Source organism: Camellia sinensis, chromosome 11 (assembly GCF_055761805.1).
Source record: "Camellia sinensis isolate YWXY chromosome 11, ASM5576180v1, whole genome shotgun sequence".
NCBI lineage: Eukaryota > Viridiplantae > Streptophyta > Magnoliopsida > Ericales > Theaceae > Camellia > Camellia sinensis.
The window spans coordinates 7,193,534-7,265,622 of record NC_138971.1 but is presented as its reverse complement, the minus strand read 5'-3'; the positions used below and the strand labels follow the sequence as shown (position 1 = coordinate 7,265,622).

Below are 72,089 nucleotides of genomic sequence, written 5' to 3'. Positions count from 1 at the left end.
AAATGGGTCGTCTATGGGCTTTGACATTTACTCCCGTCACTTATGACTTTCGAGTTCTGTCAAAGAGGGGCAACTGTAGACACCGCATTTTTGACCGACCTTAAGACTCAGACGTCATCGATTGAGCGCTCGGTGATGGTGCATGTTACGCTCGTTTAGAGGTTTCAGAGTTTTGGCTGAGAGCCTTGCCTCCAGGCCTCTAAACTCTTTTGTGCTTCGCCTCGGTTTGAGGACTGAACTTTGTTTCTCTTCCCGGAGGGAGGGAGAGGTCTTGTAGACCATCTCTTTGTGGTCGTAGACTGCTTTTCCCGTTTGGAGACTAGTTTTCGGTTTCTGGAGCCCTTAGTCGTGCGCCTTGTCTCAGGACAGCTTAACGTTCTCCGTTCGGCGTGGTTTTTGAACCACACCTTGTTTCCTCTATCTAGAAGGACACTGTGGTCCGGGAGACCACTTTTGTGGTCGTATACCACTTTTGGTGCTCAGCAGCTGGGTTTCGAGGCTCCCGGTTACGCGTTTTGCCTCCTGAACTCTCGTTTTACATCCGTGTTGGTTTATTTTTGGTACAAACCTTGTTTTCTTTGCTTGGAAGGTGGTACGAGGGTGGAAGACCAGTTTTTCCCCTTGGAGACCACTTTCCTTCCCGCCAGCCGATTTTTGGTCGGGAAACTAATTTTCTTGGTCTTTGGGCCACCTTTTCTGGTCTCCCACACCACCATTGGCTTGCTTTCAGTGTGGAGGCCACCAATTCCCCCTGCCGACCACTTTTTTTCTGGGAGACCACTTGAAGTGGTCGGCCAACCACTGCAAGTAGCAGGCCGACCACTTTAAGTGGTAGGCACCTCTCCCTCTGTTTTGGCAGACTATGTGGATGCCAGCTGTGTCAGCTGGAAGGCACAGACTGTATCCTCCATACACGTGTATGGAGGTATTGCAACCAAGTTTTAGCTTCTCCAAGAAGCTTGAACCTTTGTTTTTCTATAAGAGAGACTCTCCCTCTCCATGGAAGAGGTTCTGAAATTTTCCTAAGGCATAAGAATATATCTCTATATTTGGTGCCTAAAGAGTGTGTTGTTCTTCACTTTTGCACCACAACCCTTAACCATACACCCCTATCATTGAACTGAGGTTCTTGGAGGACTTTTTTGGAGGCTAAAAAGTTGATTCTTGGCTGAGAAATCTGCTGGTTTTGCAGTGCTTCAAGGGTAACCTCTTTTCTCCCTTTTAAGCTTTATTTTGGTTGCTCTCTTGGTCTCATTTGCATGCTTATTTAGGCCTTGCTTTCAACTGGAAAAAGTTTTGTATTTAAGTATTTTTGATGTTTGTTTAAGGCCTCTTGGGTGTTGAGGGTCTTCTACCTTCTTGCATGCCTTGTTTGGCCTTGTTTTGTGCCATGGTTTAGGGCCTTTGAGCTAGTCCTTGCTTGGCCTTCTAGCCACTGAAATCCAATGGATTTTCAGTGGTAGGCATGCGGTTTTGAGGCCTCAAATCAAAGGGGGGGTGACCCCCCTCTCTTCTTGTTTTGGTTGCTTGCATTTTTGGCCTATCAAAGGAGCATGCATCTTCATACTTTCAAGGCTTGGTTCAGGCACTTTTTCATGAATTTTAGGGCCTGCCTTAGCTCTGTCTATGGTTGGTTTGGCCACCTTATGTTTGCTTTTTGTATGTGTAGTGTATTCCCATTTGTGGCTTATCAAAGTGGCATGTCTTTTTAGCATGTATTAGCTCCATTTTAGTAGATTTTTGGCCATCATTTGACATGTCATGACTCTATTTTTTGCTGGTTTGGTAGCCTCTTGCATGCTCCATATGCTTGTAGTGTAAATCTTGTTTACTAGCTTTGTGTGTATGATGTTTTGGCTCATTATCCTAGCCTATTTTGGCTATGCTCTAGCATGATTTTATTCTTATTTTGGGCTGTCTTAGCTCTGTTTTGAGGTTTCTTAGTCGATTGAGGCTTGTCATACATGCTTGTAGTGTAACAGCCTTGACTAGCTTTGAATTTCGAGGCATCTTACATACTTAACTTGATGTATTTGCATGTGTTGGCATCGTTGAGAATGATATTTCAAAGCATATAGGGCTGTTATACTTCCATATTTTCCACTTCTTAAGTGCTCTTGAGGGTTGTGCCTTAATGTCCCATTTGCGAGTCATTACATGAGCCTCATTTTTCGTGCCTTTCAAGCCATCATTCCAACTCATTTTTGCTACTGTTTTGGCCTACATAGGGTCTGTTTGGGGTTAGTTTGGCCATTTGAGCATTATCTTGCATGCCTCTTTTGTAATCCACTTCACTAGCTTTGACGCTTGAGCCTTTCAACATGCATTACATGGGTTGTTGGCATGATTCTAAGTCATTTTGCATGTCATTTCAATGCTAGAACATATGCCATTGTACCCCATGTTTCATCCTTTCAATGCTTTTGGAGAGTTGTGTTTTGAGCCATAAGCTTGGGCCAATATGCATGCATGTTTGTATAGCATTTTGTGTTTCTATCTTAGCATGTATGGCCACTGATTTGGACATGGCTGAGGCCTATCCATTTTGGTTTAAGTCCATCATGCATTGTATATGCCATGTGGTTCATTGCGTTGTGTATGCCACGTCCATTTGCATTGTGTATGTTAGTTGTTGTTCACATTGATTGCATGCATGTGTTGCCTTGCATTGAGTATGTATGCATGTGCATTGAGCATGCCATTAGCCTTGTTAGGTTGTTCATGTTGCATTGCATGTTTTCATGCTTGTCGCTTGCATCTTGTTCACAAGCTTATTTCATTGCATTGTATGTTCGCATGCTTGAACCGCATTGTATATGCCACGACATGTTATTTGTTGCATTGTGTTTGGAATAGGAGTTAGTCTAAACACGGGCAACGAGGGTTGTTTCATACTTGAAGTGATGAAACGTACCTCAATTCTCGGTCGCCGACACTCTTGACTATACATGATAGAGTTTTAGGCTTTATGTGTTCGTGTGTGCATTCATTTCATATTGAGTTGTGCAATTTGGCTCCTCGGCCATCATGCATCGAGATGCATGATTGGTGGCCCAAGGGTCGAGAACCATACTCCCTTGAGCTTACGTAATGATTGGGAGGGTGGTTGTGCATACATGTGTTGCAAATACTTTGCCATGTCCCTTTCTTGCTCTCTGTTGCAGCAAACTAAAGTTTGGCAGCAGAAACTGGTCGGCTGACCAGATAATGTGGCTGGCCGACCACTTTTTCTGGTTTTCAACACAGAAAGTGGTCAGCAAGTGGTCTCCAATGCCAACAACTGGTCGGCATCCCTCCTACAGATTCCCATGATGGAGTTTCAACCTTCTGGAGCTTTTTTGCAGTGTTCTGAGACCAGTTGCAAACAGAGGCAAATCGGGGCATCGCGATGGATTTTCGCACGAGGTGACCGGGCACGCATCCTTCGTCATCCAAGGCAGTTTGGAGGCAGCCTATTTCATACAGTTTACATGCTTATTCAATTGCTAACTTAGTTAATTTGTTAATTAGTTAGAGTTGCATAATAATTAGCTGTAGCTTGTTATTCATTCTGTTGTGTAATAACTAGTTTAATTAGATTAGCTAGTTGGTTCTGTATTATTCATTCGGACCCTCCGTCGAGAGGGCACAACTGTTGTAATGAGTGTGCGTGTGTGTGATGCATGTCTTCCAACCCCCATTTCTTTCTCCCTTTTATTTACCAGCTTACGATGGTTAGTTTTAGGGCATGTTTCAATTAGCATCCTTATGCTCGCATGTTTGCATCCATTCATCTGTCTTGCATGCACCGGGCTCGACGCATCATACTAACTGTATTGTATTTCAATTCCTGTTTGAATACATGTATGTCACGACCCAAACCCGGCCCTATGGGTTTAGCACCGTAACCGGCCAGTAATCCAAGATTACCGAAGGCCTGCTTAACAGTAGTACAGTAAAACAGAGTACAGGGCCTAGCGGAAGACAAAACAGTAAAGAAACAATGCCCAATGAGCTGTGACAGTCTGCATGCAAAAGGACTTTCCAAACATATTTACATTCAGTGGAAAGGTATACACAATATATACAATCATTTAGAATAGGGACTCGATCCCTATGCAACGGTACAGTAAACATTCAGTCTATACAATCCATTCAGTTATTACAAAACAGCAAGACAGTACCGAAGGGGGAGTCCTAAAACACCCCTATGCCTTAGCATGATAGGCTTGGAACCTCGCAGTAAGGCACGGTAGTTGGCTTGACAAAACTGGAGTAACCCTGACGCTCCTAGCCGCGGTCTGGTGCCTGAACACCTACATATATATATGAGCAGTGAGCTAAAGCCCAGTGAATAACATAATGCGTAAAGAGGTTAAGAATGAATGTCCTTACAGTATAAAAATAGTTCATTTAAACAGTATTTCAGTCGTTCAGTCAGTACAGTCATATGTGGTACACTCATTAGCATAACAGTACAGTAAACAGTAGGTCTTAAAAGACCGAGCAGTAAATGATGGCCATCAGTCAGTAACAGTAGTGGTTCCAACAAGGGAACCGACAGAGAGTTCTGTCATAGTAACAGTAAACAGTAGGTGCTAAAGATGCCACAATACAGTTCAGAATATAGGACATACATTCATTCAGTTAATAGTAATCAGTTCAGTAAACAGTACAATTCAGTTGTTCAGAAGATAATCATTTGTGAACATATCTTTACACAATCGTTACTCACAGAGTTCTGGGCTACGATATGCTAGAGCGTGTCTCCCCAGTTGCCAACCTTACACAGTTAACAGATTAAACACACACTAAGCTACACAGTCGGAAGAGATAATAACTTAATCCCTAATTTGCCTCGGTGTGTTCTACATCTATGTCCTCAATAAGATGTCTTAAACTAGGCCTAAGAATGTCTAGGATGAGATGAGGATGTAAAGATGTGATCAGAAAACAGTTTCAGGAGTTTTCAGAAAAATAGAGTCCCGCTCGAGCTCAGGTTTCCCCGCTCGAGCGATCATGCAACAAAGGTACACGCTCGAACGTCAAATATCCCGCTCGAGCGTACTGTAAAAGTACTGGATGGGTGAAATCTCCGCTCGACGGACGCTCGACGCCCGCTCGTGCTTGAGACACATGACTCCGCTCGAGCGCCCAATCCTCCGCTCGAGCGGACTATAAAACAGTGCAGAGATACTGGATGCTCGGATTCCCTGCTCGAGCGTCACTATCCCCCGCTTGAGTGGAAGTGCAGAATCTGGAAAACCCAGATTGCACCTCCAAGCTCAAACCAAGGTTTAATAACTCAAAACTCGACCTCTTGGGCTGAATTTCCAGAAAACATTTGTAAACACATAGAATAACATGGTTCAAAGCTCAATTTGAGAAATCAAGGCCCAAGGGTGTTTAATTCAAATCTAATTTCAAACCATTTTTCAAGAACAAACCTCAAACATGACATGCATGATCTTTAAATAACTTTCAAGCTTCAAAACATGCTCTAATGAGCCAATTGATTCACAAACATGATGAAAACATGGCCTACACTCAAAACATGGACATGCATGTGACAATTTGCCATGAACTCAACCCAAAATCCAACAATACTAACATAAGTTTAGAGTTTAGTCCTCTAAACTCTGTTTACCTTCGTTCTGAAAGAAAACAGGATTCAGTGGAAATAGTTCAGGATATCTTTTAGCCATGTCATCTTCCCTTTCCCAAGTGGCATACACGTCACCGTGGTTCTGCCAGTCGACTTTTACCAGCGGGATTTCTTTGTTTCTCAGTTTCTTGATCCGTCTATTTACAATCTGTATAGGTCGTTCCTCGTAAGTGGAGTCATCACTCAATACTACACGGGTAGGCTCTATTACATGGAAAGGATCCTGGAGGTAGTCTCTCAACATAGAGATGTGGAAGACGTTATGCATATGCTCCATTTCAGGAGGAAGCGCAACTTGATACGCCACCGGATTGATTTTCTCAATAATCTCGTATGGTCCGACATATCTCGGTGCTAACTTGCCTTTGACTCCAAAACGAGTCTGGCCTTTCATCGGTGTCACTTTCACAAATACGTGATCGCCCACTTCATACTCTCTATCTCGTCTTCTGACATCAGCATAACTCTTCTGTCTGCTCTGTGCAGTTTTCAATCTCTGTTGTATCAGTTTCACTTTCTCAGTTGTTTCATAAACAATTTCGAGCCCAAGCAAAGGCCCATCTCCAACTTCTGCCCAGCAAATCGGAGATCTACATTTTCTGCCATACAATGCCTCGAAAGGCGCCATGCCAATACTCGAGTGATAGCTGTTGTTGTAAGCAAATTCAACTAAGGGCAAATGACTTTCCCAGTTTCCCTGAAAATCAAGGACACACATTCTCAGTAAATCCTCCAGAGTCTGGATGGTCCTTTCTGACTGGCCATCTGTCTGAGGATGATAGGCACTACTCAGTCTCAGTTCAGTACCCAGTGCAGTCTGTAGGCTTTGCCAAAATCTCGATGTAAACTTCGAATCCCTGTCAGAAACAATGGACACAGGTACTCCATGCAGTCTAACGATTTCATCAATATAGAGTATAGCCAATTTGTCCGCATTATAAATTGTCTTAACAGGCAAGAAGTGAGCAGATTTAGTCAGTCTATCAACGATAACCCAAATCGAGTCCATACCTTTCCTGGAGCGAGGCAATCCCACTATAAAATCCATGGTGATATGCTCTCATTTCCACTCCGGTATCGGTAAGGGCTGCAATAAGCCTGCGGGTCATTGATGTTCAGCTTTAACTTGTTAGCAATGAAGACATTTCGATACAAAATCACCAATTTCTTTCTTCATTCCCGGCCACCAGAAATTCAGTTTCAGGTCTTGGTACATTTTCGTATTCCCTGGATGGATAGAAAATCTTGAGTTGTGGCCCTCTTGCAGAACCCTTCTTTTTAATTCAGTATCATTTGGTACACACAGTCTTTCTTGAAATTTCAGTACATTATTCTCAAATTTGAATCCCGGTCTCGGTTTAGATTCTCTTTCTTCGATGATCTTCTTCAAGAAGTCATCCTGTTGCTGTTTCTCTTTAATTTCTTCAATCAGTGCCGGTTGAGCAGAAATAGCAGCTAAGGTTCCACCTTGTTCTCGTAAAACAATTTCAATTTCAGATTTTTCAAGGTCACAAAGCAACTCTTTCTGTCCGGTAAGCAAACATGCTAAGTTTCCAATCGATTTCCGGCTTAGTGCATTGGCAACGGTATTGGCTTTTCTCGGATGGTACAATATCTGTAGGTCATAGTCTTTTATCAGTTCTAGCCATCTCCGTTGTCTCATGTTCAGTTCTTTCTGTGTGAAGAAATACTTTAAGCTCTTGTGGTCGGTGTATACTTCACATGTCACCCCGTACAGATAGTGACGCCAAATTTTCAATGCAAATACCACTGCAGCAAGTTCCAGATCATGGGTCGGGTAGTTCTTTTCATGCGGTCTCAGTTGTCGGGAAGCATAAGCAATAACTCTCCCATTCTGCATTAAAACACATCCCAAACCCTTATGAGAAGCATCACTAAACACAGTATAACCATCCGTACCTGAAGGTAAGGTAAGAACCGGTGCAGTCACTAATCGAGTTTTCAACTCCTGGAAGACAGATTCCCTTTGGTCAGTCCAGTCAAATGATATCCCCTTCTGAGTCAGTTGAGTCAATGGTAAAGCACTTTTGGAGAAATCTCTGACAAATCTTCTGTAATATTCAGCCAAACCCAAAAAGCTTCGGACTTCAGTGACGTTGGTTGGTCTAGGCCAGTTCACTACAGCTTCGATTTTCTGCGGATCAACAGAAATTCCATCTTTGCTAACAACGTGGCCCAAAAACATAACATGGTCAAGCCAAAATTCACATTTAGACAGTTTAGCATACAGTTTCTGTTCTCTTAAGGTTTGTAGGGCAAGTCTTAGATGATGTTCATGTTCCTTTATATTCTTGGAGTAAATCAATATGTCATCAATAAATACAACAATAAACTTGTCAAGGTATGGTTTAAAAATTCTGTTCATAAGGTCCATAAATGCAGCTGGTGCGTTCGTGACTCCGAAAGACATAACTAAAAATTCGTAATGTCCATACCTCGTTCGAAAAGCAGTTTTATCAATGTCATCTGATTTAACTTTCAACTGATGGTATCCGGATCTGAGATCAATCTTCAAAAATACTTTAGCACCCTGTAACTGATCAAACAGGCCATCAATACGCGGTAATGGGTATTTATTCTTTACAGTTACCTTATTCAGTTCACGATAGTCAATGCACAGTCTCAGTGAGCCGTCTTTCTTCTTTACAAACAAAACAGGTGCGCCCCACGGTGAGGTACTAGGTCTGATGAACTTCTTATCTAACAGTTCTTGCAGTTGTACTTTCAGTTCTTTCAGTTCAGTTGGAGCCATTCGGTAATGAGCTTTAGAAACTGGCTGTGTTCCAGGAATCACATCAACAGTAAATTCAATCTCCCTGTCAATCAAATCCCCTGGCAAATTATCTGGAAAAACATCTGGGAATTCTCTGACTATAGGAATACAGTTCACATTAGCATTATCATCAGTAGACACAGTCAATACAGAACACAGATACCCTTTACATCCTTTTCTAATCAATTTTACAGCTTTCACAGATGAAATCAAATACGGAGGAGGTACCACTCCAACTCCATTAAACACAAATTCAGGTAGACCAGGTGGATGGAAAACTACTTGTTTCGTTGCACAGTCTATGGTGGCATGATATTTCGTTAACCAGTCCATCCCCAATATTACATCAAAATGATCAATGTTCAATGGCAGTAAATCGATAAACAGATGTGCATCTCCAACAATGATTTCACAAGCAAGGTACATGTATGCACAGGTCATAGATCCCCCAACGGGTGATGATACAGCTAACAGATAATTCATAGGTTCTAAGGGTCTATTCAATTTACGCAAAAAAACATGCAACACATAAGAATACGTAGACCCCGAATCAATCAGTACATAAGCATTCTGAGTACAAATAGAGAGAATACCTGACACAACGGTCTCGGTATTCTGGACGTCTCCCGGTACTAGGGTGAACACTTGGCCCTGCCTCATAGGCTCTTTCTCGGTAGCTTTAGGGTTCGGTTTCGGTGTAACAGTTGATGCCGCTACGCTTGGTGTAGCTTTACTACCAGCTTGTGGAGCAGAGGGACAGTCTTTAACCATATGGCCCACCTTGCCACACCTATAACAGGCTCCTGATATCTTGTAACAGACTCCCTTGTGATTTTTACCACATTCAGAACAGGGCGGTATTGTACGGTTTCCTTGACTAGACGTAGTCGTTGACCCCGTATTCTGTTTCTTGTTCAATGGACTATGCTTGCCTTTCTTAAACTTAAAACTCTGCATTTTACCCTGCCATTCAGGCAATGGCGTTTCAGTTTTCAGTGCTTCAATATTTGATTCAGCCATCAAGGCTCTATCAAGAACATTTACATAATTCGGTAGTTTTAGAACATTTATTCGGTCAAGAATTGCAACATTAAGGCCGCCTTCAAATTTTCTGGCCTTCTTATACTCAGTATCCACCATATGCGGTGCATATCTAGCAAGCTCGGTGAATTTCGTCTCATATTCAGCAATGGGCATTGTGCCCTGTCTCAGTTGTTCAAACTCAGTTACTTTTCTGTCCCTAACACACTGAGGGAAGTACTTTTCAAAGAAGGCTCCCTTGAATTGAGCCCAAATCAGAACAGTATTTTCATCACGAATGAGCATCCACCACCTTCTAGCTTCTTCTTGCAATGTAAAGGTGGCTAACAGTACCTTGTGTGCTTCAGAGCACGGGAAAACTTCAAACAATTTTTCAGTCTCCAGAACCCATGCTTCAGCTTTCAGCGGTTCAAGGCCTCCCTGAAAGGACGGCGGTTTCATTTTACTGAACTTATGGGTCAGTGCAATTATGTCCCCATCATTAGCATTCATATTTTGTACATTCACATTCACATTTTGTTCCGGTACAACCGGAAGAGGAGGAGGTAGGGGCTGTTGGTTCAGTTGTTGATCCAGTCTCACAGTTATCAGTTCCATCATTTGCTCCAGTCTGGCCATTCTGGCCTCAGAGGATGAGGATTCAGTTTCATTTGCAGTGTTTGCGTTATCCATTTCACTATAAGCAGTTATAACAGTTTTAAACATAAGCAGTCACTATTTATACAAGTTCATGCTTTAGCATATATTCAGTCAGTCATATCACACACTTACCATGCTCATGAGATGCCCTAATTACTTTTCTAGGACACCCTATAGCTCATTTGGACACGTGTGTGCGGTATAACTCGTGGTAAGTATCGCTCTGATACCACTCTGTCACGACCCAAACCCGGCCCTATGGGTTTAGCACCGTAACCGGCCAGTAATCCAAGATTACCGAAGGCCTGCTTAACAGTAGTACAGTAAAATAGAGTACAGGGCCTGGCGGAAGCCAAAACAGTAAAGAAACAATGCCCAATGAGCTGTGACAGTCTGCATGCAAAAGGACTTTCCAAACATATTTACATTCAGTGGAAAGGTATACACAATATATACAATCATTCAGAATAGGGACTCGATCCCTATGTAACGGTACAGTAAACATTCAGTCTATACAATCCATTCAGTTATTACAAAACAGCAAGACAGTACAAAATGGGGAGTCCTAAAACACCCCTAAGCCTTAGCATGATAGGCTTGGAACCTTGCAGTGAGGCACGGTAGTTGGCTTGACAAAACTGGAGTAACCCTGACGCTCCTAGCCGCGGTCTGGTGCCTGAACACCTACATATATATATGAGCAGTGAGCTAAAGCCCAGTGAATAACATAATGCGTAAAGAGGTTAAGAATGAATGTCCTTATAGTATGAAAACAGTTCATTTAAACAGTATTTCAGTCGTTCAGTCAGTACAGTCATATGTGGTACACCCATTAGCATAACAGTACAGTAAACAGTAGGTCTTAAAAGACCGAGCAGTAAATGATGGCCATCAGTCAGTAACAGTAGTGGTTCCAACAAGGGAACCGACAGAGAGTTCTGCCACAGTAACAGTAAACAGTAGGTGCTAAGGATGCCACAATACAGTTCAGAATATAGGACATACATTCATTCAGTTAACAGTAATCAGTTCAGTAAACAGTACAGTTCAGTTGTTCAGAAAATAATCATTTGTGAACATATCTTTACACAATCGTTACTCACAGAGTTCTGGGCTACGGTATGCTAGAGCGTGTCTCCCCAGTCGCCAACCCTACACAGTTAACAGATTAAACACACACTAAGCTACACAGTCGGAAGAGATAATAACTTAATCCCTAATTTGCCTCGGTGTGTTCTACATCTATGTCCTCAATAAGATGTCTTAAACTAGGCCTAAGAATGCCTAGGATGAGATGAGGATGCAAAGATGTGATCAGAAAACAGTTTCAGGAGTTTTCAAAAAAACAGAGTCTCGCTCGAGCTCAGGTTTCCCCGCTCAAGCGGTCATGCAACAAAGGTACACACTCGAGCGTCAAATATCCCGCTCAAGCGTACTGTAAAAGTACTGGATGGGTGAAATCTCCGCTCGACGGACGCTCGACGCCCGCTCGTGCTTGAGACACATGACTCCGCTCGAGCGGACTGTAAAACAGTGCAGAGATACTGGATGCTCGGATTCCCTGCTCGAGCGTCACTATCCCCCGCTCGAGCGGAAGTGCAGAATCTGGAAAACCCAGATTGCACCTCCAAGCTCAAACCAAGGTTTAATAACTCAAAACTCGACCTCTTGGGCTGAATTTCCAGAAAACATTTGTAAACACATAGAATAACATGGTTCAAAGCTTAATTTGAGAAATCAAGGCCCAAGGGTGTTTAATTCAAATCCAATTTCAAACCATTTTTCAAGAACAAACCTCAAACATGACATGCATGATCTTTAAATAGCTTTCAAGCTTCAAAACATGCTCTAATAAGCCAATTGATTCACAAACATGATGAAAACATGGCCTACACTCAAAACATGGACATGCATGTGACAATTTGCCATGAACTCAACCCAAAATCCAACAATACTAACATGCATGCATGAATTATGCTCTATTTCACCATATGAAGCTATTTCATGACTCGATCCACTAAATTTGACATAAATCATGTAAGAACAAGCTCAATTCATAAACAAGAGGGTAATTACTCTACCTTAGGTCTTGAATTAGAAGACTAGGAGCTCAAATTAACAATCAACCTTCAATTAGCAAGCAAAACTCAAGATGAAATCCAATTTCTCTCACTCTCTCCCTCTCTTCTCTCTTGGTCAGCTATGGCAAGGAGAAAGGCTGAGCAAATGTGTTATGTGGTCAAGTATAAGGCTCAAATATGTTGTATTGAGTGGCCACTAAGTGGTCTAATGGTAATTAAGTCCAAAACTTGCAATCCGTCAATATTTAATCTAATTTACTCATACTAAATCAAATTTCAGATAAATATACCATAAATTCACATTAATTCTACTGATCAAGGCACACTAATCAATTTCGGATTCGGCCACCGATAAGGCCTTCAATTAGCAGATTAAACACTAAAACATGAACAGATAGTCAAACAGCCAAACAGATAGAATACGGATTAACATACATACTCAGTCAATTCAGTTCCAGTTTTCAGTCAGTCAGTTCAGTACTTTAATCAGTTCAGTTTAACGGTAATTAATGTTTATCGGTAAGCAGTGGTGAGGGTTATTACAATGTATCAAATTGCATTTCACATGACATTTTAGAATAACCGAGCCTATCTTAGTTGCATTTTGTATGTGTTGCATTAGGCATTCCTGACATAGCTAGGATCATGAATTGATTTCTAACATAGCTTTTGTTTTGGCTCGGAGTACTCGGTGAGTGTTTATGCTTTAGCATCCTTGCATGTGTGTGAGTGACTGCCATGATAGCATGCTTACCACGAGGCTAACTGCTTATGTGATATAATTGCCTGAATGCCTGTGGGTGAAGGTTGGATTACTTGAATTGGAACAATTCATTGATTGCGAGTTTCAAGCCCACTTGAGGGTGGCAAAATTCGTATTTTAGCCTACTTGCGAGTAGCAAACCGCTTTCAAAAACAAACATGAAATGTTTTGTTCCAACTTAGGCGACCCAGTCTATACTTGTATGCTATGCGCATCACATAGTAATTCTAGGTTAATAACCGGAATAAGAGCACATGTGTTTTCAAAAACAAGATATCATGTTAGTAAAGGCCGATCTTTGATCGGGCGAGCGGGGGTGCTCATTGCATGACCTTCCCCTCTCGTACCCAAGTTCCCGAGCTGAGACAATTTTGGTGATGACAGACACGTGGCCTTAGGCACGAGTTAGGGTTTTCTAAATTTTTCAAAAATAAAATATTTAGGTGGCGACTCTGTATTTGGTAAAGCAGTCCATGTTTGGCACTTCTTTTTAAAAAATCAGTTTTTCAAAACGATTTGCCGGATTTGGACTCTTTGGTGATTTATCAATCTCGCATTGCACTTTGCAAGATCAGATTAAGAACCGTGACATTGAGTCCGAACTGTAGTGAGCCCAATGAACAAAATGGGATTTTCCCAGGACGTTCGGGCGCGTCTACACGAGGCAGCTATGCTCAACGCCACGGTTGGATCTTTCAAGGCCGACGCTTCAGAGGAGATCGACATGTTTTTTATCTTTGGTTGAACAACAAAAGGAGCAACCACATCCGACTCTTCTAAGCGTGGTCATTTATCAACAGGGTTCTCCTCAGAACCGGCCTCGCTCTCGACGGTACATTTCTCCCCCCGATCTTTTGGAATTGGCCGTTCGGCTTCCTTCACTGTCTCGACCACATTAATTTGAGTCATTTCTTCTACAATAATAGGTTTGAAAGATTCAGTCGGGGCAGGTTCAGAACGGATGGCCTCGGGATAAGTGCCATTTGTGTGAGCGTTTCCCCAGCCATACCCTCAAGATAAGTGCCGGGAAGGTCTCCGAAGTTTGTAAAAATATCTTCGAAGGAGATGTCCTTCGGCCTGATATGGATGGAGGGTCAGACGAGCTGAGTCTGGCTTCCTCAAAGGCCGAGTTAAGAGCTTCGTTTACCTCGACTGCCAACTGGTTAGAGTCCTTGGCGATTGGTTCGGCCGTTTGTTCTTCTACGTGTTCCGAATCGGATGTTTCTAAACCAATCTGTCTTAAGTTTTTGAAGCTGGGGAAGAGAAGATCTATAAGATGATCGTCGCCTTTCGGGATTGGAATGTTGTTTGCCTCTAAAAATGTCGTATAAATCGGCTCGTACTGCAGAAGAATGTGGGCCGCCCTCCCTTGTTTTTGAAGGTTTGGACGGCCGACGAACTATAGTGCGATTTTAATTTCTGCAAGTACAACGTCGTCGTCTGAAACCAACACTCTCTTCAAGTCACTGCATGCATAAATAAAGCGATTAGATGTATGGAGAGCCGAATACAGATATGGTAATAACATAAACAAAACTGAGCTAATCGGCCACCTAGTTTGCCTTTTCGCCTTGGCACGGGGTCTAGGCGATCTCCACCCTCGCCGAATTCCCAATTGCCTCAGACAATGACCATCACGTCATCAATACGCTTGCCAGAGCTGGCAAGCATAGTCACTAAGTGATGATCGATATCCTTGTCTCCAAGAAAGTAGCATCCTAGCCGGCCAATAGATTTGGCTAGGACATAACAATGCCGAATGGCGGGTATACCTAGATTAATCCTAAGACGCCGGTTTAGCTCTATAATCCCCATTATGATGCGAAAAAAATTCACGTTGGGCTGGGAAAGGATTAGACCCCAGTGTCGAAGAACGGCCCTCAAAAATGAGTGAAGGGGAAAGTGGACTCTGCCCTCAGTAATTGACAGGAGAGGAAAGACGATTGTGCTCTCATCAGCCCTCTCTATATCAGTGGTGCTGTCTGCCAAAAGTGACAGATGGACGTCATCGGGGATGGAAAAATGGCGTCGAAAGCCGGAGATTCGATCTGCTGAAAGGAACTCCTTCAAATGTTTTGCCATCCTGGCCAGCCTAAGGATTATGGAAAACTAAAAGCAAACAAGGAAATGGGATTGGAAGTGAAGGAGAAGAAAACTTACAAGAGGCGAAGGGGAAAACGAGAAACAAGGAGTTGCAGAAGCTGCGAAATGAAGGAGTTGCACTAGAAGGCAAACCAGATATTTTTGAGTATTCAAAACATACATTCGAAGAGACAATTTTAAATCACATTAAATGGAGGCAGTGTACGAAGGGGCAAGAAATCGCTATAATGACCAAAAAACGTGTGCTCGTTCTGACACGCATTGGAAAGAGGATTAACTGCCGAATTTTTGACTTTCCAAGTTCGAAACCAAACACACCGACTAATTGATGCTAGTGGGGTGTTTGGGGGCAATTGTGGGAGCCGAATAAAAATGGGCCAATAAGGATGAATGGACGAGTCCAGTCCAGGTCATAACCTTTATTCGGCATTGATCCTAGTCCATTGAAGAGCCAAATGAAATAATCGGCATTCCAACCAATAAAATAAAAGCCGAGAAGAAGTACATGTAATGGATCGAGGATGGGCCTGGCCCTAAGGCCCAAAGAGAATAATATAAATACAGAATCATCAGTCAGAAAAATGTATGTGAGAATTAGTACACTTAACTTAAGATACAAGGAATCAAGAGAGTATATGCTGACTTATCCGTCGGAGTGCTAATTCCGACACCCCCGACCGGAGTGTTTATTCCTCTTCAGGTTGTTAGCTGAGGATCTCGAGCGTCCCACTGGATCAAAAGAGTATTTCCAAAACCACTTCCCCATAGAAATAATGTCAAATTTTCAACATTCAACTTCCGAACCAGTAAAAATAATTCGAACAACTACATTCGAACAATAGCATTGTTTTTGACATTGTACTTTCGAATGAAGTAAAAGTTTTTTTTTTCATTTTATATTCTAAATTCGTAAATTTCATACTAAATTTGTAGTTTCAAATAGCAAATTTGTCTTTATAATGCCATTTCAAATTTGTAATATTATACAAAACTTGTAGGAATATGTCTCAACTCAAGGAAGTGAGGTTCGCTCGGATAGTGTTTTGGATTACACTACTCAATTCACAACTGACCGGGTTCACTCTACGAAATTATAATGATTATGTTTTGAATTGCTCAAGAAATGTAAATGTTTGATAATATTTATTTGAGTTTGTAGGTATTCAAAAGTAAGAATGAATTGTTCAACTGGGTACGTGAAGTTGGAAAGAGAAATGGTTTGGTCATTGTAATCAAAATATCAGACTATGGTGGAGGGAAAAAAAGACCCAGGATGTATCTTATTTGTGAGAGGAGTGGCCAATATAGAGCAACAAAGAAGTTAAAACCTGAGGGCAACAATGCATCAAGAATAACCGGTACGAAGAAGTGTGGTTGTCCTTTTGATATGAGGGCTCACAGGTTGACCACAAATAATGAATGGACATTGACCGTAGTATGCGGATTGAATAACCATCCACATACGGAGCACCTTGAGGGACATTCATATGCGGGAAGGCTATCAAAGGATGAGAAATCATTATTAATGGATATGTCAAATAACATGGTTAGGCCAAAAGAGATCCTAGTAACCTTGAAACAGAGAGATGCCCTCAATGTAAGCATACTTTAAACCATTTACAATGTACGCCATCGAAACAGGGTGGTAGAGAGAACTGGAAGATCACAAATGCAACACTTATTGGGTGAATTGGCCAAGTATAAGTACATTGAGCACCATCGATGTGAAGAGTCCATGATGACTATGACAGACTTGTTTTGGGCACATCTTGCCAGTTTGGACTTATTTCGGTCTTTCCCACGTATATTGATTATGGTTTGCACATATAAACTAACAGATATCGTCTTCCTCTTCTTGAAATTGTGGGAGTGACATCAACTAAAATGACTTACTCGGTAGCTTTCGCATACTTACAATCTGAGAGGGCTGATAACTATGCATGGGTGTTAGCTACATTGCGTGATGTCATGGATGGTTTTGTTTTGCTGGCGATTATTGTCATTGACAGAGAGCTAGCCTTGATGAATGCCATATAGAAGATATTCCCGAGTGCCAAACATTTATTATGCCATTGGCATATCAGTAAGAATGTATTGACTAAATACAAGAAACTGTTTGAAACAAAGTAGAAATGAGAGAAGTTCAACCATGAGTGGAACTCTTTAGTGTATTCATCTTCTGAAATTCAATATGATGAGCGTCTTCAATTATTACTTAAGGAATTTAGTAGTTATCCTGATGCAGTCAACTACATCATGGATACTTGGTTGGTTCCTTAGGAGGAGAAATTGTGGTGGCATAGACAGACATGTGTATGCATTGTGGCAATGTTACAACTAACCGGTAAGATTACTTTTGTTCAATAAGTTATTAATAAGTGCCATGTACTTGATTTTGATTTCACTTACATTGAATTGAACAGGGCTGAGAGTGCACATGCAAAACTGAAAAGACAACTGGGTTCATGTCAAGTCTCATTTAAGAAAATACACAGTCTGCTTGAGTTGCAACACACGGATATCAAGGCTTCATTTGGGAAAAGTCTAACTGTTGTGCAACATCAATTTAAGCCTTCTCGGTTTAGGGAGCTACGGGGTAATGTGTCTATTTTTGCATTAGAGTATTTCCTTGTAGAAAGTAAGAGAGCCAATTCCATTGGTATTGATGTTGAAGCGCCACACTCATAGTTTACCTTGTGCCTATGAGATTACTGACTACATCAGACAAGATCGTCATATACCACTTGCTACCATACACTCACACTAGAGTCAACTTTATATCTCCATATGCAACAAAGAAGAGGAAATGAAGGTTACTTGTCATGCAAAAGTAGAGTTGATTGTGAAAAAGTTCAATGAATATGATGGAACCATGCAGTTGGAGATTTTAAAGAAGTTAAAAGAGATTATATGTTTGGGAAGTACTTTTCTTGTTGAGCCGGAAATGAAGCCTAATATACGTCCTCGTGGTCATAAGAAGATCAATGTTTTTACCCATCGTGGACCCTGTGCATTTGAGTTGGTACAATCTGGACATGATTGCTTCTCACCTAGGGACACTCAAATCACAACAGTAGTTTTTACTCAAGAAACCAAGAATAAGTGACTTGTTAAGGAAAAGGAGAAGATGAATGCGAAGAGGAAGGTGTATATTACCAGAACAGTAAAACCTAGTGCATATGTTGATGTTTTCCTTTCTGGGTTGAAACAGTACATTAAGTTTGCCAAGGATGTAGCTGCAAATGGGAATTGTGGTCTCAGGGCTATAGCTGCTTCAATTGGTCATACAAAAAATGATTGGGCTTAGGTTAGGCATCATCTTTTGGGTGAGTTGCAAACCTATAAAGAGGAACACATTACACTTTATGGGTCTTACAAAAGGTTTGAAGAATTGGCAAGCATATTCTCATACTTTGAAGACAGTCCTGGCTACTCACATTGGATGACTATGCCAGACATGGGGCATCTTGTCGCATCGTGCTACAATCTTGTGTTACACCACTTGTCATTACAACAATGTCTCACCTTTTTACCTCTGAGAACAGTGCCAGTACCTCAACTTGATAGACATGAGACTGTCATTGGATTTGTCAACAGAAATCATTTCGTGCAGGTATAAGAAAAACTTATCATTTCGTGCATGTACATGAAGTTATAAGGTATGACCACCAATTGAAGTGAATTTTGGTGCAGGTTTTTTTTGGCATCCAGGCAATCCAGTTCCTCCTGTGGCCACTAATTAGCAAAAATACCGTCACTCTTGCGCTGTCGACTGAAATGATGCATATGTGCGATGCATTCAACATTTCAAGGACATCATTCATGATACTGTAGCTACTCGAGAGACATTTGACGTTGTTAATGCCGATTGGCACATGTATGCATTTAACAATGTTAGAATTATGGAAGAAATTAATGGATGCGTCTTTTGATGTTGATGTGTTCTCTGGCATGGATTGAATGTTATTGACCATTGTTGCCATTACATTCTAATAAAAAAATATCATTTACAATGTCATCGACCATTGTTACCATTCCATTCTAATAAGAAAATATCTTTTATAATGTCAGTAAAAGATGTCTACAGCAATGTCAGCTTATAAAAACACCACAAAAAATTCATCAACTGTCAAATAACATGTCACGAATCATCTGTATGCCTACGACTAGGCCTACAACTGTATGTCAATGTCCGAGATGAAAAATGACCTCCAGTAGAACTAGCTCCAGCAAAAGTAGGTCCAACCGAAGTAGGTCCAACTTCGTCAATGCACTGACCTTGAAGGACACGCGTTATAGCCTCAATAGCCTGGTAAAGTCGATGAGGATGTCGAATCCTGTCCTCATAACCAGCCTGAATGATAGGATGTGCAATCCTCAGTGCATGTGCAATACGCTGTATTTTAAAAGAAGACCACATTTTAGGGTACATATCAAAAAACAGAAGTACGTTACAAATGCATAAAAGAGGATAATATAATACATCAGCATGTTGGCTGAATGATGTTCATGCACACGTGGTCTATCAGTGCGCTCAACATATAGGTGCGTGATATTCTTATACCAATCCATGTAACCTGGTACGCATTCCCAAAGCTGATGAATTGGTGTGCTCCTCCGCTGCACAGATAACATGTTATCCCAAGCCTCCCAGATCCTATCCAAGTATCTATATGTGACTGTATATTGTGCAGATATGTTGCCTCAAGTACCACTAGTGGGAGCCAGCGGTGCATCTAACCGTGTCAAACTGCCTTATAACTCTATTTGGACAATAGGGTTCGACCACGTCTAAACTTCAAGCATCAATGGTAGAATGTAACCGGGTTACATGGATGCTGGTCTCTGCAACTCTGGTATGGATTCCAAATAACCTGTAAACGTAAAGTATTTTTGAATTAAAGTATATAAAGGGTAAGATAAATGGAAAGTGTTAAAATTATCTCAGGACGAGTATAAATGAAAAGTGTTAAAATTATAAACGGAAAGTATAACTAACTTTCGAAAGTTGTATGTAAAATGAATTAAATAAATTCAGAAGTTGAATGTCGAACTAAATAAAAAAATTCAGAATTCTAATGTCGAATAACATGTTAATTTTCAGACTTCTACTTCCAAACAAATATGTTATTTTCAAAGAACCAGTTCTGAATGAGGAACAGAGTGCTCAATCACGATGGGCTATGCGTTCGTATCAAAAATAGTAAAAACAAACCCTACATTACAAATGAAATAGGAATGAGGATTAGTATAAGTAAACTAACCTAAGATCTCCAAATGTAAAGATTTCCTTCAATGATTCACGTCATTTTGTTCAATGCTCTTCAATGCCAATGCTTGACGTCTTTAATGGATGGATGAAGCTTTTGGGGGACGAACGGTAGAGTGTGAGAGATGGGTGTGTGTGTGTGAGAGAGAGACGGGTCTGTCTGAGAAGTTTGTGTGTTCTCTAATAGGGTGTGTGTATGAGGGTAGATGTGGAATAAAAGGTGCGTGGAGTGAGCAAAATAAATTGGGATTAATTTTTTAAGTGTGTGTATTGAGAAGGATGTGCACAGAGAGAAATGGATGTGTGTAAATAGAAGCTCGCTCTTCATTTTTATGTTGCCACACTTAAACATAAGCTAAATTACAAACACCTCCTTTGGACATCTTACAATTACATTACATTTTAACCCACCCCTCTTCTTTTTTCCTTTATTTGTTTGTAAAATGTATGCTACATTGCTAAGAAGCACGGGTATGGGTACGAGTACAGATACGATACGTGTACGTTGATACGGTAAATTTTTTTAAAAAGTAAGGTACGAGTACGGTTAGGGTATTTATTTTTTAAAAATTCATCGCTAAATGTCCGATATACAAATTAAAATTCAATAACATAATTAAAAAACAAAGTTTAAAAATGAGTTATACCTGGGATTCAAAGAATATGCGAGACAATGAATTGGTGTATTGCTTTTTGTCCATCTCTCCACTAGTATTTGGTGCACCACAAGGTGGGTCATTTTAGACTTGCAAGTTGCATGAAATTCCAGTGGCTGTTTATAACTTGGATTCAAAGAATATGCGAGACAATGAATTGGTGTATTGTTTTTGGTCCATCTCTCCACTAGTATTTGGTGCACCACAAGGTGGGTCATTCTAGACTTGCAAGTTGCATGAAATTCCAGTGGTTGTGGGGAAAAAATGTACAAATATATATATATATATATATCAGGGGGAAAAAATGAAGAAGAGTTCAAAAAAGAAGAAGAAGAATCGAATCAAAGAAAGAGACAATCAAATGGGAGAATCGAATCAAAAAAATGAAGGGGAAAAAAAAGAGGACAGATTCGTTTGCTGCGAAGTAAGAAAAAAAAAAATCTTAAAAAATGAAGAAAAGAGGAAAAAGAATCGAAGAAAAATGAACCAAAAAAACAGAGGATCAATAGTTCGTTTGTTGCGAAGAAAGGCAAAAAAAATTCTAAAAAAAAAATGAAAGAAAGAGGAAGAAGAATCGAAGCAGAAGATGAGGAAGAATCAAAGAGAAACTCATTGGATTGTATTCTTCAAAGGAGAGAATCAGCACCTTCGAAGGAGTTTCAGAGTCGCCAATCGTTTTCTTTCTTCTTGGAGCCGACTGTATTTCTTTGAAGGAGGAGATGATCAAATAGAACAAGTAACCCTAATTTCATTTGTTTCATGTTTTAGTTATTACAAAAGAATTCCAAATTTAAAAAATAAAATAAATTAAATGGACTAAAAAAATTGCTCCGGTACCCTTAAAATTGCAAAAAACTATGTTTTTTACCTTGGCATCCCCAAAAAACGTACCCATCACGTACCAGGATTATACAGACCGTATAAAATGTACCCATTGCATTTTTACTGTACCTAGTATGCGTGCAGTCGTACCGGTATGTGTACCCACACCCGATATTTGTACGGCAATATTTTTGGAGTACTCGTGCTTCAAAGCTACATTGTGAATTGAATTACAACCAAACTACTATACAAAATTCTCACAATTTTTTTTATCATTATTATAAATTGATATGTGAATGAAATTCTAAAATTTTAAATATGTCACTTTAATGATATATCAAGTGTCACATAAGTAAATAAATTTTTATAAGACTTGTTAGTTTATGTAATATTACCGTATAATTGAATTGGGTTAGTTATAGTTATGTGATATTCTAAGTCAAATTATTCAAATAATGAAATGGTATTGACTAGTCTTTTAACAATTGACATCTCTATTAAGCTTCTTCATAGCCTACTCTCACATTTTTTTTTAATTAAAAAAGAAATTTAATTCATAATATGTGGAGGGCTTTGATTTTAGCTTCCTAATTCTTATATAGTACACATTATCATCTAAATAAATTTTGTGTGCACTTTATGAAAGTTATCTAAAAAGTTCAATCTGTTGTCTAAATTTATCTTAAATATAAATTAGTCGAGTTAAATTTGAACCATATTTTTTATAGTAAATTTTTGAGCAATAAGCAACGCTATGTAATAGCGTCATAGTGAGTTATGTTTACAAATCTATAATCAATTGCATACTTGCTCTTATTTTTGAATACTTTATATATATATATATATATATTTGATCATTTTACAAGTGGAAAGTATTGTATAAACAAAAAAAAAATGGATTACAAACAATGGATTGTGAGTGAAAATAAGCTTTCGAAACATAGTTATCACTTGCATCAGATATTTGCCTCACTTTATTTCATCATATGGATTCCTGCATTTAGAAGTAGACCATATGTAATGGGGGGTCTCTTAAGAGTTTTGAACAATGTGAAAGGACTACCAAATAAATTATCATGGCGATCTAAACTTAATTGTCATATGCCAGTAGTTCCAAAGTATTATATGACAATACTTATATGGTGTTCAAAGCCATAACCACCATCTACATGCATTTCGAAAATCTCTTCAAAAGGATTTTCTTTGATTATTAAAGGAAGAAACGAAAGTAGGCAAATAAATAAATTTTTAAAAATTAAAAAACCCAAAATCGATCTAGCATTGATGTAGGCAATATGCATACAAAGATGATCCTCATCAAACTATATAATGATATTAAATGCAATATTTCATCCTTGATTTCTGTTGCTTGCTGCAAAAATAAAAGTCAAAAACAGAAAAAGGCAAAAATAATTTTTTTTAACGTTGATTAAATCCAATTCAAAGGATAAATGTGACAATTATCACTTTCAATCTCTTGAGGACGCTATCAAACTATGATGTATCGAATGCCCAATTGTTTTTGGGCTCATCTAATACTTGTTGTAATTTAAAAAAATTGTGTCTTAGGTACCTATTGAACTATCAAACTGCTCTATATGTCATGAACACCTCTTCTTTAAGAAATGAAAAAGGAGCTAATAAGGGTAAACTTGTTATTGAACTAGGTACCTATTGAACTATCAAACTGCTCTATATGTCATGAACACCTCTTCTTTAAGAAATGAAAAACTCATCCCATAACAAGTTTACCCTTATTAGCTCCTTGGTTCAAAAGACACTTAAAATTTTAAAAAATAAATAAATAAATTATATTCTAGGAAACAAAATAGGGCATGAATGTGATGGTGTCTCTTAAGAGCTTTGAACAATGTAAAAAGACTACCAAACAAATTATCATGGCAATCTATAAGCTTTACTGTCATATATCAATGGGTAATTATTTAGTAGTTTCAAAATATTACGTGACAATACGTACATGGTGCTCTAAACTAATTAATTAGAGAAAAATTTGATGGGTAAGACATTAGTAATTAAAAGACAAATGATGATTTATTTAGCGTGCATTTAAATTTTTTCATTTGTCAAAAGTACAATGGAACGCATTATAATTTTTAGTAATACTATGAACTCAAACTTACCTATCCAAAAATTACTCATAAATATTGTAACGTCCCAAGTTTTGTTACTTGAATATTATTATTCAATCTTTGATTATGGTGCATTTCCATAGAATAATTGCTAAAGAAAAATAATAAATCAATAAATAATAATGTTATCTATCGTATATAATAATGAAATGTTCATATTCAATAATTACAACAAGTGCCCTTAGGCTTACATTGAAAAATTTACAATAATACAAAATAACAGATGATTGCACACTTGGTTTCTCACCTACAATCATAAAATCTCCATGATTAACTATAAAGTAAATTTCTTGATTCTTGGACAAATGTCCTAACTTTACACCTGAAAAATGGTTTAATAACTGGAATGAACAAATATGTCCAGTAGGGATTTACGATGAATCTAAATAATAACATACCATGGATATATACGATCACGATGCTCAAGTCACAAGTACATAGGTCGTGTGGCTTTTGATATATCAAAATAAAAATACATAGGTATACACTTTCTAAAAGAATACCTCTTTAACATTTAAGAAGAATCATTTCTCGTTTGTCCACCCAAGTCTGAATATTACATTTTACTTCATTTCATTGGTACTTAACATCTACACTCAAACAACCAATTCATTTATTTAACATACAACAAACTTCGAGAATATCCATAACTACCATTGAAACTAATATCCCTTAAGTCGTATAACCAAACATAAATCCCACCAAGGCGCAATACAAGTTTAGATATGTATATTTTATCCATATTAATATCATTAAATCTATCCAATTAGGCTACTACCATAATAACATCACTTCTCCCACCTTTATCGGCTAGCATGGAAGGGCTATTGGGCACTTTTCAATTTACAACAAGATCAACTACAAGGAGTCATTAATTCCACAACACGATTTACCAAGTGCTAACTATAAGGAATCGTAACCTATTTTAACACACCACGCTTTATCGATGGCTAACCGGAAGGAAAGTAGAACGTCCTTACAACCACAACAGTTCACATGCTTTACCGGGCTCAAGCTAGAAGGTAAGCTTACTCTATATCCATGCATCACGCTTTACCGATTGTTATTTGGAAAGAATGCGGAACCTCCACATGACTTACTGAGCGCAAGCTAGGAAAAATCATAACCTATCTTAAGGCACCACGCTTTACTGTTCATAAGCCGAAAAGAAACGAACCCTTCACATCGTTTAATAATTTTCACAGCATTTTGAATTAAGTAATTAATCAACAACACATAGTACGCATAGCCTATTCTACAACAATCAATGTCATCCTCTACCAATAACCAAGGACAAAACCTCTAAACATTTAATAATACATATCAATACAATCTCATAATATCCTTATAACTTCCAATATCATCAACTTATCCTATCCGAAACAACAGTCACAATATTATATAGTTTCAAGAACTAATTCCAATCATTAACAATTTCAACATACACAAAATTATACAAATACTTGATTTTCTTTCTCTTCTCCATTTCATGTGTTCCTCTTTACGATGTTAAATATGACTCTATAATTCGTTATCATCAATGGTGTTCATATTTCATAAATAAAAAGGGGTGCAGTTGGCACCTATTTAAATTCTTTGGACCTCCAATTTCTTTGAGCCCCCTATCCTAAATCCTAAATTTTAATAAATTTTTTTTGAACACTCTACTTAATACCAAATTTACCCCTATTCATAATATTATCGCGCCCAAGGCACACCTATCTAATTTTACACACGATCTCTCATTCTTCTTTTAATGACCGTTCATCTCCTATTGAAAAGAACGTCGACAGTTATTGCATCAATAAACACCATTGCCTTAATGAAGAGCATTGCATCGATGGTCCATCATTGAAATTTCTGTCGACTCTCAACTAAAGGAGGAATCGACTTGACGATGTCCAAAGAATACTATCGGAAAACACTTCGAAAATTCTGGTCCACCATTGTAGAAAACTCATCAAAAATTGCCCTCAAGTAAATACTAACACCCTATTTATCATAACCCAAACTCGTCCCTATAAATTTAACATTGTAACTGGCAGTAATCCTAGGATTATCGAAGGCCTCTAAATAGATTAAACAAAATTAAAGGGCTAATGGAAGCAAACATCAGAATATAATGTCTATAAAGCTGTGTAGACTTATATGGAACAGAAAATTTAAAACCTAATTTACATCATTATGACGTCATTTCATATACAGATAAACCAAAATGGGTCTTAGCCCAATAAACCGACAGAATAGAAGTTTGTTCAGACAAAACAAAATAAGCAAAAGTCTTAAACTTGATTCATAAAAACTTGATCACTTCTCAAAACGAGAAACCCCTCGGGAGACACAAGGGTTGGCTGACAAAACAAACCTCCAGGCAATCATCATTGAGCCTGGTGTAGACGTCCCCCGAACGCCCCGGGAGGGTTTAGGTCCCGTTCTGTTCATTTGGGGTCACTACAGCTCGGACTCTCAAAATGTCACGGTTCTAAGTCTGAACCAAAGAGTCCAAATCCGGCAAATCGTTTTGAGAAAACAGATTTTTGAAAGAAGTGCCAAACATGGACTGCTTTGCCAGATACAGAGTCGCCACCTAAATATTTTATTTTGGGAAATTTAGGAAACCCTGACTCGGTGCCAAAAGGCCACGTGTCAGTCATCACCAAAGTTGCCTCGGCTCGGGAACTTGGGTACGATTGGGGAAGGTCACTTCGTGAGCACCCCCGCTCGCCCGGTCATAGACCGGCCTCTACTAACCATGATATCGATTTTTGAAAACATTGCGAGTTCTTATTCCGGTTTATTAGCCTAGGTTACTATGTGATGCTCACAGCATATAAATATAAACCGGGTCGCCCGAATTGGAACAAAACATTTCATGCTTGTTTTTTAAAATGGTTTGCTACCCGCAGGTAAGCTTGAAACATTTTGATGATTCATTCCAATTCAGATAACCCAACCTTCACCCACAGGCATTCAAGCAGATATATCAGATAAGCGCATAGCCTCATGGTAAGCATGCTATCATGGCATTCATTCACACGCATGCGAGGATGCTAAAGCATAAAGCTTACCGAGTACTCCAAGCCAAAAACAGAAACTACATTAGAAATCATGCATGATCCTAAGTATACAAAAATGCTTAATGCAACACATGCAAAATGCAACTATAGTAGGCTCGGCTATTCTAAGATGGCATATGAAATGCTACAACTAACATGTGTTCAACTTTGAAATTGAAAGTACAATGCAGTTAGTATGATGCGCCGAGCCCGGTGCATGCAATACAGATGAATGAATGCAAACATGCTGTCATACTGTATGCCAATTTAAATATGCCCTAATCTAACCATCGTAAGCGGATAAATAAAAGGGAGAAAGACGTGGGGTTGGAAGACATACATCACACTCACGCACACTTATTACAGTTGTGCCCTCACTCGGAGGGTCCGAATAAATAATACAGTCCAAATATTACAGTCCCAAAAAAAAAAGAATATTACAGTCCAAAATATTACAGAATTCTAATTAATTAATGAATTAACTAGAAAGCAAATAAACTGGCGTGCAAGCCAGGGACTGTCTTGCTTCTGGTGGATGATGCATGTCCGGGTTGTCTTGCGCGGAAATCCACCGGAATGCCCCAATTAGCCTCTGTTTACACTTGTTCTTGAAATGCGTGCCAATTCCCAAAAAGTTGCTGATCCCTGATTTTACTGCAACAGAGAGCAGGAAAGGGGCATAGCAATGTGTTTGCACAGATATATGCATGCCTCGATCCTTGTGCCACCAATCACGCATACCGAGGCATGATGGCCGAGGAATCGAAATGCACAACTCAATATAGGATGAATGCACATGAAACTACAGCTAAAACCTAACTCCATCATGGATAATCCGGAGTGTCGGTGACTGGGGGAATTGAGACACATTCCGTCACTCGGAGTACGAAATGTACCTCGTTTCCCGTGCCCGGGCTAACTCCTATTCCGGACACGATGCAATATGCATGATATGCATGAAATGCAACTAAGATATAATCCTAACATACAGAATGCTATGGAAATGAGATGCCTCGAAATACGTGCACACGTGCACGCAAACCGAGGCGATGATAAATGTAATGAAAATGAGATGCCTCGAAGTGCGTGCACGCAGGCACGCAAACCGAGGCGATGACAGGTGCGATGAAAATGAGATGCCTCGAAGTACGTGCACGCGGGCACGCAAACCGAGGCGATGACAAATGATATGAAAATGAGATGCCTCGAAGTGCGTGCACACTGGCAGGCAAACCGAGGCGATGATAACTACAATGAAAATGAGATGCCTCGAAGTACGTGCACACGGGCACGCAAACCGAGGCGATGATAAATGCACTGAAAATGAGATACCTCGAAGTACGTGCACACTGGCACGCAAACTGAGGCGATGATAACTACAATGAAAATGAGATGCCTCGAAGTACGTGCACACGGGCACGCAAACCGAGGCGATGATAAATGCACTGAAAATGAGATGCCTCGAAGTACGTGCACACTGGCACGCAAACCGAGGCAATGATAACTACAATGAAAATGAGATGCCTCGAAGTACGTGCACACGGGCACGCAAACCGAGGCGATGATAAATGATATGGAAATGACAAATGGGCTTATACCAACATGAGTGAGCCTCAGCCACACTCACATCGGATGCCGTCGGATAAAAATGGAGTGCCTCGAAATGCGTGCACACGGGCACGCAAACCGAGGCGATGCTAAAATGACATGGAAATGACAAATGGGCTTATACCAACATGAGTGAGCCTCAGCCACACTCACATCGGATGCCGTCGGATAAAAAAGGAGTGCCTCGAAATGCGTGCACACGGGCACGCAAACCGAGGCGATGCTAAAATGACATGGAAATGACAAAAATGATATGCAAGCACACTAACAGAATTTCAGCAACAAAATATGGGGAAAAACAGTCCCGAAATGTAGCGAAATGATACCGAATGCACGAAATTGTCCCGAAATGCAACATTAAGCACCCGAAATGGCCTATAGCCATGCCAAACATGCACAATATGGACATGCAATGCAAAGACAGAAGCTAGACAGTCCCAAAAGATGCACTTTCACAGTTATAAACATGGCCAAACAGCAAGCATAGATAAGGGAAACATAGCATGCAAGAATAGGGGCCAAAAGAGAGGTAATGAAGCAAGTGGTATAAGCAAAACTCAAACTGAAAAATTTCCTTCTACAACACTGAAGATGGACCAAAAATATGAACATTTACAGTATATGACAGTCTTCAAATCAGTATACAAATATGCTAAAAATGTGATGTAAAATGAAGCTCAAAAGGTGCTAAAACATGAAGTGTACAAAATAATCACCAAACAGAAAAAAAGTGTGAATGAAACATGAAGTATAGGCCAAAACAAGGCCACTTTAAGTTCGGACCAAGGTCCAAAAACAGAAGCAAAGAGGGCTATCAACTCATGCAAAAATGAGGCCAAATAAGGGATTGAACTACAAGTGACATATGGAAACACCAAACAATGTTGAGCCCTTCTCCAATGTTGAAGAGGGGCTCAAAATAAGCCTCATATCAGTTTACAACATGCTCGAAAATAAATTTCTCATGGGTCAAAAATAGCATGCAAAACTATGACATACAAGATGATCAATGAAGCAAGTGTATTATGGAGGGCTCAAACAGGGTTGAGCCCTTAATGAGAAGTGAAGATGAGCTCAAAATATGGCCCTTTTCAGTTAGGGCCGAAGCTTGAAACCAAAAAGAGATGAGGTTTAGAAATAGATCAAAGGAAAGGGTCAAAAGGATCAAAGTGTAACTTACCCTTGAAGATCCAAGCTTTTGTTGCTTCTTGGGTTGATTTGCAGCTTCTTTAGCCTTCAAGAATCCCTCCTAGCTGCTGGAAATGAGATGGTGGTGGTAGAGCTTGGTGGTGTAGAAGGAATGAAGGTTAAGAAGTTAGGGTTTTTTGGAGATTTGAGAGCTATAACAATGGAGTTTAGGGTTGAGCCTTGGAGAGGAAATTTTCTAACCCTAAAGAAGAAGACCCTCAGCTGGTTATATGGTCAAGAAAGGGGTGTAAAAGGGGGGTCAAATGGAGAGGAAAACTCTCTCCCAAAATATCCCCCGGATACAGAAAATATCTGGGGGATATTGCCCCACAGCTGGAAGGGGCACAGTGAGGAGAGCACGGCCGGCCGCTCACTTTTACTGGAGGTGGCCGGCCGGCCACACCCCCTAGCCGGCCGGCTAGGGGTCAAAAGGGTCAACCATATTTTCTGGCCGGCCAGGTATTGGGAGGGTAGCCCTATGTGTGTACAACACAACCATGTAATTGAAATTCCAAGAAAGTGGGCCCAAGGGGTTCAACAATGGCTCGGAAAGAGGGGGTCAAAAGGGTCAAGTTGACTTACTGGCCGGCCATGAACTTTTAGGGGCCTCTCAGGTGTGTACATCACAGATATGTGGTTCAAAGTTCGAGAAAAAAGGTCCAAGGGGTTCAACATTAGCCCGGAAGAAAGGGGTCAAAAGGGTCAGGTGACCTTAATGGCCGGCCACCAACTTTTAGTGGCCTCCCAGATGTGTAGATCACAGATATGTGGTTGAAAGTTGGCAACGCTAGCTCTAAGGTATTCAACATTAGCCCGGAAGTGCGAAAAACGGGCGCCGGGAGGCTCAGGAGGAGAAATAACTGGCTGCTGCAACAATTGCTGGCCTCCCACCCTTCAGTGACCTTCCCTGTGATAAAACAGAGGTACCTGCCAAAAATGAGCGAAAACCGTTGCAAAACGAATGTTCCGGAGCCAAAACACGCAGTTCGGGGTCCCGGAAATGGGCTGTTAAGCACCGAAAATTGTATTTGACCCCGAAGTGGGTTTCTCAGCCCCCAGTGTCCCTCAAAATGGATGAAATAGGATGTATGCCAAAAATCAGAGCAATAGGAGATGGTTAAGCGGTCCCGAACCGAGGCACACGGCCTGACGGCTCCGAAAACCGGGAACCGGACTCCGAAATGGGCAAAATGGCCTACGGCCACCAAATGTAGCCTACGGACATTGAGAGATGGTCTACGAGACCTCTCCCTCCCTTCAGGAAAAGAAACAGAGAAAACCGAGTCTGGTTCGCAAACCGAGACAAGGCACAGAAAAGGGTTCGGAAGTCCGGAGGCAGGGCTTACGGCCGCGACTCTGAAACTTCTGAATGAGCACATATGCAACATCACCAAGCGCTCAATCGGCGACGTCTGAGTCTTAAGGTCGGTCAAAAATGGGGTGTCTACACCTGGTCACGCGTTTGATTACCTACATATATAAAATAATACAGTGAGCTAGAACCCAGTGAATAATAATGGAGTAAAGGTTTTAATGAATGATGTCCGTAGCAAATCCCTGTTTTCTCAATGTCTTCGGTTTTAACTTTCAATTGGTGGTATCCAGATCTAAGGTCTATTTTTTAAAACACTTGGGCTCCTTAAAGTTTGTCAAATAAATCATCTATTCGGGGTAGTAGATATTTATTCTTGACGGTGACTTTGTTCAATTCCCGATAGTCAATACATAGCCTCAAGGACCCGTCTTTCTTTTTAACAAACAGGACTAGAGCACCCCAAGGTGAAGTATTCGAGTGAATGAACTTTTTATCTAACAATTCTTGCAATTGAATTTTCAATTCTTTCAATTCAGAGGTTGACATTCGGTATAGGGTTTTAGAAATGGGTTGTGTCTCATGTACTATATCAATAGTAAACTTAATTTCCCTATCAATTAGATCCCCGAGTAGTTTATTTGGGAAAACATCAGGAAATTCATTCACTATAAGAATATTTTCTTTGTTCACACTATCGATAGACATAGCCAATATGCAACACAAATAACCCCGGCAACCCTTTCTCAATAGTTTATTGGTCTTCATGGAAGAGATCAAATATAGGGGATGAACTACACTACATCCACAAAACACAAACTCAGGTGACCTAGGTAGTCCAAACACAACAGATTTATTCACATAATCAATAGTGGCATAATACTTGGTTAACCAATCCATTCCCAATATACAGTCAAAATGATCAATAGCCACAGGCATCAAGTCAATATATAATAGTACATCACCAATCATAATATCACACGCAGGATATACATATGCACACATCATTGAACCCCCAGAAAGTGTAGACACAGATAACAAATAATTCATAGATTCTAGAGGTCTACTCAATTTTAGTGAAAAAGCATGCGACACAAACGAGTGCGTAGATCCAGAATCTATCAAAACATATGCATTTTGGGCACAAATAGGGAGTATACCTAACACCACGGATTCGGTGTTCCGCACAACACCAAGCACAAGTACAAATACTCGACCTTGCCTTAAAGCTTCTTTCCCACTATTGGTTCTCATATTTGATCTCGGTGCAAGAGTGGATCTAACCGAACTTGCCGCAGGACAGTTGGCGTTTTCCGATATGAATTGATAATCTTTCACCATGTGGCCAAGTCCGCCACACCGAAAACAAACACCCGATACACGATGACATACACCCCTATGTTTTTTTCCACATTCAGCACAAATAGGTGCAGACCCACTACTTTGACTTGAACTGCTAGTAGATCCCGTACTTTGTTTCTTAGTCATAGAAAATGAACGGCCTTTTTTAAAATTGAATCTGGATCTTTTGCCTTTCCATTCAATTGTTGGAGCTTTCGCTTGTTTCATTACGACCAAATTACCTTCTGTCATTAAAGCTCGGTCAAGTACATCCACGTATTTGGGCAGTTTTAACACACCAATCCGATCAAATACATCTAGGTTAAGGCCTCTTTCAAACTTTTTGGCCTTCTTATATTTCATATCCACTATATGTGGAGCAAAACGAGCTAATTATGTGAACTTGGTCTCATACTTGGCCATTGACATGCCACCATGTTTTAATTGTTCAAATTTCGACACCTTGCGATCTCTGAAGCATTGGAGAAAGTATTTCTCGTGGAAAATTTCCTTAAATTGATTCCATATCATGGTTCCATTGTCATTTTGGATCAATATCCACCAACGACGGGCTTCCTCTTTTAGAGTATAGATTGCTAGCAAAACCTTTTGAGTTTCGGAACACGGAAACAAAATTTTTCTAGTGGTTGGGCCACCTAAAGGCGTTGTTGAGAAATTGATTTAATTCAAGGGTTTTGAGGAATTCCAAATGAATCTTTTTGGCAAATAAACTGTGGATGGTTATGTGTTTTGGATAACACCGTATTTGTGAAAAATGTTTACAAAACTTTTGAGTTTTGCGTTGAAAATGCAAGGTTTATTTTGAAATGTCTCATGAGCAAAAAAAAAATGTTTTCCTTATATTAATGTAAAAGATTTGCCTTGATTATCCTTTTATTGGAAATTATGGTTATTGAGTAGTGACTTAGCTTGAAGCGTTGGTCAAATGTTGGTAAACTGTTTCAGAAGGGTTGGTTTTGTTGTAGCTTTTGTGTCTACAGTGTTGTCGTTTGGAACGTGTTCCCTTAGTTAGTCTCTTCCTCGGTAAGAGTGAATCGAAGGTTTATAGGGAGAATAGTTCCTCTCCTAGTACTCGGGTGTTGGTGTTGTGCGATCAGTTGGCCTTGTGTTTTGGCATATCCTTAATTTCGGGGACGAAATTCTTTAAGGGGGGGAGGTTATAGCGATCCCGGTTATCCCTTTACTGTTCTGTTGTTTTCCGGACGCGGTTCCGTGGAGTTGGTAGTTGTACCTATCGTGTTGTCAACCTTTAAACCCTTTTGTTTGAGTTTTAGAATGTGTTGGGCTTGGTTGTTACAGGTTGGTAGAGCTTTAGCTCCCATTGTTGTTGCCCAATTTTTGAATGGTCCGCTCGAGCGGATATTCTTGCGCTCAAGCGGGGTTTACACACTTCCAGTATTTCGTGCCTCTGCAAAACTTCAGCAGATGTGTTTTCTACGCTCGAGCTAATTTCTTTACGCTCGAGCGGTCACGCTCGAACGGGTACTCTGGCACTCGAGCGGGTGCTCTGGCGCTCGAGCGGGTGGTACTTTTTTGTGTAAGTTTTGGGAGGGGGAAATCTACGCTCGAGCGGACTGGTTTTCACGCTCGAGCGGATGTACTTTATTCTTGTGTCTTGGCGCTCGAGCGGGCCTTCTTGCGCTCGAGCGTACCTAGTTTTTGTCCTTGACGCTCGAGTGTTGTGTTCTCCGCTCGAGCGGGAGAGTCGTATATCAGTTGGTAGCTAGGCTATTTTAAATCACTTTTTACATTTCCTTTCTCTCTCTTACTTTCCCAAAACCGATTTTTGAGAGCTCCTCACTCTAAAACCTAACTTCTCTCTAGGGTTTGATCTAGTATGAGTGTTTTCCTCATCTTAAGCCTTTGTAAGAAGTGTGTTGACCATTGAGGGCTACATTTTGATCTGAGAAATTTGGTGTTTGGAGCACTTCCGAGTTTAGCTCTTCTTCTCCTTGGGTTCTACATTTGAGGTAGGGATTTCCTTGTTCTTTTTCAATACTTCGTCTATGGATAAACATGTGGTAATTTTGTATTGCATGAAAATCATATCCATGTTGGGTTTGTTTGAAATCATGAGAAGGAACCTAGGTTTGGGTGTTTGAAAAATGGTTATGTTATCATTGATGGTTGTTTTGGGCTAATTGGAGTGTAAATTAGCATGTTGTAGTTGATAGAAGAAAAAGCCCTAAACTGTATTTTGATTAATAAATTAAAATGGGTGGTAGTTAACCTATGTTGGAAATCTCTATTATTATTGTGAGTTGGGTGAAGGTGTTAATGCCTAAGGGATTAACCATGGTTATAGAATGAGTTTGAAATGAAAATAATGGACTAATATGAGTTATGGCTTTATTATCCACGGATTTGGTTTTGCGACAACAAAAGGGACAGAGTTGGTTTTGTGAAAACAAAAGGAAACGGAACTTGTTTTGTAAAATGGAAAAAGTATTTTTGAAATACGAATGAAAATTGGATTGTTGTTTCTTGAGTGTTGAACACACACATGTGAAGGATTGTAGCTTTAACTACCATTTTAATGTTGTTATTGGGTTTGTGGTCTCATAGTAATTGAGTCTTTAATAGATGTACTAAATATTTGCATCTAGAGGTTTTGTCCTTGGTCATCGGTGGAAAATGACACGGTTGTGCTAAATTGTCGTGTATGCATTATATCATTGTTGATTGAACATCGTATGTGATAAAGTGTTGAGATGCATTATATATGTATGCTTGCTCGGGAGGAGGTAGTTATGTGTTTATATACTTTAACACATTGCTTGTATCTTGATGGTTTGTATATATGTGTTATACATGTTGATTATGCCCTGTTGTGTTGGGTTGGTGGTGTTATACCTTGCGCTAAAAATCAGAGGTACCGTGACCTTCCAGCTAGCGCTTGGAGAACTGACTGCGCTGAGAATATAAGGCACCATACCCTTCCAGCTAGCGCCTGGTAGACTGGCATGTTGTTGTGAGAGGTGTATCTTTGGCTTACTACGCACATAGCTAGTAGAGCAAAGTTTTGTTATTAATATTTCAGTGTGTCTGAGAATATCATGGATTGTGTCGGTTACAGTTTTGGAGGGCCGAGTTGCCTCGTTGGTTTATCTTATGCATGTTGGTGAGTTGTTATCTCCCTTTTTATAATGGTGCATGTCTAGATTTGATTGTACCGGGAAGAAGCCAAAATGTCATTTTTGTCTTTTGGAAAGAATGAAGGAGAACGGATATTTTAAAGAGATATATGTTTTGAAAAGGCATATTTGTGTATGTTAGGAAAATGGAAGAGAGTAGTGGGCTTAGTGAATTTGTTTCCTAAGGTAATGTTAATGTTATGAAAGATTAGGAACGGGGATTAATGAAAAGAAAAGAAAATTGAATCACCTATGGCGTTGATTGAAATGGTTGTTTTCAAGAAAAGTTCATACTTATGTATATTTTGTATAAACTGTCACATTACTATTTTAGTATGAGATTAGGTATTCATGATCATAGCTATCTGTATGTTGTTATTGTTGAGGGCCATGTTGAGATCCCTACTGGACTATATGTTCATCCCATGTTGTTGAATCTTTTTCAGGTGTTGAGCTGAATGTGCTGCAAGATTTGGATCTTCTGATTTGTTGGCCACGGTGCCTCTCTTATATGGGCGGAATGCCATATGTGTAAAAGGGTTGCACCTTTCTTCTTGATTCGTTGTTAATGATGTAAGCCCAAGAGCAATTTATTTATTATACTTATGTTGTATTTACTTGCATACGAATAAGAGCAATGTTATTCACTTCTACGAGTTGAATATACGAGTTTATTTCCACATGTTATCTCTGAAATGGAATTAAGTAAATGAAATTGGTAATACTTCGAGTAATAAAAAGTAGGGTGTGACACCAGTAATTCTTGGATTACCAAAGGCCTCTGAACAAATTAAATAAAATTAAGGGGCTAACGGAAGCAAACATCAAAATATAATATCCATAAAACATAATTTACATCATTATGACGTCATTTCATATATAGATAAACCCAAATGGGTCTTAACCCAATACATTGACAGAACAGAAGCTTGTTCAGATAAAACAAAAAAAAACAAAAGTCTTAAACTTGATTCATAAAAACTTGATCACTTCTTAAAACGGGAAATCCCTCGGGAGGCACAAGGGTTGGCTGACAGAACAAACCTCCAGGCAATCATCATTTGATCACCTACATACATAAAATAATACAGTGAACTGGAGCCTAGTAAATAATAATAGAGTAAAGGTTTTAATGAATGATGTCCATAGTAGATTCAGAAATCAGAGTTTAGAGTCAAACATATTCTTATACATATTCATATTCAGAGTTCACAGAAAATCATACGTAGTACATCCATTAGCGCTAACAGAACAGTTGGCCCATTTATATGGGACATAAACAATTGATTCATGTGCACAGAGACGTTTATAAGGATCCATAACAGTTGACCCATGATCATATGGGACGTACAGTTGACTCGTGATTACATGAGACGTTCAGTTGACTCGTGATTACATGAGACGTTCAGTTGACTCATGATTACATTAGACATATACCGAGCAGAAAATAGATATCACATGATGCTAAGGATGGCACGAATACATTTAAGAAAGTTGGACAATCATTGATTTAATCATAAGATAAGATTTCAGAAAACAGATATCAAGTCATATCATCATTCAGAAAATACTTAAAGTTGAACATAACTTTATAGAGTTATTACTCACAGATAGTTCTAGTAATAGAACAGTCGGAACAGACGGATCAGACAGTCTATGACGCGTGACCTATGCAAACACATAGTGGATACACATTGAAACACACGCTCGGAAAACTCTTAACTCATTTCTTTTCTATCTTGGTGTGTTTCTAATCCTTACCGTCATTATTATATCTTAATTAAGGCTTAGTAATGCCTAAGATATAATGAAGATGCAAAAATGTGCTTTGGAACACTTAGTTAAATTTTCAAAAATAGGGCAGTTCGCTCGAGCGCAACTTTAATTGCTTGAGCGGTTTGCAAAACTCTGCAAAAGTACTAGTTGCTTGATTTTTACGCTCGAAGGTCGCTCTAGTCAAGGACTAAGTAAAAGTGGGTTTGCTCGAGCGCACACTTTGTCGCTCGAGCCACCGTGTAATTGTCTGCAAAACTACTGGGAGTTTGCATTTTACGATCAAGTGCAACTTCTAGTCGCTTGAGCCAAGGTGCAAAACAAAAGGTGGTTGCTTGAGCGTAGTTTTGATCGCTTCAACGATGATGCAAAATTCTGAAATTTTCAGATTGTTGTTCAAGATGCAAAACTCAAATTCAAAAGCCTTAAAACACATCATTTGGGGCCCAAAGCTTGAGAAAATATGTCTAAACTTATTAAACAACATGAATTAAAGATCATTTTACAAAATCAAGGCCCAAAAACATGCCAATTGTTCAAAACCAAACTTGAAATTGTGAAAATATAACATGCATGCAATGATATGAACTCCAACCTTCCAAAACAAGATCAATTGCGATGTTAAGCACAAAAACATATTGAATTCTTAAAACCAAACTAGAATTACCACATGCAGGGAAGAATTCTTTTGAAAACATCTCTAACACTATGAAATGTACATACATGCATGGAATACCCTCAAATTCATTTTTCTAAGCTCAATTCTCATGTTTTTAACATATAAATCTCTTGATTTCATACATTGATGTCTTAAGTAGAAGGTTTATGAGTTAAAATCTTACCCACACTTCTTAATTGGACTCTAAGAAGCAAGTTCCTGAATTCCTAAGCCAATTCCTTAACTTTCCCCTTCAAGTTTCTCCTTTCTCTTTGAAGTGCATTCTCTCCCTCTTTTCTCCTTCTTCTACTCGTTTGAGCTCAAAATGGATGAGGAAAAGGAAGTCTTGGGCTTGGTAGTGGCCTTATATAGGCTAATTAGTGGAGCTTAATTAGGCTTGACTTAAGACTAATCAATTGGCTTTATTTTATTTTAATTATTTGACTCCAAATCGAATTTCAATTAAACTTACCATAAATTTCTAAAAATTCCAAATTACATGTTAACCTAGTCAATTTCGCGTTCAGGCGCTGACAAGGCCTTCAATTCACATACCAAAACAAAAACACTGGTAAATATTCCTACCATGGACAGATATAAACATAATTAACACATAGCATAGGCAATTAACTCAAAATTTTATCTTAATCACTGATTAAGCATTCTTAAGTAAGGTTTATTAGTTAATCATAGGTCGGGGTTGTTACACTATCTTATCAACAGTATTGCCTCTTTTTTTCCTACTACATTTTTATTTTTTGGTTTATTTCGGCATAAAAGGGGGTTTTAGAGGGAAAAACCCTCACGAAAAACACAATATGGTATCGAAGGTACAAAAATCAAACCGTTCGGCACACTAGTATTGACTATTGGCATTACTATTCGAAACCCATATATTGAACTAAATGTTTATGGTCAATACTGTATTACCGAACATAATCTTAACAGTTGGCAAACTTATACTGAATAGCTTGAACAAAACAGTAACGATCGAAAACGATGCAGAATGTTGATGCAAGACAGATAAACTTATCAATAGAATGCCACCCTCATCAGGACTGTTGTCATCGTCTTCCATTGCTCTATAAAATGAAATAACTGATGAAGAGTAATTCGTTAGACTTGCAAAGAACTTTCTAGTTCAAGGTTTTTAGTTCAAGAGGGTTTCTGATGGTGATGAAGCGGATACATTTAGAGTCTAAGATGGTTATGAAAAGTAATAGGTTTAGGGTTTAGAAAGATGGAATACGTATAGTTGGAGGTAGAGGTAGGAGTAGGGGTGAGGGTGGGTATACAACATTGTATAGTATTAGTTCTTATTTGGTAGGTGGATGTTCCATTAAATGATATCTTTTAATATAATTTTACTTCAGAATATAATTGTAATAAAAAAAAATTAAAAATTGAGGGTCCAAATAAGTTTTTTAATTAATTGATTCCACTAGTTCAAAACATAATTATATATGACATATGGCAATTTCACAACAATCATTTTCCTCTTTTTCATGAACAAAACTTTTATTCACAATATTTAACATAACCCCAGCAATCATGAACTCATAAACTTATTTTGCTTTTCGGCATTTTTAAACAAAAGTATTTTATATAAATTTGTTATCTCCATTATCATAATCATATTCTATTGACGCCAATTTCTCATAATCAATACTAAAATATAAGACTTACTATTTTGATTCAAACCATAACCACCATCAACATACATTTCGAAAATCTCTTCTCAAAATCATATTTTTCATGCAATATAAAATACCACGTATCTATCTATGAGAGTGTATTGAAGAGAGTTAAGGAAATTCCTACCTTACGGAAAAGGAAATAGATGAGAAAAAACCCAAGGAGTGATTAAGGATCCAATTGGTTTAAAATGACGATCTCACCATACTCTATGTTTTTGCCTCAAGAACTAGAGGTCATTTTTAGTGAAAATATATGAAATCTAAGTTAGAAAGCTTAGAGGGTCGGAAGTGGAGTGCAATGAATCTGACCTAAAAAAGGAATTTAAATGCGTTAATTTCAAAGAAACCAGTAGAACGGTAGTTATGGCGCTCTAGCAGTGAACGAATGATTGTAACATCTCAGATTGCATAAGGGACAAATTGCTCAAGCGGACAAATATGCGCTTAAGCGACAAATTCAAACTCACATAATTTCATATTGCAAACCAAAGTACTAGATGGTTTAAAAGACTGCTTGAGCGGATAAATATGCGCTCAAGTGAAAAATTTGAACTCTCATAATTTCATATTGCAAACTAAAGTACAAGATGGTTCAAAAGACTGCTCGAGTACTCACTCTTACACTCGAATGAACTAAAATTTTCAAAATATTACAAATATCATCTTGTGATTTAAATTTATTTTACATATAAATTTTTTATTATACAAATTTGATTTTCACCATATAACTATGTGGTAAGGGATCTAAGGATGCTGCTGTGACTAAATCACATCAGCAATCTGCTGTGAGCCCGTAGAGGTTTTTTTGAGTCTTTTTTGATGATTTGAACCGTTCATATTGTAGAATTTATTGAATAGATCATCCATGCAAAAAATCAAATTGATAAGAAATTTATAACTTCATAACAAGAACACATTTGTTTTTTAAAAAATAAACGATTAATATTATCTTAATGATTTTTTAAAATATTTTGAATCTGATCATGAGGTTATGAACCTCTGTTTAACTTAAATTTTTATATAAATAACGTACCCCCAACAGATCGCTGCTGTGACTTAGTCGGAGCAACACCTCTTCCGTGGTAAGCCTGAGAGGGTGGACTATTTTAATAATTTTTCATACAAGAGGGGTGGATTTGTAATTTGAAGGCCCTCCCTCCCTCTCCTTTCTCACCCTTCTCCCATCTCTCTCTCTCTCTCGGACTGACGGGGTGTGGTGTGGTGTTTTGTTGGTGTTGGTGTTGGTGTTGGTGGAGAGAGAAGCAAAATGTTGCGACCAGCGAGCAAGGGTTACAACAATGGATACCACTACCACCACCAAAACGGTGGTGGTGGTGGTTCACTGAGCCGGAGGGGCAATAGGGTTCGCAGGTCTCGTGACTACGGAGGAGATGGCTCTGCAACAACTAGGGTTTCTGCCTCCGACCGAGACATGCCTCCCCCTCTTCCTCCTCCTCCTCCTACCGACTTCGACATGGCCTACTTCCACTCTTATGCTCACGTTGGCATTCACGAAGAGATGATCAAGGTTTTATTCATTCTACTCCGCACTCCCACACCCCCCGTGTTTGTCTTTTGAGTTGTGAACTAATTTCTTGTCTCGTAGATGATCGATCAGTACATAGATTTGTGTTTTTGGATTTGGATTTTGATTTGATTGAGCTTTCGCATTCGAGCTCTCTGGGTATTTATTTGGGTCTGCACTGCATTTGTTCGATTTAAGTTAAAAAACCATTTCTGGGTTCTCTTGGGTTAGTTCTCAAACACGATGAGTAATGAGGATTTCGATCAATGCTCATATACGATTGTTTGTTTTAAAGTTAAAAACCTTACTGGGTTCTAGGGGTTTGTAATTTTTGCATTTCCATTTTTCGAGGATAGTTGGGGGGTGAGGGGAGTAATGAGGATTTCAATGTTCATTTTCATTCAGGGATTCTACTGCACTTTGCCGCTGATTGTTCGCTTCTTATAACATTCACTCGCTAATGTTCCTCTTGGACTATACAGGATCGCGTGCGAACTGAAACTTATAGAGCCGCAGTTATGCAGCATCAGAATTATATAGCAGGAAAAGTAAGATTGTATTGCTATTCTGTTATGATATAATCTCTCTATGTTTCTTACTAACATAATCTTTCGATGAGATATATGCTGTAATGCACCTAATACCTCCTTGACATTCATAGCAATATAGCATAATGTTTATATCCAATATCTGTTTATATGTGAGAGACAATATATATATATATTTTTTTATATATTAAGTTTCATGTGGATGCCACAGTTGATCTATGTGGCTGGAAGACTGCAAATTTTATTTATGTCTCTCTTTTTTATTTATTTATACATTTATTTTGTATTGTCTTCTCATGCTTCAGGTTGTAGTGGATGTTGGATGTGGCACGGGCATTCTTTCTATTTTTTGTGCTCAAGCAGGTGCCAAACGGGTAAGCTATCTTTTACTATGTTTGGATTGAGTGATTTGGGTAGAAAAGAAAAGAAATGGAGTGATATGTATTTCTCTTATTTGTTTAGATAACCTAAGTAGAGAGAAATGGGAAGAAATAGAAAGAAATGGAGAGAAACTCATTTCTTTTATGAGTCTCATTTTCAATCTTCCCAAAAGTGGAGAGATTGGGAGAGAAAAAAAACCACTATTTTCGTAATACCTATTTTGTCCCTATAAAAATAAAAGAAATAAAATGATTGAAAATATAAAAAGGTTGTTTTGGTAATATAACATAAAATAATTTCTTTTCTTTTTTTTTCTCTTAATGAAACCTAACCAAACAAGAATGAGAGAAATCACAATCATTTCTTTTCTTTTCTTTTCTTTTCTTTTCTCTTATTACTTAAGTAATCATTTCTTTTATTTTCTCTCCTAAGTTCCCAAACATAGTGTAGTTAATTCTTGCTGCACCTACTTGAATGATTTCAGTTGGTGGGTTGCATAATTAATTCTACTTTGTACAACAATTTTCCATGATATGATGAATGCATATTTTTTTACAGCTATTGTTAGACTTTTCTGGAATGAATGTTTACTGTAACTACTGCTGTTTATAGAGATGCCTAGGAAATACAAAGAGCAAACAATGCAACAAAAGAAATGATGAATGCCTATGATGTGAATAACATCTTTGCTTTTCCAGATGAAAAAAGTGAGTGATTTTGATCAAGCATTCTCCTTGAAACCTAGTAATCATTGTGCTGAACGTTGGAGCGGAGGTTCACTATTTGAGCTAACAAGGAATTATTGGTTGATGGTTGAGATAAGCTTCATGTTGGTGGAAGCTAGTAGCAAATTGGAACCCAGAGGCCCAACAACTCTAGGACCTTTTTTTCCCTCAAGAAGTATTTCTAACAGTTTGTATAAAAATCCGTAACATAACTTATTTGTTGCATTGTGTCAGTCTTTTTTAATTGTAAATTTTCTTTTCCAAAAAGTTGTACAAACCATTGTATTGAAAATTGTAGCATCCATGATTAAATACACAATTTTCTTGTAAATTAGACACACTGTTAGCTGCTCTAGTCATATAGGTAAAAATTGGGTTGTATGTACCTTTGTGGCTATATGATTCAGTTTTCACTAAATGGTTAATTTCTCAAACTTTTCATGTGTTATATTTCAAAAACTCTGAGATCTCCCCCATTCTCCTGCCTTTATTGTACCAAAAAAAGAAACTGAGATTTTTTTTTGTATTTCTAGATTTATTAATTATATTACTTGGTTTATCTTTCTTATCACATTTACTTACCCATCTCGACTCCCCTAGGAAATCCTAAAAATTTGGTCTGTCCTGATGTTTTGTCTTTTGTTATGCCTTAGGGAGAAATATCCTTGCTTTTCATGTTCACCACATTGTAATTTTGAGTAAATCTTGAAAATTGCTTGTGACATTTATGTTGGTTGCATCACCTTGGTACCTCAAATGATGCAGTTGTGATCACTTAAAAGATTGTAATCTTAACTGAATAGGTCACAATAGATAGCAGTTATTATAAGCTCTTATCCTCTTCATAGGGTGCTTTCTGTATGAATAAGAGACTTTAGTATGTCTAGGTGTATTCTTTTAGTGAAATATTCAAATATGTTTTTGTTTGTTCCATAATTCATTCATTTCAATGTATATCATTTTTTATGCAGTCTCATTTCTGTAACAATTTTGTCTTACCAGGTCTATGCAGTGGATGCTAGTGACATCGCAGTGCAGGTATTTTTATTGCATTGATAAATATTGTGGGACAACACATAGGACTAAATGAGCTGGATTTCTTTTAAACTAGTTATACAATTAAGTATTGTTACAGTTTAGGCTAGCATGTATTTAGTTTTTTTTTTTTTTTTTGTGTGGATAAATTAGCATGCATTTAGTTTTCCTTTTTTGATAGGAAAAGTTGATTTACTAAAGGTGCCAAAAGGGGCACAACGTTTGTACACACCTATGAAGCACGGGTGCAGGTGCGATACTAGTATACCGATACGACAAATTCTTAAAAAAACTAGGGTATGGGTACGATTTTTTTTAAAAAAAATTCATAGCGAAACATCCAACATACAAATTAAAGTTTCAATATTAAAACTAAAAAGAGAACAACTTGTTTAAAAAGTTATATGATTCTTTTTTTTTCTTTTTTGATTGTCTAAAACAGGATGTAAAAGAGAACAAAAGTATAACTCATGGGTAACGGGTGCTGGAAATAAATTACTTGATATTTTCAAAATTGAAATAAGAATAAAGGCTGCAACAAATTCTAGCAGTTGCACCCAAAAAAAAAAAAAAAAAAAAAAAAAAAACCTCGCTATACTGGTGCTGTGTGCCCACGACGTACCGGTGCTGTACCCAAATGTATTTGCTATACGCGGCATGTATTTGGCGTACCCAGTGTGTGTATTGCCGTACCGATACACGTACTCGCACCCGGTAAGTACCTGATACTCGTACGACACTATTTTTAGAGTGCCCGTGCTTCATAGATATACACAATATGCAGTATACACACAGTGATCACAAAGCCACAACTCAGCCTACCTATGAAATCAACTAAACCAAATATATGATTTACACAATTTCTTTTTAAGACAAAATTGAAGCATCTTTAGCTTATGTGTGTTTATGAATTTCCTTGTTAGTGATAAAATGGTAATTTAAAAATTCTTATCCTTAGGTAGCCTACTTTGGAGGTGGCTGTTTGCAAGTAGCTCGTCACTTGTTCAGTTGCCATAAAGGTGGTTGCTTGTAGCAGTTCATCACTCACTTGTTATTGAGTTGGTTGCTTGCAAGCTGCTTGTCAAAACCTGTTGGGTTTTTTTTTTCCCCTTCCTATTTCTATGGTGGCGTTTGGAAACGTTTACGTTCTTGGTTTATGTTTATAAAAAAATTGTAAAACTAGTTTTTGTTTATTTTTAGAAAATCAAAAACTGCAAACACATTTAGTTTGAACAAACTGTTTAAAAATTTTTAAAAACAAAAATCCAAAAACATGTTTGTTAATTTTAATGCATAAAATGTTTATTTTATTTTTTAATTATTTATAACAATGAAAATCATTTAAATCATAAAATTATAATATGTTATTACTAAGGTCCCATTCACTGTCCACTGTTAAAATCATAAAATTATAATTTTATAATATGTTATTACTAATAATATACACAAATACAAACCATGGTCCCATTCAATCTCCACTCTTAAAAGAACGAAGATGAAGAGAGAGAGAAAAGACAAAGAGGAAGAAAAGAAGACAAAGGTTTACTGTTATTTTAAATCAATTAGAGAAGAATTATTTGAGAATTTTTTTAAAGAATCACCATGAATCAATGCAAGAATCATCAACAATCAATCACCAAAAATTTTAAAGAATCACCAAAAATCTGTTCAAGTTTCTTCAAGAATGGCTTTGTTGGCACCGAGTATGCTTCGTCGGCAGCAGGTTCTCTTCTTCTCTTCTTCTTCGATGCAGAATCCAAGGATCTCCATCAAGCGCCGATATAGAGGAGAAAGAGACCTGGAGGTTGGATGATGTAGAGCAGCTCGATGATGGAGGGTTCGTTGACGAGGAGAGAGAAGCGAAAGAGAGCTAGTCTTTTTTTAACATTGATGGTTCAGAACAAAGAAGATAATATTACCTTTAATTTGCTTTAACATTGTGTCTCCCAAGTTTTGAACACCAAACCTCACAAGCACAGCCAAACTTTTTTTTTTTTTCCTGCTGTGTTTTTTGCTTGCGTTTTTGGTTTTTAAAAAACGAGAAACAACTTTTTCTTGTTTTTGTTTTTCACCCTTATTTATAAACTAAAACTAACTATTTATAAACTAAAAAAAATTATCAAACAAGTTTTTATGCTAGTTTTTAAAATTTTTGTAAATATAAACGAAAAACTGAAAACAAAATGGTTACCAAACAAACCCTATGTATTTCACTATAAAATTGCTTCTGTCGTTAGCCTAGCCTACTTTGGAGCTGGCAGTTTGGAAGTAGCTTGTCACTTGTTTTGTTGTCATAATAGTGTTTGCTTGTAGCAGTTCATCACTCACTTCTTATTGAGTTGGTTGGTTGCTTGCAAGCTACTTGTCACCACCTGTCGTTCCTCCCCCCTCCCCTTCTATATTTCTATGTATTTCACCATAAAATTACTTTATGTAGTTAGCCTACTTTGGGGCTGGCTATTTGGAAGTAGCTTGTTACTTGTTTAGTTGTCATAAAGGTGGTTGCTTGTAGCAGTCCATCACCTATAAAGCACGGGTATTCCAAAAATGGTGCCATATGAGTATCGGATACTTATCGGGTGCGGGTATGCGTACCGGTACGGTAGTATGTGTACTGGGTATGTCGAATTTATGTCGGGTACAACAAATACATTTTGGTACGTCACGGGTACAACACCTGTACGACGAGGTGATTTTATTTATTTATTTATTTTTGCAGCTGCTAGAATTTGTTGCAGTCTTTATTATTATTCTTTCAATTTTAAAAATATCAAGTAATTTACTTCGAACACCCTTGACCCATAAGTCATGTTTTTGTTCTCTTTTGCATCATGTTTTAAACAATAAAAAAGAAAAAAAAAAGAAAGAATTATAAAACTTTTTAGACAACCTGTTCTCTTTTTAGTTTTGATATTGAAATTTTGATTTGTATGTTAGACGTTTAGTTATAAATTTAAAGAAAAAAAATGAAAAAATTGACGTACCCTAATTGTACCCGTACCATACTTTTTTAAGAATTTGCTGTATTGGTGTATCCGTATCGTAGCTATACCCATATCAATATCCGTACCCGCACCCCCGCACGTGTGCTTCATTGTCCATCAGTTGGTTGCTTGCAAGCTACTTATCACCACCTGTCGTTCTTTTTCTATTTCTATGTATTTCACCATAAAATTACTCAGTAGTTAGCCTACTTTGGAGTTGGCTGTTTAGAAGTAGCTTGTCACTTGTTCAGTTGTCATAAATGTGGTTGCTTGTAGTTCATCACTCACTTGTTATGGAGTTGGTTGCTTGCAAGCTACTTGTCACCACTTGTCGTTTTTTTCTATTTCTATATATTTCACCATAAAATTACTTCAGTAGTTAGTCTATATCAATCTCTCTTTTAAGATGACATCTTGGATGGTAAAATTTTAGATTTGTGTATTTTCCTTTATCCTATGAAGCACGGATACTTCAAAAAGGGTGACATATCCGTATCGGATACTTATCGGATACCGATACTCCTCGGATACTCGCGGATACGTATCGGATACTTCTTAAAAGTATCAGATACTTCTTAATTAATTTTTTATTAATTTTGAAGTATCGGATACTTAATTTTGAAGTATCGGATACTCGAAGTTATATATTACTTATAATATTTTGTTTAGTTCTTTGATAAGAGGAATATAGTGAGAGTTAAAGTAATAGAATTTGTCAAATTGATGTATCCTTGTTGTCTCTCTCACTTCTCTCTCGCTTTTTCACTCTCTCGCGTTTCTTCTCTCTGCTCTTATTCTTTTTTTGGTGTTGGCATGTAAGGATGATGTTTAATTTGCATTTGCATTTGCTTTTACTTTTAGTTTTGGATGTTTTATGAATGTTTGAGCACTTTTAGGTTAATAGGAATCCCTCTCCTTATTTATTAATTTACTTTAAGTGTTATTTTCATGCATATTACATTATTAAAATTATATATAAAAAAAAATTATGAATGTATCCCCGCTGTACCCGTATCGTACTTTTTCAAATTTTGACATATCGCCATATCCACATCCCCATATCACCATATTCGTATCCGTGCTTCCTAGGCTATCATTGATGACTTAAAAAAGTATATTTGCTGAAATTTTTATTTAAGAATGGTTTTTTGGCTTTAGCTAAGGTCTTGTGATATTCAATGATGAAGGGGAACAAGTTGAAGCTATTGACCTTGAAGACTCTTAGTTTTATAGGAATCTTTCTTCTTTATCAAGTTGTCTTTTGCTTTAGGTTTTATTTTTATGCATACTGCATTACTAAAAATTGTTAAAATAATATTTTTTACGAACGTATCCCCGCCGTACCTGTATCCTAGTTTTTCAAATTTTGTCGTATCGCCGTATCCGTGTCGTATCGTACCCGTATCCCGTATCCGTATCCGTGCTTCCTAGCCTTTATCTATTCCATACTGCTTAGGGTTTAGTTCATTTTTTGTTTTTTAATGCTACAATCAATTAACAAACTGATTAGATATTGTATGTGTATGAGATACTAAAAAGCGCACACACTTTTAAGAAGATGTTGTGTTCTCTTTGGACACTTACCGACAAGTGTCAAGACACCTGTCCAAGCACGTTCTATTATTATTATTATTATTATTATTATTATTATTATTATTAGACCAGGATACTCTTCTATGGCTTGGGAGACACACATCTCTGTCGTTAGATAAACACAAAACACATTATAAGCTTCAATAAAACAACTTAGGATAGAATGAAAAGAAAAAAATATAGATTCATGCCTATTAATTCTTCCTCCTTTAAACTTTAGTGTTATGCTGCATTTTTAAATATTATTTTTTAATGAAAAATATATAAATGGCATATAACAAGTATATAAAACATAGGGGTGGGAATTGTGCCGTGTCGTGTCATATCGGGTTCGTGTTCAAAACAATCCAACACTAACATGGCCCATTTAATTAAACGTGTCAATTATCTTGATACTGATATGGCCTACTTATAATTAGGTTAAACCCTAACATGGCACGCTTAATACAATTAGCAAAAGTTCATATTTTAGATTATAAGCAAATTGTTTAAAAAAAAAAAAAATTATTTCACATCACATGCATAAGAATAACTTATTGAAATATTGACACACAATGATAATATATAGGCCAGTATCTGTGAAAATAATTAAAAATATTCATCACTAATCCATTACACGTCCAATCTAAACTATTGTCACTCATTAATATTTAAATATCCAATAAATTTTTAAAAGAAAAACAAGTTTTCATCCAATACCAGACTAATAATAATAATGTTGCAGTTATGCCACATCCAAAGTAACATTGTTGTGATTCTTTTACATTGACTTCTGCCACAAAAACACTGCTGCCACACATTCAAAAACTATCATGTTTACCAATCTTGACTTTTGCTGATTTATCATTAATTTAGGGTTGTACTTCTTTAGGTATATATTATATAGAAATTTAAGTTTAAATCTAACAGATGAGAATGAATTACTCAAGATCTTTTGGTTACTATATTCAGGTTCTATTCGGGGTTACATGTGTGTCAATAGTGGGTTCGTGTAGACATGAATATTTACGTAGGTCAAACATGTCCATTTTGAGTTTCGCGTGTTCATGTTCAACCCAAACATGACCCATTTAATATTCGTGTTTTCATGTCGTCTCATATTTGGGTTCTAGTAAAAAAATGATTAACCCTAACTCTCTAATTATGTGTACGATTTGAGTTGTGTTAACGGGGTACGTGCCAAATTCCCACCCCTAATAAAACTATATGTTTTTTTGTATTTATCTCATGTGTCATGTCTTTCATTTTTTAAAAATTGTTGTGTTGGCAAGTCCATGTCGTGTTGCGTGTTTGTGCTTCTTAGATGAGAAATGTATTGACTATCGATAATTTGTATAATTTACATCATAACTTGTGCAGAATTGAGGTTGAAATATAAGGTTGAAATATAAGGTTTGAACTGATTATATTCTTTTGAAAAATTTAATTAGGCGAATGAAGTTGTGAAGGCAAATAACCTATCCGACACAGTCATTGTTTTGCATGGACGTATAGAGGTATGCTTTTCTAAACAATTCAACATATTCTTTGTGCTTAGCAGGGATGTTTTATGTTTTGCTTGTTTGTGATTGGGTTGTTTGACACTCTGGGTAGTTGCTTCATTTTGATTATTTAATAACAGTAGGCGTCTTTTCCTTTGGTGAAAGGAACCAGCTTTTAAAATTAATACGAGATGTCTGAAGATTTATTGTGAAAATGTAGAATCAAACTATAAATTTTGCATGTGTTTGTAAAACAAGAACATGTTATGGCAATTTTTTCTTGTTTTAGGCATTGACAACCATGTACTATTAAATGTTGTCATCATTGCAGCTGCTATTGATTTGAAGATACAATATCTATGTAAATATGTACGAATGCTTAAATTTGGCTTTGAATTTGAAAATACTGCGTTGGAAGTTGTTGGAGTGCCCTGAGATATTTAGCAGTGCATGTTTGTGTTTGAATGCTCATGAGTCATGATTACCCAAGCATGGCCTAACTATTGAAAATAGATAAACCAAAAGGGACTAGTTTGTTTGGGCACACAATTGGATTAGTTTTCAATGATTATTTGCATTGGTGATTGTTGAAGTGTGCATGAGGTGAAGGCAACAAGTTATAGTTGCATGACTATCAAAGGAGAAAGCTTGCATTTGTAATGTACTGGCCAAGCTTGTGTGCATGCTTGGTAATCATGCACAATAGATTGGGTTGATGTTGTTGGGTCGCTAACACTGAGTAGATGGTTTCGTACGAACATGCCATGATGTTAGGTCAAGTTAGGTCCTTCCATGATAAAAATATGTAATATTTAGGCAATTGTCACAATTTCGTACTTTAATAGATTTTGTTACTTTGTAAAGTTATTCCTTCAGGGAAATTGTTGTTGGGGTTTTCTTATGGGAAAAGAAATTACTAAATTCTCTAATTTCTTGCTGAACATGGTCTTTTTGCTTTATTTTTTATTTTAATATTGTAAATTGATGGCTAGGTTGTTGGAACCCTTATTTTAACCAACTAAGCAAGGACCCTTGAACTGTCACGAACAATTTGTTTTGTGAAAGATTAGGGTGTGGAACCATAGAAGCACAATGCCCTTGTCTGCTCTAGTTGGTGAGCAAGGGCTACATATCCATATACCCTTCCTTTTGTTCATGATGGGATGAATAGGGATGGTTTTAAACTGTGGATAAGATGGAAGGATCATGGTCCATCACTGGAGATATACTTTAGCATAAGTTGTTCTAGTAGTACCATGTATTTGTCTTTGGGAAACTTCAAAGGAATTCCGTAAGTTCCAAATGCTACCTGGAAGGCCAATGGAAGGCACAAAGAATGGTAGATGAATGAGGATAGCTGTGGCATGGTTTGCATGCATTCAAGTATTTAGTACAATAAAGAAATGTGGTCTATATTGGTCCTATGACCAGCCGCCCTATAGTATTTAGTCTGTACTGAACTTCATTATCATGTGTAAATGCTTGGCGCTCTTGACTAACATCAATGACAATACTTGGACAATACTCAGGACGCAGAAAATGTGAGGTACCAGCTATAATGGTTGTATCATAAACTCATTTTTGTCTAGTTTGGTTATGCGATTTCAAGATCGTAATAGAAAAGGTCAAGGAATAATTTCTTCGATGGGGTTTGCTGGTGGAGGTAGGTCGTTGAGAAGATTCTGATGTGGTGAAGGTTTGATGGGCATGGAAAGGGTGAAGCAGTGGAAATTGAGGATTAAGTGGAAGAGTGCTCCACTATGAAGTGTGGGTATGGATATCAATACGGGTACGTTGATATGCAAAAATCTAAAAAAAGTAAGGTACATATACGGTTGGGATGCGTCAATATTTATTTATTTTAAAATTTATAGTTAAACATCCAACATACAAATCAAAGTTCAATACCATAACTAAAAAGAAATTATAAAACCAAAAAATAAATCATTGTTCAACAATACCAATACTAAAGTTAATGAGCTATTTTAATGTCATTACATAAGAGAAATTAGAAAAAGAGAGTTTCATACCAACAACAAGCTAAACAAAAATAAAAGAGGACAAAGTTACTCAATAACAAATTGGGTGATTCTGCATTACCTAATTTTTTTTGAAGATGGTTAAAGAGGAATAAGGCTATAGACTAGCATCAAATTTTAGTTGCCATGGGGGAAAATAAAAACAAAAAAAATGTGGGGAAAAAAAAAATCTAGATTAGAAAAAGAAGAATCGAAGAAGAAGAGAATCGAAGAAGAAGAGAGTCAAAGAAGAGGAGATTGGCTGCAAGAGGACATAAGAAAACTCACAGGAACTCGCAGGAAAATGGTAAACTTAGATGGTGGGAGATGTCGGATGGTTATTAGCTCTGTGAGTGGTGGCTACGGAAAAGAATTGAAGAAAGGAAGAATCGAAGAAGTGGAACTAAGAAAAACTCATCGCAACATTGAGCTTCGTCATCAACCATTGCCGTCGTCTTCGAAGGAGAGTTGAATCGCCGATGCTGTTCTTCGAATGAGATTTGAGAACGACCATCGACAAAGAAGAGGAACGAGAGTTATATTTTTAAATCTTATTTGTTTATGTTTTTTATTATTACAAAATACCCTAAATTCATTTATTTTTTCAAAATGTGCAAAAAAGAATTGCTTCGGTGCCCTTAAAAATTCTAAAAATTTTATTTTTTGCCCCGGCTTGCCCAACCCCATATTCATGGAGTACCCACTACATACCCATCGTGTACCCAACTCTTCTAGACGGTATATGGTGTAATTGGTACGCGTGCAACCGTATCGGTATGCATACCCATACGCGGTACTTGTACAACAACATTTTTGGAATACCTGTGCTTCATTTGTGCTCCATGAGTGATGGTAGAAGAGATAGACCAAGAGATGGAAGCTCGAGAGAACAAAGAAGATGGCGATGGATTGAAAGGGAAATTTCTCTGATACCTTTGAATAGTCACCCCCTAAACCAATGCTATCTATGTTATATAACAATAGTTACCACCAAAATATATTTATGAGCATGCAAGGCTAAGAAATCTTGAACTATAACACTTTGCACATATTCACTTATTAGAAGATTTAGTTGGAATATTATAAAAAATTCTTTATTACACTATTGGGGCTTCTTAATACAATTTCCTATGAAATTTTACATGCCAACATAGTACAAAATATTTCTAGGAGTAGACCCTGAGGTGAAACATTCCATCTCCTGAGTATTCTGCTCGGTACTATTCTTCTGGATCTGAAATATAAAGGGGTGAGTAAGCTCAACCGCTCTATAATCAACTTTCTACTATTTCTAGTATTTTTGGAATCAAATTTCGTTTTAGAAATACTTAACTTTTTATTGCCATGGTTTTATGGAATATATGAGCAAGTATGAAAATTGGATATAGTTCTGAACTAATCTTTTATTTTGTGCTACCAAAATGCCAATTATGCTAATTAAAATTGTTTTTAAGTTCAAGAAATTAAGAAAATTGGATTGAATGCGCAAGTTTGTATAAATCAAAGTTTTAAAGGCAAAAGTGTAATGTGAGGCGTTTTGCTCTTGATGAGGTGAGGCATAAGCCTTTTAAATTTTTTTTATTTTTAATAAAATATAAAATTAAATAAATATAGCATAAAAAAGAAATAGCAAATAAAACTCATATAAACCATTTTATGCCTAAAAATAAAATGAATTAATAAATCAGCCAATAAGCAAAACAATAACATCAACAGAAAAAAAGAAAAGAAAAGAAAAGAAAAAGAGAGACGTATTATGCAATAAATACAAGTAGTGCAACCAAAGGTCATTTAGCCAAAAAAAGGAAAGAAGAGAATGGAAGAGACCTATCATGTAACAAATAAAAAGAGTCCAACCAAAGGTCATTTAGCCAAAATAGAGAGCCCTAAATTGTTAGTTGTTTGGACTCTGAAGAAGGTTGATCATTTGAGATTCTGCATCTATGTCAATGATATGTATATTTTCTTCTTATTCGAGGTTGCACGTCTCACTCGTTGATGTGTGGAAAGTGCAAAAAACGTGCCTGATGGGAACGCCTCTTAGGTTGAGGCTTACGCATAGCTGGTGCTTCGCCTAAAAATCAACTCATAGGTGCGTTTTTGTCACGCCTCTCCTCAATGCACACCCTAAGAACGCCTTTGAAAACTTTTGTATAAATATAGGTTATTTTCATGAGAAGTGAAATGATAGGAATTGTTTAATGAAGTCATCAATGTGGGAGAGTGCACTTTGAAGTTGTTGACACATGGGGTATCATCTAAAAATGAAAATGAGACGAGATGATAATGATATTGTTAAAATAACTCAAGGTTTTATAAATATGCATGAGCATTTACAATATCTTGAAATTGCATGATGAAACTATGCAAAAACAAGTTTTTGATACAACCATTTCATTTGGTACCTCACATTTTTTTGAGTCTTGACAGTAGTCTAAGCCTCATCATTGAGACTACTTGTCTATGAAGCACAGGTGTGGGTGCGGGTGCGAATATGTATATGGCTGATATAGCAAATTCTTAAAAAAGTAGGGTTAGGGTACGGGTACAGTTGAGATACGTCAAATTTTTTTTTTTGTTTTTTAAATTTATAGTTAAACATTCAACAAACAAATCAAAGTTTCAATATCAAAATTAAAAAGAGAACAATTTGTCTAAAAGGTTATATAATTCTTTCTTTTTCTTTTTTGATTGTCTAAAACACGATGCAAAAGAGAGCAAAATCATGACTCATGGGTAAAGAGTGTTGGAAATAAATTACTTGATATTTTCAAAATTGAAAGAAGAATAATAAAGGATACAACAAATTCTAGCAGTTGCAAAGCCGTACCGCTGCCGTACCCATGCCGTAGCCACGACATACCCATGCTATACCCAAATGTATTTGCCGTACTTGGTACGCGTACCTGCACTTGCACCCGCACCCGCACCCGCTAAGTACCTAGTACTTGTACGGCACCATTTTTGGAGTATCCGTGCTTCATAGCTACCTGTTTGGCGAATGTAGTGACTGACCAACCCGCCTTGAACCTACAATGGAGTGAGGAGGCCATGTGACGCCACTGAACTTTGAATGACCCTCAGCCAGTTCTGCAATCCCATCCCCAATCAATCAAAAAATGAGAATTCTAGTGTGGCACTATAGAGGGGCCGGTCATATAAGGAGCTCCTAATTGTGGCAAGGAATTTGTTGGATTGATTTAGGCAACATTTTTTTATGTTACTGGACACTAGAATGTATATATGCGGACCAAGCTACAACTATCGTCTACCTTTCAATTCCTTGGTGGTCGTGTTTTCTATTGGTCCACAGTTTACAACCATTCCTTATTCATCCCGTCAACTAAATTGCCAGGGATTTTTGGTACATTTCGGTTATAGAGATGCTAATGGTGCTGCAGATACTTTTGTTGTGGCTCATATAAATGCAGCTTATGTTTTTGATTGAAGCCCTCTCTGTAAGAAATATACCCATAATTACCATCAGTAGGAACCTGAGCTTCCATAATATACTAACCGACAATGTGGGGATTTATCATTGAATATTCTTTCCTTTCACATCTCAATCACAAGCATAAGTATACATGACACATCATCCCTCATCACTGCATGGTTATTACGATACTAAAATGCTATTAAAAGTTAAAATATACCACAAGAACAAATTTAATTATGCCACCGACATAATATGTGTCTTCTTTCTCATTTTTTTAATAATCAAATTGCTACAAATAATTTAGGTCTTGATGCCTACCAGAATTACCCCATCCAAATAAATGGAGTCCCTCCACTTTTCACTTGAAGAATTAATGATTTTAAACTTGAAGTTCTGCTCCAAGATTATTTGCCTTCATTCATGAAAATGTGAATCTAACTAGATGGATTAGTGTCCGAATATGTAGTGTTGCCATACTACAATCACGGACCTATTCCAAAATCAATATCCTATGGATGTTACGATTATTATTTTTTTTAAAAATTATCTTATTAATTATTGAGAAATTTAGTGGTCTATATATGAAAGAGTTTACTGAAATTAGTTAATGTGCTAGACATCAACAATGTTGGATTCTGGGCAAACTGTCCTTCACCATATCCATGGTTACCTTTCCATTTGTTGCTGAATTGCTTAGTGGCAACCAGTGTTTCCCTAGAAGAAAACTTTCTAATCAAACAACTTCAAATTAATGTATCAACTTGGACAGAATACCCACAACTTTGTATGCGTTGGAATCACCACCGGAGGTTTTATGGTGAGTTGCACCCAATCAGGCTACTTTGTGCTCATCCCCTGCTTACCTCAGATTACAATTTTTATGCTTTTTTAATGAGATTGAGGGGAGCTTGAGCTCTGTGATGTTCAACTGAGCCAAGCTGGAGCAGGTCTACACTCAGCTCAGCTTGGCTTGTTTGTTCCCTGACATCTTTGTGTTCTCCATGACACTTAGTAGCGTATTATTTTCTTCCCAAACTTTTATGGGGCAGGTTGCTTTGATTTATTTTCTGTTTGCGCTGCTATTTACAGCTTGTTCTTGTTTAATTTTCTGTAATTATGAGTTTTTCTGCTTTCAAGAATAATACAAACAAAAGAAAGAAGTGGCTTTTGATATGACTAACATGCTATAATACCATGATACTTGTTAAATTTTTGTGGGACAAATAATGATGCATATTAGCTATTTAGCTGCATTGTGGACCAATAGTAAGACATGTGAGCCTTTCCCAGCTTTATAAGTTCATATTCAAAATCATTTTATTGTATTGAATATTTTCATTTTCCTTCTCCAACTTATTCTTCTTTCTAAGCCAGCTAATAAGGTAGTGCCTTTTCTTTTTGATTTTTTCCTTACATTAATCATACTGACTTTGATCAGTGATCACTACAGGATGTTGAAATTGATGAAGAGGTTGATGTTATAATTTCAGAGTGGATGGGCTACATGCTTCTGTATGAGGTGATTACCGACATGTTTGTGCTTGATTGCATGCTGAGTTTTGTCATTTTGTACAATCTTAATGTGTACTAAATAGTTTGACAATTCATTATTTGTTCGTATTGTTTTGGTGGAACTTGGTTCTACTACTTTGCAGAGCATGCTAGGGAGCATTATTACTGCCAGAGACCGTTGGCTAAAACCTGGAGGTCTTATTCTTCCTTCGAATGCAACGGTATCAATTTTGCTTATTTCGTAAATATTGACTGCTGCAACACTATTTATTAGACACATTGTTTTATATGAACAAGCTTTTATAACTCGTATTGGAATTGACAATTAAGAAGATTTTCATAATAATTCAAACTTCAATGGCAAGGTATTGGGAAGTCCTGGTGGGAGTTGAATTTGTTGATGGAGGAGGGGCCTATTATCTTTCTTCCCCCCCCCCCCCCCCCCCCCCCCCCCCCCCCCCCTTCTCTTATTTGTGAGATGAGGCAGTTTTTTGAGCTATAGGGGACCTCTAAGATGCATGGATACAGACAGACACTAGAATGGACATGGGAATGGACACTGGGCATGGGTAGAGTTAACTAATGCTTCAAAATGAATAAATAATGCAACAAATTAAGCTTAGGAGAGTTGAAGAATGCATATTAATTTTAGAGGAGTTACTTATAATTTCAAAAAATTCACAACCGCGACATCCGATTCCTGGTACATATCATTCAGTATCATTCTATACTCCTAATACCAGTATGTTGTGATTGATACAGCGACATGTCTTGATACCGACTATGATTACATCTGGTTGGTGCCCTCTTTAATGGTGTCCTTGTCAGATATTTTATTTTATTTTATTTTATTTTTTACATTTTTATACTACTAGCTTAACACAATTTGAATTAAGATTCATTTCTTATAGCCGGTCTAGCACAATGGAAAGTACTATCCACTGACAGCCTTGTGGCATGGGTTTGAGCCATTGGAATCAGCCTCTCCACAAAAAGTGGGGGTAAGGCTGTGTACCTATTGCCTCTCCTAGACCGTGCTGTAACGGAACCTCAAGAGTTGGGTAGGACTCTGTTGAGTTGGGTTTTAGAATCTGATAGTTGTTAGAATTGAATTAGTTATTTTAGTGCTGATTTAGTCTTTACTGTGCAGTTGTACATGGTTCCCATCACACATCCTGACAGATACACTGAAAGCATTGATTTCTGGCGCAACGTCTATGGGATTGATAGTGAGTATCTATAATGCCAAGATAACAACCATCTAGAGTCATAACAGTGAGATGTTATCTCTCTTATGAAATTTAAGCTTCATTTTTCCTGGATTTTTCAGAAATCAACACTCAATTTGAATTTTATAATATATATATACATGGTTTTGAACTTGATTTTGAGTGTCATTTGGATTACCTTCAATTGTAGTTGATTAGGCCTTCATGCTCATAGTCCCTGGTTTGTTTAATCCATTTCCTTTTTCCTTTTCCCTCTTTGGATGTTCTCCTACCCTTTTGGTTTGAATTGTTATGTGTTTGTGTTAATTACTATTCTAACCTTGTAAGTTATCATATACTTTAAATATAACCTTTGGAATTCTTGTACAGTTTGCGGTTATAGAGTTATATGTTGGAATTCTTTCTCATTTAATTTCAGGTTTTAGTACTTGAGTAGTTGATGGGTTCATTTTTCCTTTTAACTGTCCCTTATGTGACCATTCGATTTCGTGGGCTTACTTTTCATTTAACAGTTGCCATTTTGTTATTGACTGCAGTGTCTGCTATGTTACCGTTAGCAAAGCAGTGTGCATTTGAAGAGCCATCTGTTGAAACAATATCCGGTGAAAATGTTTTGACATGGCCACATGTGGTGAGCTCCCTTGTTTTCGGTTTTTCAATGAATTAACTTCTTTGCAGTTTTTAAAAGTTTTCTTGCATTTCAAGTTAAATATAGTCTTATTATTGTTGGTGGGTCTACAAAACATGAAAACTACCTATAAGAAAAAGTACAATGGAAAATATGGATGAATACAGAAACAACGGACAAAAATAAGACCAGTATTCGTTAGTGGCTTCTGATAAAGGAAAAAAATGGTCCAGATGTTAAAACCACTTAGTTCCTTTTGTAGCACCATGTACGTGATCTTAGACGGCAGATTTGAACCATAAAGCTTCACTTTTTCAAGAGGACTATTGTTCTACTGGAGAGCTGTCTCTAGGCTCCATCTGAGCTAGATCTATTGAGTATATCACACACGGCCACGTGATATTTATATTTGAATGGACATAAGCTCACATGATTTGGGTAGAGCTTAGTTAGATGATAAAAGATGGTAACTGAGTTTGTTGGGACATTGCTTTTGAGAGAGATATGAATGATTTGGAGGTGGAGGAGTTGAAGGAGCTTTTTAGTTTTCGTTATGTCCTTCCACTCTTTGGATAAAGAGATGATGTTTTGCTGTGGTTGAGATTGAATTCAGATAGATTTGACATAAAGTTCTATTATGAAGTTTTGGTGGGTCATAGAGCATCTCTTTTGCCATGGAGGGGTTTGACCTTTGATGATTTGATTATGAGGCAAATTCATGTGAGTTTGTAATATGGGTGGGGAGGACAGGGAATCAGGCAGTCATCTTCTTATCTGTTGTAGGATGGCTAGAGATCTTTTGTCTGTCAATCATGTTCTTATCCTTCTTTGTTGTGTTGTTGGTTTGGGGAGAATTCTACAAGAGGTCCTTTGATGGGATGGAAGAACCTCTTTTCAAATTGAAGAGCTAAATTTTTGGTTTTTGGGTGGAGTTGATCCATCCTTGAACCAATTTTGTAGAATTTTTGGAATCTATTATGTAGAGCTTGTTTGATTAGTTGCTTTCACCGTTGAGTATTCAAAGTTCAAACTTCACCATCCTTTCGACAAAAAATGGAAAAAGTAGTCCTTTGCTGTTAAGATACAAGAGCAATATCATCCAAGATAAATGTTGAGGAGAAGGAAATCTTGTTGGTTACTGTTCCATGGATCGTTAATGACGCAGTGGAATACATGGGGGACTAGATATCGTTCTAGTAGACGAAAAGGGCTCTCAAATCCTTGAGAAAATAAAACCTTGAATCCACAAGAAAGAGGAAATTCTTAAGAAACTGAATTATATTGTATCAAAGTTGTCTTTGCCATAAGGCTTACATAGTTATTTATCATGAACTAAGCCTTGGAGACCAAGTAAACTTGGACACCAATATATTTAAAATTAGGAAACAATAAACTAATCTTATTCTTGGAAAACAAGAAACTTATGAAATTAGGAAAAACAAAATCAAAACAAATCAAGAAACCTAATAATTCTAAAATATTTATATTAAATTACAAGAATTCTAATCAAATAATATATTAAAATTAAAAATATAAAAATTCCTAAAGTCTCGTCTTACATCTGACTCCTCTTCCTTGAAAGAACTTGTCCTCGAGTTCCATCTGCTATCTTCCATGCCAAATAAAGAGATATTTTGAATACCTCATTTTCTTCAGTTGTAATCCCCAAGAAATCCCCATGAATTGTTTGTGCAAAATTTTCTTCAAGCTAATCTTCAATTGATTGACAAGATCAATCAAATGTATGTTGAAAATCACATCAAAATTTTTGACACCAATAAAATCAATTCTTCCTTCCTTAACATCCATCTGTGAATGAACTGAATTGTGTAATTTTATTGGATCTTGGATCTTTAAAATCGTCTCCTTCGATGAATTTTCACTTTTTATGGCAAAATTCTCAACTTGGGCAGTTTCCTCCTTTGAAGTAATTTCCAATTCGAAGGCATAAGTTTCAATCCTTTCAACAATCTCTGATTTGTCTTGACTTTCTTCATGATATATAGCTGAAATTTCATTTCAATGTTGTCAAGATCTCCTTGTAGAACTTCCTCTGAGTATTTAAATCTTCTTCATTAGTCTTACAATTACACCACAAACAATATTAGGATGTGAAATATTTTCTCTTGCAACTACAATTTCATTACAAACTTTTATGAACTCCTTTGAAGTGTCTTGATTCGTGTATGACAATATATCTTTATGATCATTAATGGAAAATTTTCTTGCTAATAACTTTTTCATTATTAACCATGAATTAATTGTCCTTACCTTCCCAAACTTGATAATCTTGCCGTCCACTCTTAATTTTGGCTTTAACAGTTTCCTTATGTCATTTAATCCGTGAGTAGAAGTGGATGTATGAAAGGAAATGTGATGTTAGAAGTGTTTTCTCTTCGTTAAGGAATGAAATGCTTCAGTGAGATGCTTCTTATTTTCTCATTTTGGCTGGGAAATTATGTGAAGCATCTTTCTTGTTGGTTGTGCGACCTTGGAGTCTTGGATCCAAAACCTGAACCACTTGACTAACTCAGCTGGGTTTTGATTATATTCTTGCAGGTTCTATCTTTTGTTACATATTGACCTGATAAAAGTTAAAACCTTCCAGATCTGATGATTGTATGGCAGTCTGGTCTCCTTTGAAGGGTAGGAGGAACCTCTCCTGAAATTAAATAGCAAAATATTTTTGCTTCTATTTTTTTTGGGTGGATCAACTCTGTCCTTGGAGACCACCTTACCCAAATCTGAATTATCAGTGTATAAAGTAAGAACAGTTTCCATGAGTTCACAATACTATGATTCAAAGTTTTGATTTTGCTGGAGGAATGTTCATCAAAGGGGCACTGATGTGCCAACCAAACACTTATTGGTCCATGGATGTGCTCCAAACTTGTAAATAGATTGTTGACGCCTTCAGTTCCTTAGGCTGCATCTTCTGTTTGGAAGTTGACTTCTTTTCAAGATAGGAGATCTGATGTTTGAGCACTTTGGTTCTGTTGCTCTCCCAGAATAGTCTTCCTGTCCCTCAATGCACACCTCCTCCCCAACGATACCTTCATTTTGTTCTCTCTTTCTCTCTCTCGGGGGGATTGAGGGTGGACATCATTATACTTTTGTAATGGCTGCTCTTCAATTTTGTTAGTTGCATTTCATGTCACATTTGTAGTAGATGGCTCTTGTTTTCTCTGACCCTTTGAACCTTTCTTTTAGGTGTACGTTCCATCTTTCCTTTGCCTACTTTGTGTCTGTTAAAAGATTATGAAAAGGGGGACAAGACTAGGCATGATTTGTACTCTCATAGTCAAGAAAGTCTTTCTGTTGCTTTTTTAATTTTATTTTACCTTTTTCAATGTTTTTTACTTTATTTGACTGGAAAGAGGACAAGAGGTTTTATTTGACATTATTCTTTTAAATTTTTTAGTTTCTTATTGTTGTTCTTCGATGTCTTTTTGAGTCTAGTGTGAAATACATATATATAGGGATTGTAGGCTTATTTTTGGATTGGCAAAAGAAAATTTTATTGATGTGATCAAATGAGTACATTTTAAGCAACTCACTAATACATCAATAACACCCAAAATAAACATTCTTAATGCTGGAAAAGCGTTCCCAACTACGATGACACAAACTCCCAACAAAACAAGAAAAAGCAGCGCCCAAAGTTAATAAAACTGAAAGAAATAAGGTTGGCTAGATATCAACTAAGCAAAACACCATAGCTCAAACAGAGAATTACAATACAACCTACATTTCAGAACACCAGCAAAAATGATAAATCTTCAATCCCAAAGTTACCAAGCTTAATCATAAATGATTTTCCAGTAAGCCAAAAGCTGGTAATGAGTCCTCAAACCACATACCAATCATCACCGAAAACTGCAGTGAGGCACTGCCACTATGGCCCTTCTTCAGCTGATCCTTTTCCTCTTAAAGAGACATGGTTTGCAGCAAATCCCTGCACATCTTCTGAATATAAACAAGTTGAATGAACGCTGCACATTATATAATTACCTCTGGCAAGCAGCTGCTCCTCTCACACACAATCCTTTGAATTTTCAATAATCAAACGCCTCGTAAGTTCCTCTAAACACCCAATCTCTGATAGCTAAATTCTATAAGTTTCTGGGGAGATGGAAGTGGTTGGTGGCTGGTGGCTGGTGGTGTGGAAGAGGATGGTGGTGGGACTTGGTGGAGAGAGGAGAGAGATGAGGTTGTGTGTGATGGTAGGAGGCTGGTGGCCAGTGGTTGGTTGGTAGCCGGTGGCTGGAGGAAGAGGATGGTGGTGGGTTAAGGTGAGAAGGGGAGGGGAGAGAAGTGGTGGTGAGTGGATGGTGGTTGACGGCTGGTGGTCGGTTGTGAGCCGGTGGTCGGTGGCAAGTGGCTGGTGGCTGGGAAATTATAATCGATGCAGTGCCGATTTATTTCATGCTTCACATGTTTCAAGATGGATGCTGTGTTTGCTTCTTTCACACATACTCTGAATTTTCAATGATCAAATGCCTCAAGTTCCTCTGTATCTTCTCATCCCCGTCCTCCCATTGAAAACTACACTGGAATTTTTCCAATACGTCAACAACCCACTTTATAAGTATTGTAAACTTGTCTAAGCAGTTATCAAAGCAAGGGAAATATTGGTTCTTAACTTTACTTTACAGGTCTTCGATTCTCAGTTTCTATGATGCATATTTTTTGTTTACGTAAGTTGATCGTCATGTTATGATGTATGTGCCTTGCGAGTGGCATGCACTTTGGGGGTATTGTATTGGTGTGAGTGGTAGTTTCGAAATTGTTCAGCTATGCCTGAAGTTGTTTTCTTTTGGTCATATTGCCTAGAGGTTGTGTCTTGTGTGATTCCCAGAAGACTAATTTATGGCGTGCTTACATGTATATAAATATTTTGTGGCAATATCCTGATGTTAAGCTTTGTAAATTGATTGTTAACTTGGTAACAGGTAAAGCATGTGGACTGCTATACAATTACAAGTCGTGAGCTAGAATCAGTTACAACAAGTTTTAAATTTAAGTCAATGATGCGGGGTAGAATCTCTCTCTCTCTCTCTCTCTCTCTCTCAGAATCCCCTCTTCTCAAAACAATCTTGAAGGCCTTTTGATTTGTTGTAGAACTAAATGTATGTCATAGTATCTTTTGATTTCAAGATGTATCTATAGCTCGAAATACAGCATCCTACTTTTCATCTCAAATGACCATTTTTTCCTTTATATGTTTTCCTTTAAATGTTCTTTCTAACCTGTTTCATAATGTTGCAAATGGGAAAAAGGAAATTAGAAATTTACAAGAAGGCTTGAGCTTGGTTTTCAGAGGACTGTGAAAGAGAGGGCCAAATCATTAATGAGTTTTTTATTTTTACTAAGGTTGTATTCTTTGGGTTTGATAAATTGACCAGGGATGGAAGGTTGGATTGGTTTCCAATTGGTTTGGGTTCATTTGTAGATGGCTTCTTGTCCTCTTTTTATATTCATTTAAATTCTAATTAATGAAATCTCTTTCTGTTGTTGATCAAAAAGAAAAAGAAAAAGAAAAGCCTAGTTGGTTGGAAAGACCCTTCGGTGAAATGGAAATAAGAGACAATTTTTTATTGTGACGGAGAAACATTTCTGCGGACTGATGATTTTAGTATGACCGTTTTTCAAGATTGCTTTGTTGTTGTTAAGCTTGATTAGATCAAGGCCTTTGTTGAAATTTTTGTATGTGTCTAAGAGTTAGATTCATCTAATTCTCATGTGAAGGGCAGTATGACAAGGCTAGATTTCATATTTCTTAAATAGTTATTTTATTTTTATAGGTAATGTGAAGGGCAGTATGACAAGACTAGATTTCGTATTTCTTAAATACTTATTTTATTTTTATAGGTAAATAGAAGTCTTATGCATAATTTGATTACTTATACATACTTATTAGGTGCATTTCAAACTAGGCATGTTGAATACATATCTTGTATCCTTATACAAGTGTAATGTGTTTTACACGAGTATTTTAGAAATTTAGAAGAGTCCATGTAGCATAGGTTGTGAGTAGTTATGGGTGATACCATTTCTCTTTCTCAGGGTCCTTTTTTTGAGGTGCTAGATTTTAGATATAACTTTAATAGTAAATGAGGCAGTGGTGTATAGATCTCAAGACAATGAAGGTGTTATTTTCAAGGCTTGTCTTGAAAAAAGCCTATGACCACATGAAGTGGGGATTCTTGGATTTTGTTATGGAAAGAAAGAATTTGGAGTAATATGGAGGAAATGGATGTAGGGTTATCTATTTTCAGCAAAATTGGGTGATAGTTTTAAACCCACTAGGAGTCTTAGAGAGGGTGTTCTCTTTTTTCTCCCTTTTTGTTTAACATTAATGGTTGGTGTTCTGGGTGGGTTGTTTGACAGGGCGAAGGAGGTGGATTTAGTGGATGGTTTTTTGATATGTAGAAATGGTGTTTCAGTGTGTTGTCTTCAGTTTGCTTGTGATTCTATTTTATCTCTTCTATTGAGGAGGCTAAAATGGTCAATGTGTTCTATATTCAGAGTTTTTAAAATGGTTTCTAGGGCTTAAGGAGAATAAGAATAAAAGCACAATAATTGGGCTTAATCTTCCAAATGGTCGATTACAAACATTAGTTGGGTTATTGGAATGCCCCATTGAATCTTTGCCATTGAAATATTTAGTGATTTGGAATGCCCCATTGAATCTCTGATACTGAAGATTTCTGGAATCTAGTGATTTGGAAGATTGGTTAGAGGTTGGATGGGTAGAAGAGAACCTTGTTATCTAAATGGGGAGGTATACTTTGGTCCAGTATGTGTTGTCTAAGTGTACTTATCATTTATCTTTGTGTAGATTTCAGTGAGTGACAAATAAAATTGGAAAAAAAATGATGAGAGATTTCTTGTGGGAAGGTAGTGGTGAAGGTAGGTAAGTCCACTTGATTAGTTGGGGATTTTTTTTCTTCCTAAGAATAAAGGTGGCTCGCTTTGAGACAACATTACACAAAAGAATATAGACTTGTTTGGAAAATGGTTATGGGCATTTCTTTGTGAGTGCAATTGTTTACGGCATGCAGTCATTAAGAGTGTATGGGATTTAGTGCAATTCTTTATCACTTACAGTCATTAAGAGTAAGGGATTTAGGGCAATAGTTGGGATTCTCATGTTGTTAACTAGAGAATTCTGGATAATTATAGAAATTTATTTCTCAAGGTCTATATTGATTCTCTTGGTCCATTTGTTTTATTATTAGAAATGGGCAGGTCTGCTTTTGGGAGGATGTACGGAGGGTTGAGGTTTCATTTGCTCATTTATTTCCTTTATTGTATTGTTTATCTCATTATTATAATGCTTCTAAGGTGTCTTCTTATTCTATCCATATTTCTTGGAACTTCAATTTCACCCCCAAAAGTCTTAATAATCGCCTAGGAAGCATGGAATCCTCTCCCATATCAATGTATCAGTGTTAGGCACATCTGGGACACCCATACACGTGTATAATAAGTGCATGAATTTTTTTTTGAATTACTGACACTTGGAGACATGTTGAGAACATGCTATGGGACACACTTTGGACATGATAATGACACTTTCAGGGCACAAATCTGATTTTATTTTTTTGAAAAAAAACTAAATAAATACTCAAAAAGAAAGGAAGATGGGGAGAATAAGCTAAATAAGCTACTGCATTGTATCCACTACATTTAAAAATAAGTAAACTCACGTCCTTGATGTTGTGTAGTTGTTGACTAATTTTTGGATAGACAATCTTTTGGTTTGTGTCAAATGTGAAATTATGAAATTTTTGAATGCCGATAAAAAAATTATAGAATTTTGAATAATGATTAAATGAAAAAATATATTAATGCTTATTTCTTGAATTTCATTTAGTGATTAGTCTTTTTGATAACTGGATAATATTTTTGTTATTTGTGTGTTTGTTATTCTTTATTTAATTTAAATAATGTTTTATACTGATTTATAATATATACATATATATATATGTATATTTATTTATTGAAAGTGTCCTTGGCATGACTGTGTCTTAATTTTTAGAGAAATGCTGCGTCTGCATTTTCTTAATTGTGTTGTGTCCATGTCCTATGTCAGTATCCATACTTTTTAGAGTAGTGCCTATGGGAGCATTTATATATAATCTCAATATAATTATAATAATATATTGTAAGAGATTTTTTTTCCCTCAGTTATAATATATATGTTAACATATATTGGAGATTAGTGTCAATTACAGTTTTTATTTTTTTTTATTCCTTTTGTGTGTGAATATATGTTAATATTATGTAATTATTCAACACTAGAATAAACTGAAGTTATTTTTTTTTTTTTCTATAATCTAATGGCTATTATAGATTTTTCTTACTTTTTAGCTTCTTCTTCTTCTTCTTCTTTTTGTTTTCTTTGGGATTCATATGTTGAAAAGGTCCCATCTCAGTTAGGAATGTGGTTTTAACTAGATTCTTGCTCTAACAAAGAATCGTTATTTTGAAGTAGATTCATCACCCCCAAGAGGAGGTTCCTGCAACTAAAGTAGAGATTGCTCTAATTGGTAGACGTGGATTGTTATCATTTCCCTCTCGTGCTCAGTTTCTGTTGATTGATTAGTGGGGGTTTGGCCTTAATAGGAAAGCCCAAATTCTTCAGAAGTGTAGTTTGTGCAGTGTTTTGGAAAATTTGATTGGACAGAAATGCAAGAATGTCTTAGGCAGATATAGGGGGTTTATGGGATAAATTTTGTTATTGACTATTTTTTTTTGGCCTGAGGGTAACCTGCTTTCAATGGAGTCACTTTGTTTTTGATTAGTAGAGATTGAAGAGTTGCGTGCGATATGCAATCTTGTTATCTTTACTCTTTTCTTGGTGTACTTTTCCTTCTTTATACTCTAGTTTTCTTTCTCTCTGTTTATTTTATAAAGTTTCTTTTTTACTTTTAAAAAAGTTATTTTTTATCTCAAAGAATTAAAAGGCTGGCAAACATTTTTGGTTTACATTTGACATGGGCTCTTCTGTTAAGTCACAATCCTTTTCAGGGTTTTACAAATGGTTTTTTGTTACTTTTGTGATGTAATATTCTAATACTTCAATTTTTTATTTTTATTTTCATCCAGCTCCATTTCACGGGTTTGCTTTCTGGTTCGATGTTGAATTCAGCAGCCCTGCAATATTCCCCACTGACAATAATGCACCATCTTCAGTTATTGAGTCTCCGACTGATCATCCTATCGATGGTAGTCAAAGGAAGAAGCGTGCAAATCCCAATGAAGCACTTGTGCTGTCTACTGCACCTGAGGATCCTCCAACACATTGGCAACAGGTAATCATTGCCAGATGGTTGCTTTTTTGTTTGTTTGTCTGCAGTAGGTTTGTGCTGGAACATGCACTTATGATACATATAAATGTGTGAACTCCTGGGTAGTTGCATCGCCCATTTGACATGTGTGAACATAGAAAGAAGATAAAACCATTTTTTGGCTCATTTCGGGGTTGTGTGAAAGTAGTAACTTTTGAACATCTCAAGAATGGGTGGACACGAGGGTGTGAAGGAATATTATTCATTATGTTTCTTTTATTTGGATTTAAGTCAACCAAAATTTATTGACTAGATTCATGTAAAAGTAAGGAGTAGTGTGAACTTGCCAGATGCTTTTAGGGAGTTACTATTAGAGGTTGGCAATCTTTGCATCCAATAGTTGTTCTTTGTGATTTCTGAATTTATAAATTGAAAAAAAAAAAAAAAAACTGGTGGCTTCTAGTTTCAAATGACTGAAATGAGGTGTTGGCGAAGCAAATCTTGTAACATACCTGTTCAGTGCATGAAGTGGATTCTAATTCCAATACTTGTCAGGTATCAAAATTAATGGAGAAATTTGGTGTCCTCATGTTGTTAAGTTGCTTATAATGAGTTATTAGTACCAGTATCATTCTCTTTAAGCTGAAGATGCCTGCCTTTAGAAGCTTTCAAAACTTTTCCCGTGATCTTTTCATTGGGTACTTTTCATTTTGTATAACATATTAACAACAGAACTAGTAGGAGTTCTATGATGCAACTGCAATCTTGGGAGAGGTCAGCAGTATTTGTAGAAACCCTACAAGATGTGCTTTTTTGGAAGAAATGTAAAGAAAGTTCCTAAATATTACCATAGACACTTCTGTCTGGATTAAAAAGGTTTCTTGATGATTGTGTGACCCATAGCCTTCACTTTACGCTTCCAAAGCCTATTATGCTTGCTTTGTCATTCAATACATTGTTGGATATTCCTTTTGTTTCTTGATTTTCTTTGGTGATTAGCTATATTTCTTCGAAAATGGTGTCAAGTGATGCATTTTCTATCTTTCTTCTGTGTGCCAATTTGGTTAACAAACCATTTTTGCAGACATTGATCTACTTTTACGATCCAATAGAGGTGGAACAAGACCAAGTTATTAGTGGATCTGTAACATTATCACAAAGCAAAGAAAACCCTCGATTCATGAATATTCATCTTGAATATGCGTAAGTTACAGTCATAATATATGTTTCAGAGCCTTTCAATGTCAACTCCGTTTTATAAGTGTACTAGCAGTATCCTCAGATCGAACTTTTTGCTTCTGCAGGTCAGGTGGGCGTGCTTATGTCAAAGAGTCAGTAATGCGATGATCCTGCAATACTCTCCATAATTATACGTGTTTGCAGTGGTTCATTAAAGTTAAAGCTCAAATGACCTTTCCCTGGGCTACACACCCTGCAGAATTTACCTGTTGAATCTAATTGAAATGTAACAGTTTTCAGAGGGTGAATTGATGGCTTTTATCTATTTTTAAACTAAACTAACGACAAACATGGTTGTAGGTGTATCGGTTTTTAGGTAGATTTTATGGTGAACCCTGCTGGTGGTGTTCTGAGAATGCATTAATGGTGTTTTTTTTTTTTGGGGGGGGGGGGGGGACTAAGTTGTATTTTATTCAAAATAGATTGAAGGATTGTTGAGGGAATGTTTAATTGTTTGAGTTTATTGTTTGTTAATCACTTCACTTTCTTTTCTTTTCCTGTTCTTTTTTTTTTAAATGCCATTTTGGGGCAAAAAATTTAATGCTGTAAACATCAGAACACATTGTTGGATGTACAGAAAAGGCGACTTTTATTGATCTTCATTATAATTGCTTGTTCCTTGGCAATTTCAAATTAATTTCTAGGTTGAGTCATTCAGTCTGTGGAAGCTTATGGTTTTTTTTATAGTCCAATGAAGGGATATGAGGAGATTCTGAGATTATAATTAACATAGTGATGGAGAAGATCTGATTTGGGTATATCTAGAAGTCCCTAATGTCTACTATTTAAGCTGTGTTTGGATCATGTATTGGAGCATGGATTTGGATAGGAAAATGTTTCAATTCTTTTTTTAAGTTTTGTTTTTTCATATTTTTTTTATATATTTTTTATTTTTTTATTTTTTGAGATTAAAGTTGTGTTTGATTTATAGATTTGGTTGTAGTGTAAAATCATCGCAGGCCTGCCGTCAACTCAAAACCCACCCGTTGTCCGGAGCAGCCAGGTTCGAGCCGGAGCCCGTCTCTTAGGCTTGGGCTTAGATTGTGTGTTTTTGGGGACCGGTCCGGCTTGTGAACTCGATTCAATTGGCTTGGCCCATTTCAAGGCTCAGCCTGCCCGAGGTTTAATGACATTATAAATCTATTTTGGTGAATTAAAAAAAAAAAAATGTAGTTAGGCTTGATCTAATCCTGAGTACACCTCGGGCTTGGGCCAAGATTTTGTGAGTGGCCCAGTTAGGTTTGATTTTTGGCGGGAGACTTCTAGGCTTGACGTTGGGCCCGCTTGAGCCTAGGTGAGCTGGGCTGGGTCATTTTTACGCCCCTGGAAAGAAAAAAAAAATTATAGGTAAAATTTGAATAAAATATAATTAGATTTCACAGACCTTTTTACATTTTTCATTTATCTTTTTTTATTTAAATTTTTAGTTAAATTTATAATCTAAATACAGCTTAAATGATAGTTTGTATTCTATAATGTGATAGCCATAGCTTGGAAGTCCTTTTGGATCTCTGATTTTAGAAATTCATATCGTAGTATTTGATGCAGGTTATCTTTACAGTTTGAGAAGAAATGGTTTAATTAAAAAATTGGAGTAGGAATATTGGGAAATTCTAATGAGGCTGTATCATATGCGCTCAAGGATGGAATTAGAAAATTAAGTTAGAGGGAGGCCTATTGATTATAATTTTTTATTTGAAAAAAATCGTGATCAACATTAAGATAAAAATATTTTTATGAGCTAAATTTAAGCCAAAAATAAATAAATTAAATATTCATTATTAATAGAAACAAATTAAAATTTTATAATAATGTCGAATAACTAAGTGTGGGATGGTGATGTAAGTTGCAATGTTAGCATAAAAAATCATGGATTAAAATTTCTAATTTTAGAAAATAAAAACATACCATTTATAACACAAATTATTATGAAATCTATTTAATTTTTATTTGACAAAAAATATTAAAGAAATGATATTGCTTATAAATGATGTATTTTGAATAAAAATTATTAAACAGTCTTAAAGTACTATATGACGTTACGTATGTGATACTTGAAGTATAAGAAATCACAAATTACAATAAGTGATCTGTCGATTACCTAAAAAAATAGTTCATTACATCTAATTAATAAAATTTCCTGCTACACTATTGGTTTAGACTATTACATAAATAATATCATATAGTATTTCTAAGGTATTAAATAATTATTTGTTATAAATAATATAATAAACCCTTAGCTGAAGAACGTGTAAAGAAAAAAGGTAATACATTTTGTATATGAAAAAAAAAAAGGTTCAGAACCAGGGGGGGAGGGGCATTTGACCCCATCGGTCTTCTTTGGCCCCGTACGTGTATGCACCATAATTCCGTTAATTTATTTATTTTTTAATTATGATTAATTTTTTTTTTTAGTTATAATATTATTTTAATTATAACTCATGAGTTCTTTAGGTATGTTTCATGTTTTGTTTAGTTATGATATTTTTTTTTAGTTATAATCCAAAAAATATGAAATTATGTCATTTTTTTAATTATAAGGTGCATATAATGTTTCTCTGGAATATTTTTTAATTTCTACTTTATTTACACTGTGTTTGAATTATAAATTTAGATAAAGATTTAAAAAAAAGAAAGAGAAATAGAGAAAAAAATTAATTTATATTTCATTCAATTTTTTTTATTTTTTATTCATTTTAATTTTACACA

The 72,089-nt window shown here is 37.0% G+C and overlaps 1 protein-coding gene across 1 annotated transcript; it reads left to right on the top strand.

The window, feature by feature from the left end:
* The first annotated feature begins 40,808 nt into the window (after positions 1-40,808).
* On the top strand, positions 40,809-70,017 carry LOC145801825 (putative protein arginine N-methyltransferase 6). The gene is made up of 13 exons (XM_082893511.1): positions 40,809-41,278; positions 41,758-41,823; positions 42,129-42,197; positions 43,932-43,967; positions 49,972-50,037; positions 56,927-56,995; positions 57,132-57,209; positions 58,139-58,217; positions 58,754-58,848; positions 63,798-63,882; positions 67,960-68,165; positions 69,226-69,344; positions 69,446-70,017. The coding sequence occupies exons 1-13, from the start codon at positions 41,018-41,020 to the stop codon at positions 69,486-69,488; spliced, it is 1,272 nt and encodes a 423-aa protein (XP_082749637.1). The 5' UTR covers positions 40,809-41,017; the 3' UTR covers positions 69,489-70,017.
* The last annotated feature ends 2,072 nt before the right edge of the window (positions 70,018-72,089 follow it).

What these genes read in the sequence shown, in the direction of transcription:
- LOC145801825 (XM_082893511.1), top strand. Translation starts at nt 41,018, where the DNA reads ATGTTGCGACCAGCGAGCAAGGGTTACAACAATGGATACCACTACCAC. An exon ending in CTCCAACACATTGGCAACAG is followed by an intron (nt 68,166 to 69,225) that starts GTAATCATTGCC and finishes CCATTTTTGCAG; the next exon opens with ACATTGATCTACTTTTACGA. An exon ending in AATATTCATCTTGAATATGC is followed by an intron (nt 69,345 to 69,445) that starts GTAAGTTACAGT and finishes TTGCTTCTGCAG; the next exon opens with GTCAGGTGGGCGTGCTTATG.